The 72,089-nt window shown below is 38.7% G+C and overlaps 1 protein-coding gene across 1 annotated transcript; it reads left to right on the plus strand.

Annotated features, from left to right (window-relative positions):
- The first annotated feature begins 12,577 nt into the window (after positions 1 to 12,577).
- On the plus strand, positions 12,578 to 47,461 carry LOC124171177 (nuclear receptor subfamily 2 group E member 1-like). The gene is made up of 8 exons (XM_046550317.1): positions 12,578 to 13,139; positions 36,421 to 36,502; positions 36,886 to 36,904; positions 39,588 to 39,717; positions 41,981 to 42,177; positions 44,100 to 44,249; positions 45,523 to 45,751; positions 47,009 to 47,461. The coding sequence occupies exons 1-8, from the start codon at positions 12,578 to 12,580 to the stop codon at positions 47,260 to 47,262; spliced, it is 1,623 nt and encodes a 540-aa protein (XP_046406273.1). The 3' UTR covers positions 47,263 to 47,461.
- Positions 47,462 to 72,089: the final 24,628 nt, after the last annotated feature.

Below are 72,089 nucleotides of genomic sequence, written 5' to 3' on the forward strand. Positions count from 1 at the left end.
TTCCGTGTTGTTTGTACAGAGTAACTTGGATAATTCGAGCATCGAGGGACCAGGGAAAAACTTCTAATTATCCAAATATTCAAATTGAAGAAGGCCTTAATAAATAGCCCCAAAACAATGAAATTCAAATTTCCAATTAAAACACTTCATAAAATTGACACTCTTTAAAAATATATACTTAGATTAACAACTATAAACAACATTAAAGTAACCTTTAAACAGGAATATTTATTTCAACAAACTACGAAGTTAGTTTGGAACGGTCGGCGCGGCGGGCGGGAGGGGAAGGGTGAGTCATCAGACTACGCTGGCACGCATTTTGTCCAACACAAACCTTTTGACAATAGCGTATTTAAAGCATATTTTCCGATGAATTCACAATTATTGTGAGTCGCAGATTATAATTTATACCTTAATTTTACATACCAAAACTCGAATTATCCTAAGTACAATTCGAATTATCAAGTAATTTTTTACATTGTTTGGATACAAAATGCTAGGGACCAAGAGAAGTATTCGAATTACAGAATATTTCGAATTAAAGAAGTTCGAATTATCCAGGCTCCACTGTATAAAGGATTATTGCCCTCAAGAAGGAGTTATTCCTGAACGAAACAGAACACTAATTAAAAGAGGTTACTACACCTGGTAAGTTTAAGAGACTAGTCAAAGCTGGCACAGGTATTTTCCTACTACAGCAGAATACTTAGAATACAGTGCGAACTAACTCCTCATTTATTAAAAAAATATATAATATGTATTTAATTTTTGTAATTTGAACTTTTTGTAATTTAATATTTTTAAATATGTATTTTGTTTTTTTATTGACACATTCCAATGTCTACAAGATCTCTACGGAATAAAGAATATTATTTTAATGACATCACCAACTCAATAAAATTAGCAGCAGTTTTCACTTTTTTAATGTATAAAAGAATGGCTTAGTGGGGAAGATTAAGGAAGTATTTTCTCGTGTTTTCCGAGCGTACAGCGTCTTGGAGGGCTACTCAGGTTTGCCAGCGAGTAATTGTTGGCATTGCTGCAGACGTAAGGAGCAGCGAGCAGTTGGCCTTCACCTCGTAGGCCACTCGGGCAGCCTTCTAAGGTGGAGAGGATTAAATCTGCATCGCGACGTCTCTTTCCCTGTTATCTCCCGAATACTTTTGGTCCATTACAATTTTGGGTTTGAATGAACGTAATGTCTCTCAAAACAGGATTTGTCTTCGCAATCAATAAAGCGTAGCCATAGGTCGTTCAATCAGTCCTAGAGACCTCCATCAGACCTAAGCATAAAAAATCAGAGTCATCGCACCGTTAATTGGTAAGCACCAACTCCGCCTGTAAGGTTATAACGGTCTTTTGAACTGTGAGGAAAATATATTAGTGTTTTAACTTTTTGAGATGTACAACTTAATTCAAATCACTAACACTAGCAATTTCTTGCGATGGAAAAAGGGACTGAGTAGTCCTAGCAGCTCGATTTTGTTAATGCAATCACTTACCGTTACTGAAACGAATTAACTTCCATCAATTGCTGAGGTTATCGAGGTTGGAGCGGTTCTGTGTCTTTGCGCGTCTTGACAACACTTCCCTGCCGCGAGTTCTCAAAATGGCAAAGAGAGCCAGTGCTATGAGTCACGGCAGTGCACTTCGATATTAAACGATGAATTTGCGTCATTAATACATGCTTGTAGTGAATATGCATCTCTCGCTTTACATGAATATTTAAAATTATTTTTTTAAACCTAAAAGTGAATGATGGTGCGCATTCGGTGATTTTTTGAAGAGATAAATCTTGTGTATGACCGTGGCCGACAGGGACGCTTTCGGAAGGAAGATTGCCCACAGAACGCACTTCACATTAAAGGTGTCGAGGAAAGTCCTTTTAATAAGTGTAATTATATAGGGGAACTTTTATATGAATGTACGAACCAAAAGAGAATAAATTGCGCTCACCATTAAACACCTAAGTTGTCACTAACCTAATTCAATTTTTACAGTTTTTTGCGTTGAAAAGTCCCTCTTTCGTAAAAGATAATATTATACTAATACTGATCATGCATCATGCCTTTCGTTACGTTGAATTTTACATATTTTACATTCCAATTAACTCGGTGAGTAAAATGACGTAAGAGATTAATCCAACCGATAATTTGGAATCTGGTGTAAAATTGTTGGTAGAATATCAGTTTAAATACAAGTAATAGCAGCGAGTGTGACTTGGTGGTTATATCGTAGGAGTTGAAGGAATGAAAGCATTGATGTTTCGAGATAACGTGGAAAGTTGAAAGTTTTAATTACTTCAACACGTACTAGGATATTATTTGATTATGATGCACAGACTTACGAAAACCTTGTGGCATTGGTTGCTGTAACTGCTGTAGCCCAATAGCACAATGGCGTCTTGGGGCATTCTAGCTTTCAATTCTCCATTCCCTGAACTAATAAGACAAAATAACCGTGTAAAATCGTCGCAAATCATCGTCTTCGTAAATTTAGGAAATACTTGAGCCATTGGTCTTCAGTGGCACTTCCTTACCCATCTCACGTCTAACATAAGAAGATAATTTTTCAATTCACCACGCAACTCTTTGTTCGCACCTCGTTTAAAGGTTTACGATGCTTGTTTACAAAACGTACCAGCCGTAAAATCTCCACGATTTTAACTAACAGCCGTCTTAATTTTATATCACTTAAAAAATTGAAGTGCTGTAATTGCTGATGTCCAAGAGCCCGGTGTGGTCGCGAGGCATTCCAGCTTTCAATTCTTCATTCTAAACTTGTTATAGAAAAATAACCGTGTAAAATCCTCGTTTTCGTAAATTTACGAAAAACTTGTGGCATTGGTTTTCATTGGCACTTCGTAATCTATCCCAGTTCTAACACAAGAGGACAATTTTTTTTAAACTGCCGCCCAACTGTAGGTTCACGCCCCATCATAAGTCTTAAGACGCTTGTTGACAGAACGCACCAGTCGTCAACTCCCCACCGGTTTAGCTACAAGCCGCCCTCAAATTTCCAAATTTGTGCTCTTGTAATTATGGTTCCTCTTTTGCTGTAGCATTTTTTGTGTTTTAAGTGAAGGATACAGGAGTTTTTTTGTGTTTGTATTAAATATGGGTTGTTGCATTACTCCATTTGCCGTTTTTTAAATTAGGTTTCATGCATTTGTTGTGCTTAGTTATGTTATGAAATGGAAAAAAATATACAGAGGCACATCAACAAATGAAAAGTTTATCATTTTTGTAATTATCTATTTTGTAATCAATGCGCCAGCAGACTGTACTATATAATTTTTGTTCTCATGGATTTTTTCCTGAACAGTAAATATTTTCTATCTATCTTCAGTTAGTGGCATTAAAAAATGATGTGCTGTAATTTCTGTTATGCCAGAGCAGGATAGGGCTCTGAGGCATTCCAGCTTTCAATTCTCCATTCTCTGAACTTGTAAAAGAAGAATAACCGTGTGACTCAGGCTGTGGTCCGCAGCGGTGCGGGAGAGATGAACGCTCGGGATATGAGGCGGGTGCGGTGGGGGTGCGCAGCAGGTGCGGCCCCATTATCAAAGCATTCAGGTTGGTGGGGCGCAGTCTGAGATGAACATGACGAAATCGTGTGGAACAAGTGGCGATCCGTATGGGATGGAAGATTGGGGCGTTTGGCGAGGGAATCAAAGGGAAGGCCACCTGTGGCCACGGGCGGCGTGTGGGCAGACAAAGGGGAAACTTGAATCTACGTCCCCGCACCGATATGAAAGCGGGCGATACCAAGTCCGGAGCTCAGGATAAACAGGGAATTCCACGAATATGGTATGTAAATTTTTTGGAAGAGTAAGGCCTCGTTCACAACAAATTCACTTGATATTACTTGAAGTAGCGGGCGTGACTTGGTTGAAATACTTTATCGTAGGAGTAAAAGGAATAAAATCTTTGATTTTTCCACGTGGTGATTTCTTTTGTGCTCCTTGAAAATGTTAGATTAAACAGTAACAAAACCATTGTCGGGCAAAATAAATCACCATGTGGAAAAAGCAAAGTTTTTATTTCTTCAACTCCTACGAAACTTAACTTAGCGTTACTAAGGAGCAGAAAACTTGAGAATAGCGTATACTGGTTCCACACGACTTACAGTGGCGTAACTATACCTAGAATTGATATGAGTGGAGAAAAATACGAATTTTGCTTAAATATTAGCCTGTACCTGGGATAGTAGCAATGTATATCGACAGTCTTATAAGCTATCGAGAGTTGTATTAAATTGAACGTGTGCACGAAGGCGGGGTCAATATTATGGCTTGCAAAGCGGTAAAATTGCTAGAACACACGCGAGAATGCGTGGACGTGAGATGGCAAAATAGCCCCTGTTCTAATTGTGTTCATGCATTCGCGCAATTCCACGCCATTTTAGAAATTAATGCAGTTCTAACCTGCGCAATTCCGCGCCGCGTGTAAAACGGGCTTAAGAGAAATGTATACTTCATATTTATCGCTCCCTTCCAATCTGACAAAAAAGTTTTTAATTTATCTAGAATCTAAATATCTCTAACACGTCGGCTCTAGGCTCTATTTGCTCCTAACCTAACATAAAAATTGCGTAACGTTATATATTCACTCGTGGCATTTTTTAAAAATCGTGCCACTTTGCAGATTAATTGATTCTTTATTAGATCTAATATGCTTGCTGCATATTTGAGGTGCGGCTTTACGAGTTCAAAATAGCACCTGTCATTCATTTCATCGTCTCAGGAACTTCCCACAACACGCTTTAGGAATTCTAGCTTCTTAAGGGCTCCATCACAAATATTATTTTAGGTCCTCCCCACGATTTATTAGATGTTATCCCAACTCTAAAGGCCGTTTTACACGGGGCACGGAATTGCGCAGGTTAGAGCTGCATTAATTTCTAAAATGGCGTGGAATTGCGCGAATGCATGAACGAAATTAGAACAGGGGCTATTTTGCCGTCTCGCATCCACGCATCCTCACATGTGTTCTAGCAATTCACCGCGTTACACGACGCAATTTTGATTGCGCCTTCGCACGTACGTCAGATTGCGCAATTCCGTGTACCATGTAAAACGGCCTTAAGAAATTTGGCTTCCGTGACGTGTACATGGCGGTAGTTATACGTCCCACGTAAGAATTTTTCAATGCAGCATTTCTTGGGCTGTTTTATTCAGCTCCACTTTTAGCTCCTCTCATGAACGTTGTTTGTCTTCCATGACAGGATTTTAAAGCTCAAGTCTCCACATGTGTTGCTATAGATCGCATTCTCGTAAGAAAATAAATGTATTTTACTGCTAATAGGAGAGCTGAAATTATTCATTTATATGATAAAACAAAAGAGCGCCGATTACGCTACCTTGTAGGATCTTCTTCTTCTTCCTTCCAGGATTAGGCTACTAAGCCTGTTCTGGCTTCACATCACCATCTTTTCCTTGGTCTTCCTATCTTGGTCTTGCTCTTGCCAGATGGTTGATATTCCATTGCTTGCTTTGGAATTCTTTCATTTGGCATTCGAAGTAAATGTTCCTTCCATCTATGTTTGTAGTCTTTTAGTTTGTCAGTGACTGCTTGGACACCCAGTTCATCTCTTATTTGAGTGTTTCTTATTTTATCCAATATTGTGCAGCCTTTTACTGATCTCAAAACTTTCATTTCAGACGATTCTATCTGCCTTAATTCCTTCTTTTTTGGTACCCAACATTCTGATCCGTAGAGTACAGTAGGGACTGCCATCACTTTGTAAAATTTTATTTGTGTTTCTTTTCTTGTTTTGTTCTTTAGAGTTCTTCTAATAGTGCCACATATTCTCTGGAAAGTGTTAACCTTATTTATAATATCTTTTTCCTCGTCATATGTTATGTCGCATCCTAAGTACTGGAAGTGCGACACTTGCTCCAGGACTTGATCCTCAATAACAATTTTTGTTCGTATCGGGTTGCTTCCTAAAAATGCCATAGTCTTTGTTTTGTTTTTTGAAATTCTCAGGTTGTACAGCTTGCTCAACTCGTGTAGTCTGTGTACTGCCATCTGGAGTTTGTCCTCTTTATCTTGTATTATAACCTGATCGTCAGCAAACAGAATTGTATTTAACTATTGAGATGGTCCTATTTCTATGCCTGGTGATACATTATTCTCTTTCCACATTCTTAGAACGTCATCTATATATAGATTAAACAAGGTTGGGGATAGGCTGCGGGACCTTGTAGGATATCATACTTTACTTGCTCCGTATCAAAGTTAATGCAGTCAATCACTACTTTTGCTAACGAATACAATAAAGGTTGCCTATCCGTTGTATTCTTTTATGTCATTTAACCTGAATGACTTTGCAATGTATATAATGTAGATTTAGGCTGTGGTTCGTATAAAAATTATTTTATTTGGTGTAGTCTTCCGAAAATCTTGCTGACTACCATGTAGGAACTGTTGATTTTCCGGGAAGGTCATAATGTTCTTTACAACTACATGCCCAAGAATCTCGCCTATTATCGATGTAAACGCTATTGTTCGTATTGTGCTATTTTCCAGTTTACAGGTGCCTTCCCTCGAAAGACTGAGTTCTCTTAAAATATGCAACATAAGATGGAAACTACTATTGAACGCGCGCGGATACTCCCTTCTGACCTGGAGATTTATTAATTTTAATCGACCATTGTTATCTTTTCCACTGCGTTATTCAATGATTTTTTTTCGTCAGTTCGTCAATGAATGAAAGCCTATCTCGTGGTCAGTGTCGCATGTAATGTGTGTGCCAGTGGCGTAACAATGGGGGGATGAGGGAATGGATCCCCCCCAAAGCCTCAGACAAATAAAAAAAACTATTTAAAACTGTTGTCTAGTTTTGACATATAATAACTACATTTGCTTAAAGTTAAATTTTTAGTGCCAAACTTATGTAAAATGTAATTTCAGGCATGTCATTTTTTCCAAAAATTTTACCAGATTTTGCCGGGGGTGTCGCCATCGCATCCCTCCAAGGTTTATTCCCAGTTACGCCGCTGATGTGTGCACTTGCGAAGTGGAATTTTAACCTATTCATTCTGTTACCATTTTCGGTGACTATTTGCCGTTTTTATCAAAAACTTATGTGATTTTGAAAATGTATTCTAAAGGCCTGTTTACATGGTACATTAACACTTTAAAGTTAATGTTTGTCTGCGTGAATGATTTTTGTGGATCGGAACGGAACATGTATGAATTCAGGAACCAAATTAGAACAGGTTCTATTTTCTGTTCATGCATTCGCACAAGTTGGGTGGCTACACGGTGCATTTTCATGTTCATTCTCGCGCTCATGCATTTAGGCATTAGCTCGTACGGGTTAACGTACCGTGTAAACAGGCCATAAAGGTCAGTCACGATGCATCGATGAAAAAATTTCACTTCACTTCATTCCATATTTACTTTCATTTCTAATTTTAATTCGAAAAATTGAGTAACGTCGCCTTCTACCGCAATCATTTACATGAGATAGGGTCTTCCCAGCAAGGAGATGTTTACCTCATGCTTTTGCCGAATGTTGAGTACATTTAGCCGACTTCCAATCATCAATTTGACGAAATCATTTACACACACCCGAATATGATATGAAGTCTTCACCCCACGCAATAACTTCATGCACGCACCTCCTAAAAAATGAAAAATAGTATTTTTTCGATGAATGATTCATTCAAACTCGGTGGATTCCTAGCATCTTCAATTGCAGTTATTCATAAAAAATTTTACGCAAAAAAATTATTCAAAATTAATTATTGCGATACTTTTACCACATAGTAGAAATATATCTATCAAATTTATATTTACTGTCACCAATTATTTCAATGATTTTTCAAATGTACACTCCAATGTGAAGTTTTCTATTCTGTAAAGGAAAGAGCTATGCAAAATGCTCTAAACGTTAGTTTTCACCCGCATCCGGCAGGGCTAGGTTAATAGAAAAATTTCTCGGCCGAAGCTTGCTTATTGCATCGCCTTTGTGTGTCCCTTCGATAGATACCATAAAAATTGGAAAGATTTCGGTGATTTGCGAATCCTCGAGTATGACGCGCACTCCGTTTTTGACGACGCTAAAATAGGTGCTCGTATTACACATGAAAATACGGTACATGATAGAAGTAGAAAAGTTAGATAATATTGGCATACCTGAGCTTTCCTTGTGGTGATGACTAACACTCATTTTTGCTGCAAACTCTTCAGTGAGAATAGAAAAAAATACTAATTAGCGCCTGCGCATACGGTATATATGCCCCTACTGCCGCCATATAGAGGGCCGAATAAATTTTTCTTTAATTCGGCGGGGTGGATGAATTTTATAGTCCAGTCTAATTACTACCGTAATAAAGAACTGATTAAATGAGCTTCATCGCGTAACATTCAACCCCGGCGAATTCCGTCCGAACATCAAATCTCTGGTTGATTTTTGAATAATATTTAGGGGCTATTCTTCTGTTTTACAGAACCCTACGGCAGAAATAGTGGTTTATCTAATTAATAAGCAAAATCCATCATTAAAGCACAATTGGTAAAATCCACACTATTTTATTTATCACTTAACCGACCATGGTTTCGACACTTGGTGTCATTTTCAAGGTAGAAAATGGCACCAACTGTCGAAACCATGGTCGGTTAAGTGATAAATAAAATAGTGCGGATATTACCATTTGTGCTTGAATCATGGATATAGCATTATTCCACAAAATTAAGACTGAAACGATTTTATACGTTAGTAATCAGCAAAACTTGTGGAAAATAATTATTCCTTTCAAGGAGCTTCATCCTCTAATTGGATATACAGCCATTTCTATCGACTTAACACTCTCTTCAGCCTTGAAATTCCATGCTGTTTTTTTCATGCATTCATTTTAGACGTTTCCACTGCTTCACTTAATTAGCTATTCAAAAGATGCACTTGAGACCATCGAGCTGGTGCAGATGTCGTTACCTTGCCGTTAGTCGTTTGCTTCCCATTGTGAGGGCTTCGGTTCGAAGCAGCGACGACGGTGGAGATTCTTCACAGGAAGTCCGGTCCCTGCTAATGTGCTGGCTGGAGGGTACTTTAAGTGCATTCGTCCTATGGGATAAAGCTAGGGTGACTGGGATGGGGTTAAGACGCTGACCTCTTGACGAACATCCGTAAGTGGATGCGTACGTACCGCAAAACCGGATTACTTTTGTGACGGCTTATCTTCCAAACTTTCGGGGGGGTTTTGAACCTCTAAGACCCCGCTCGCTACCGCATTTTACGGTAACTTTATGGTAACTTTAACCTAACCGCTACTCACCTATTGGCTTGAAACTTTGGAGTAATTTTTAGTTGTAGATTAAAATCACTCTGACGCAAAAGCCTACTAAAAATGGCGTTGACATATATGGTTAAAATTCAGAAATCAGGGTGGAAAGCATCAACAACATGATGGGTAATGTTTCTATCAAGACTCAAAATTATTTATCAACGGCTTCTTATACCTTCACGGTGTAGTTTTTTCAAGAATCGGTGTACAGACGGAGGACTACTTTTATGAAAGGCTGAATCCGAGACTGGGAACTATGCGACACAGTGTGGCACCAGTGACATTTTTCGTTAAATTAGCTAAATTTACATTCATACAATCATACTGGCAATTGCGGGTATATTGTACACCCGCCTCAAAATTTTCCTCTGTCTCAAATGCAATTTTTATTTTAGAAACAATTAAATATTGAAAAGATCTACTTTATATAATCACTGACTTTCTAGATGATTGTGTAATTTTTAAATGATTACTGCGTCAAAGAAATAGACAAAACATGACCGGTTGAGAGGAAAATAGGCCTTTTCTTCAGAGCTGGTCGATTCCGCATCACCAAAAATTTTTCATCACTTCCAATTGTATGTCATATTTCGTATCCAATGTATTATGTGAAAACTGAGAGACATATCTAAATTAATAATAAAATTAAAAAAAAACTGGAAATTTTAAGCATCAAAAATTTTCATGAGAAACGAGAAAAGAAATTTTAAAATTATTTATTATTATAAAATTATTAAAATATAATTTTTCCTCTAAGCTTACATTGTGGGCTTGATATTAGTTATAATATTTAGGAAAACGATCATATTATGATATTTAAAAAAGTCACATGACGTTCAAGATTTTTTTAAGTAGCTCACAGATTTTATCACCTTAAGGCAGCGGTTCCCAAAGTGGGGGTCGCGACCCCAAAGGGGGTCGTAGGCCGTTCGGAAAGGGGTCGCGAGATACTAATAATATGGTGAACAACGTACTTTAACTTGGACGACCATTTTTAGGGGGTCGCGGCTAAAAAGAATGAGCTAAATTGGGTCGCGGAAAGAAAATGTTTGGGAACCGCTGCCTTAAGGTGATACCTTTTTAAGGTGATACATGAAATGATATGTATCACCTAAAGGTGATACATATCATTTCAGCATCATTTGCTTTCTTAATTTAATTTCTTTCTTCTTTTCTTCTCTTTGCATCAGCAAACTTAACTTTTCTTAATTATCCATTAAAACTTTAATTTAACGAAAAGCCTTGTTGAAGCGTAACTATTTTTATCTAGTGCGAAAATTCAACAGAGGAAAAATTATTGCGGGTGACTCCGTAAAAGTTATCACCGTGGCTAGTCCCGGTATACTTAAATATTTTTATCTAGCTGAATTGGTGAGTATTTCACGATGACGAGCCAGGCATTTTTTCCTGATTTTATGCATTCAACTAATACCACCCTTGAATGATTTGGCAGGCCATCCTTCACTCTCACCTTCAATAACCTAATATTTGCAGTGAGAATGTTTTATGCATGCCGAAAACATTTTTATGCCTTCCTGTACGTTGCCCTTCAAACTATCGGCTTAACCGCTTCTTGAAAAACCCGCCTCCCTGTAATTATGGAGATCAACTTTACGCTCGGTTTGATAGCTGAGGGATGATAGCACCCTGATGGTATTAGGCTTTCAGGAGGGTGAGATGGGCTCTTTCATATCCTAGGGACCGGTTCCACTCTGTGGACAACCGCCAGTCTCCCCTCAAGTATTATTTTTTTTCGGGTAAGAGTCATTGCATGGGCTTGCTCCCCAGATCCCTGACCTGAGGGCCCCAGTTTAAGTCTCCGAAGTGGCAGGGATGATTTCAGGAATCACTCACTCAGCGATATAATAATCCAGAGGTTGACTTGGATTGGTAGGGTTAGAGCTCAACCCGGACAAAGCCATCGGCTGGTGAATATCACGCTGATTTCAATAATGAGCCTCATACCAGTGCTTTATATGAGAATATTCCAATGATTTGTACAGAGGAAGAGCAGTTTTAAGCGTATAGTTTATATTCTTTTTGTTTTCAGCCTGCAATTATGCAAATTAATTTTGCAAAGGATAAAGTTTTTCTTTATATTAAATTTAAGCAATGAGAAAAGTGGTTGGAAATGCCCATTAACCAGCTGAGACATAGATTTAATTTACTTCCGTAGCCGGGAAAAATTAAAGTAATTACAATGAAAATATTGAGTGCTGGGATTCATAGTTTAAATTGTTCCTTGGTGAATCATGAATCTTTTAAACATGGTGGATTCAGTAAATCAATTACTAACCTGTTGTGATTTCTATTACATCGAGATTGAAAATTTACATGAATTCAAACAAGAATATGAGCATAAATCCATCTATCCTAAAAATTTGAGAATACATTTATGTCGCAGTCGTTAGCGTGAGGAGATAGTATTCTTCAGTAACTATTTTTACTCCATCTATGGAGCAAATATTGCTTGATGCAAAGTTAACCCTAGGTGAATGTGACATATACCGACCTGAGTGCATTGCAAATATCTAACACCTCACCCCGGAAACTTGGAGTACCTACGTGCAAATGAATAGTTTGATTTTTTTACCAGTAAAACACTCTGTTTGTAACACTGCTTGATTGATAAATTTCGAATGTGCGCAGTGAAACGTCGCGTTGATGAAGATAAATTATTACGAAGAATGCAGGTTTATAGAATTAGTCCTTTTTTCTAAAAGTTGTCAATTTTTTAAAAATATACTACTTTTATTCGAGTGGAAACTGAAGTTTTACCACCTTAATTTATCTTGTACGCCATTATTATTGAATTCAGAATTCAACTATTTGCTGTTATGACGGCATAAAGATGAGCGATTCAAATCCGTTATGTGAACGGTGACCTCTTCTCCTAGTTCATGCTGACACCATTACTTCATCATTTTCCATCACTCAAGTAATATTTACTTGAGTATTCTAACCACATATCACTATTTAACTATTTGCTGTGGTGATGGTATAAAGTTGAACGATTAAAAGTCATTACGTGAACGGTTCCCTCATCTTCCAGCGCTTGCTGACCCCATTTTTTCATATTTTTTCCGTCACACGAGTAATATTTACTTGGGTAGCCTAACCGCATGTCATCAGGAGATTAGGTCAATCGCCCGTCACCTCCTTAACAACAACCGGCCTACAGCGTTTCATATGCTTCATTGTTCGTAGCCGTGCTCATAGTTCCACCCTTCCGCGTCATCATTGTTCCCCACCCTGCTACTCTCCATTCACACTGTCTCCGGCATGCGAGTCTCCGCGAACAGATCCCAACTTTCCCCGAATGCGATCCGCTCTTCGCTAAGTGAGTGGTTCCCAAAGGCGCATTCACCACCTCACACCAAACCGGCCCGATTCAAAAGCACTGGAGGACCCCGATGGTTCCCGCCCACAAGGCCGGCTCCAACCGCCATCCTGGCCCACGCCATTGGGAAGGGTGCTCGGACCGCGGTTGGGCCACGCCGCCAGCCAATGGTGGGCCCCCCTCGGCCTCCCCTCCCTCCCCCCCCCCCGTGGTGCCCCCCTCTGGTGGCAGACTGGCAGGGGGGCGCTCACAGTGTCCCTGGGCCACCGATGCTGCACGGAGACGATCCAGGAGCTGCCGAGGAACCCCTGCAGGCGAAGACGCAGAGCCGCCGGCTGCCCATGGAGGCCCCGTTCGACATGGACCAGCTTAGGCAGAAAGTGGCCAGTGAGTCCCTATGCCCAGTGTCCCAAGCAGGGGTCTCAAGTCTCCCACTGCTTGCTCTGTGTCTCATCGATGCATTGGAGTATCTGGAGGATGCAAGGTTTCTGCGGCGTGGTACACGTTGGTGATGAGATTCCTTGTATTCCTGATGTTGGCTTATTGGATCAAGAGTTTCCACAACCATTCTGCTTTCTTCTTCTGATCGAAGGCAAATTGCCCAACTTTGTCGGCTAAGGATAAATATTAGCATCAGATTTTACCCCGCGGTAACTTTAGATCTTGGCAAAATATGATGCTAAGATGCATGAAAGTTTCCATGTGGTGAAATGTTGGGAATCTTACCTTCGGCCTAAAGACGGAAGCATAATGGTTTTCAAGGCTATTCTCCCTATAAGACAGCGTAACGCGGCTGCAGAACTTGGAATTTCACATCAGCAACGAAATGCCGAGTTCATTCAGAGACCTGTGCAACCACATGATTTTACTTGATCCCATTTAATCAGTGTTTAATCGCAGACGATGCTAAACTCCACGGATATTACTCTGTTTCCAATCTGTGAATTAAGTGACATATGGTCTCACAAAAGGAGAGCCTCGACGAATAAGCCATTTAATTATCTCAGGGGCATGCGTTCGTCAATTATGTGGTGGTTTTCAGGTATTTTCATGACCGAGTGCAGAAACGTCATTTAGCGCTGTCTACGACGAATACACGACTCTCCGTAGACTCCAGATGCGCGTCGGATCTGAAGCGCGAACACCCGGATCACTGGCGATAGGAACAAGCTAGGATGATCTGATAATAACTCGTCTGTTAAAAGCAGTAGGTGTCTCCGATTCACATGCATTCTGGAGTTTAGCCCTTCCAAGTGCTCGACATTCCCACCCATTCCGAATTTCTAATATGGGATTGGATATCGAACACTCATGCGGACGATGTACCCTTCCATAATTAATATTGCAAATTTATGTAGTGCGTGGCAAAAACGAGACAAAAATTAACAACTTTAATGGTTTTGTGGCAGTGTTTTGAAGGAGACACATCATCCGTTTGGAATTAATATTGATCAGGGTAAAGTGTAGAATTCAGGGTTCAGAAAAAATATAAGGGCTCGCATTCACTGGTATCTCTTCGGTACGCAAGATCACTCATTGACAAGGATATTTAATTGAAACTTGTTTATGAAAACGCCTCAGTATGTAAGCTTTACGGTGCGCTTAGAATTTTTTTTACACTTCATACCTCCCGTTGTCTCTGTTGCTGTGCTAGTGTTACTCGTTTACGAATCGTAAAATTTACTGCGATACTTCAATAAATGTACCACTTTTCATTTCCTATGTGCATCTTATCTTCCGTTAATCATTTAATATAGAGATAACATTAATTTCTTTCCTAAGGGCATTTTTGTTAAGTGATTAATATTTTGGCAGGCTAGAACTTTAAAACTATAATGACACCACTGTAGGTAGTCGCACGTATGATTTATCGAAATAAACAATATTTATAAGCCTGTGGTTTCTCACCAATGCATGCTATTTCGCCATAATATTAGTGTATTATTATTCGCCTTAGTGTATTATTTTTTATATTTAGCTTAAGAAAACTTTTCCCAAGAGGTGGATAGTGAGTTTTAAATATATTTTCCAATTTTATGCGACTATTTTATCATTAATAACGGAAATATGTTGACTTAATGCTGGTGAATTTATTCTTGAAACTTAAATCCTGGCAATTGACTTTCAATGCGACATATAAGCATCATAGAATTGAGCTGCAAACAATAAGGTCTATATTTCTATTAAAAAGGATGATTTATAAATATGATTAACCTTTCAAATGGCCGATCGGGGTAATTAGCCAGTGGCATACTTCAATGATCATTGAATCATAATTCTTCTAATGCTACTCAAATATAGGTACACCAAACTTCACTCACCCGAATTTAGCAACCGCACCTCGGGTTTTTTAGTTCATTATGCTAGGACAATGGTGAATTTTGTTTGGATTATACTTTATACGCTCTCATTAATATTAGCAGGCGTATGCAATAGCTGAAATAGTAGACCTTTCCGATGCATTACATTTCAAATCAATAATACTTCATTATGTCTATTACATCAATATCAATGACGCTTTAACCATGAATATTCATACTTAACATGCGTATTCATCTGTATATTGTACATATTTACATGTAAATTCTATTGGCTTCGATTCTTACCATTAAGGATCTTATCTTTGTAAGGCAAAAAGCATACTATCGTCATATACATACATTTCCATGAATTTATTTTAACAATTATTGATTTCAGCAATTATTATTGATTTCCATCCATCTGACTACTCAGTTAAAAGTTTGTCAAGAAAATCTTTCTCACTATGGGTATGTAACCGTTTTACTAGAGAAATGTATTCAATTTACTTACTTAAAGTAATTAGTCTTTGAAAAAATACGGCAAGTGATTCGCCGTGTAAACGTTGGATATATTTTAACTTCTCCCAGTTAAGCACCTCTGTGGGTGACTTCTGTATTTTTCAAACCCTGGCCTACAGAATGGAATGCTTTGCTTTCAGTTACCATCGTGAACGGTTACAAATGCTCAGACATGAAATTTCAGTCATCTATCGAGGAATGCCATTGTATTCTTCTCCAAACTCTTTAAAATTATTAGGTATTTTTTTCGAGTGAAGTCCAATAAATAACGTTTTCTTACTGAGCGTATCTCTCACCAATTTCACAAAAAATGGGTATTCCTGCTAGCATCCAAGTCTCCCATCAAAGAAAGTATTCGGATACTTTTCATTTAAATATTCTCTCGTTATTTTTTGGCATGAGCATGCAATACTTTTCTCATTTATCCATTTAAGATTTTTACAGCCATGTTGTCAAATAAATTCACAAAAAACAATTAGGTTCTCCTGCTAGCATTCAAGTCTCCCATCAAAGAAAGTATTCGGATATTTTTCATTTAAATATGTTTACGTTCTTTGTTGTCATGAGCATGCAATACATTTCCCTTTTATCCATTTAAGTTTTTTACATCCACGTTGTCTAGTAAAACTTATGTAAATGTGATATTTTACTTCAACAATGTTTTGCTCTTGGATAATTTTCATTTAAGTCCACATCCACCGTACTGAATTCATTATGCACAACAACAGGGAACTAATTCTTTTTTGCTATTTTAGTCAGTGTAGATTTCTTCTTTTTAAGATCCTCATTCCCGTATTTCAAGTTTGATTTTATTCAATTCTAACAGACACATTCTTAATTTGTTCCGAGAAACTGAATGATCTATCTCCAGTTAAAAAAGTTCAAACATCATTGAGTCTTCAATTCACTCGCGGCCTCTTCTGGTCTCTGGTCACTTGAGCGGGTAGCTACCTTCCATACTGTTTTATGAGTAGATATTTTATGTAAATGAAGTTTCTAAAACATAAAGTTGCATTCATATCGAGTATCTAAAGGAGCCTGTCGACTATTCAATTCTCATATGCATCATTTAAGAGTAAACAATTATTCGTGATGAGTTTATGGGAAATATTATTTTGTGTAAAATGTGATGCATTCAAAGATGCTAAAACATTTATTGCAAGCCATTGTAAATGATACTTAAATTTAGCTTCTTGTAAGAGGATTAAGGTAAATGATACTTAAATGTACATACGTGTGCATGTACCGGAGATGGACCATTCATTTCATGTATTCAACGGGGTAGGTTCAGAAGGCTCAGAGACAGAATTTTCTTAAAGGCGATGACGAAATGTACCCAAAATTTTGGTGGTGAAAATACTTCATTTTTCCAAAGCACAGTGCATTAGACTATGCCATGCAACTTAGGTATATTGTAGCAAGAACACGCAGGGAATTCAGTTTCTACCCTGCATTTTGATGTACTGAGGACCTAAAATCTAATTTTTACGAAAATATGTGCTGTTTTTATTCATTTTTCTTCCCATGAGCTAAGTATATTTTTCATAAAAGTGTATCAATCTTTCATAATATTTGTTCCTCCGATTGGCCCCTTTTAAAGCCTTATTGTGTTTTACCATTCTTACGTTCAAAGCAACCTGATTGTCATGTTATCAGTTATGCTTGGCAATTTTCAGATAATTAGCACCACTTCTCATTGCTATTCTGTAGATCTAAATTGGGAAGTAAAACCGAACACTAAGTACCTATTCATGGGAAATCTTCGTTTAAGTGTATGGCAGAGGAAGTTATCACTTCTTCTATGAAATCTTTTAAGATTAAATCGTATATAATTGCCGCCCATTATGTTACGAGAATTTATTTCCGAAATAAAATTACCCTTCAAGAGATATTCTAAATCCATATTGCCTGCAGAAAAATATGAAGAAAATTTTAGGGATGCCGTTATAACTTTATTTTGGTTCCATCCAATGGCTGTGGAAAATATCTGAAAGGGAAAGCTTATGTTAATCCGGTTTAATAGTCATATATGTTTACATATGCATCCTTAAATCTCCTTTTTCTAAAGTGAGCGGTGCAGACATGAAATTTCACTACCATTTCATTAGTGATAGATAAAAAAATCAATCATCTTATTCATAAAATCATTACGAGTGCAGGTCGATTATCCGATTAGGAATGTCTCGCTAGTTGATTTTTGATGCTGCAGTTAACGACCAGCGGACTCAATAAACTTTTATTTCTGCGTGGAACATGGTGCATTGAAATTCACGCAAGAACGTGCGTTAAAAACGCAACGATCTTTAATTTTCATACATATTCTCGTAGATAAATTCTTTCCGTGGGGAATAATGGTATCATGCTATTGATAAAACTTTTGAAATTTCTGCTCGAAATAAAGCCTTTTCAAAGCGATATACCGACAGTTATTTATGCGGTACCCCGTGATAGACAAGAAGAGAAGTCAGTTTGTAATGGAAAAACGATTCCAAAATACGTTTCCTGTAACTAGTGTGTAACCAAAATATTTTTAATTCAGTGAAAACCCACAATTATTACTATTTAATATCTGTCGCCTCATTCATGCGAAGTTTTTCGTGCTTGCCTTCAGTATATACATAAGTATATAACACTATATTCAGCGGGGAAATATTTTACAAAAACGCGTTTTATTCATACTACTCACATCCCAACTATAGAATTAAGTATTTATGGCCGCTAATAAGACCTTAAACGCAGTATCCGAATATTATTTTTCTAGTTTATCTGAGTTTTCAGTTCAAAACGATCTTTTTACTCCTACAGTATTTTCGAAAATAATCACCATATTCTCTAGTGCTGGTTATACTTAACTCTAGGTAATTCTTTCCTTTCGATTGAATAATTTAAACTTTGTTTTTCATTCAAAACGAATAAATTCCATAAGGTATCGCTAGAAACAATGAAATTCTTGCCTTAGTTATATGCAAATTGCTGCGAAGGATGAAACAGAAGTTTATAGAAATCTAGTATCCATTAAAATAAAACAGTTTTGGCTCAGTTAAAATATTAATTTATAAAACAACGATCGACATCTTTTGAATTTTAAAATATTAAATGGAAAAATTCCCACTTTACCAAATACCTTCGTGAATAAAATTCAAAGAATAATACCACATATTACGCAAGGTTCTGAATTTTTTCTCATGCTATTATAGGTGAATATCTTCACGACCTTGGTTGTAGTATGCGGTTATGAGATAGATAGTTGTAAAAATATTTCTTAAGACATTTTTACCGGAAGACCAAGTAGAATTTTCTTTAAGCTTTCAAATTAAATTTTTCTATCTTCCACAGCTGACTGAGAATAAAACTTTTGATGCCTAGTTTGTTTAAAAGTGCATTGAAAAAATCAAAAAATCTGTACACTCTCTCATGGTGATGGTTTTTTGCTCAATCAATTAGCACTACACATGGGACATATGCAATTCTTATTCAAAACAACTGATTAAATGTGTGTCATTGAACAGGAGTCAATACTAAAAATTAGTAATTATGAAATTCACCATGAAATAGTAGCTGCGGTAATATTCGGGTTCAAATCCAAGCCGAATCAAGAGACTTTTTTCATAATGAGTTTGATCCTCGGTGTGGATAACTTATTAGGTACTAGTGGGCATATAAACTCGTATAAAGCTACAAAGTACGCTAAGTGTAGCAGAACCACCCGTTAAATGCTGTATCTTGGAAGTTAAAATTCTTTTACAGCCAATTTCAACTCATACTCGTCATATTCTCACCAGATGTGACGCGAATGCATTCAAACTAATCATACATTGAATAATGAAGCCGGCATTTACAAAAGAATCGTCTATATGTATGTTCTCCATTAACATGCTACTTCGCAAGACAGCTCAATAGGCATGCGGTGGGGTTTGTTAGGAAACCAGTCGAAAAAAAAACAAATTAACATTATAAAACATGCGCGTTGGAGATATTTGGCTAATGAGTCACATCTACAATTAATATAGTCCTTATTGATAGGGGGAAATACCAATTTCTAAACCTATCTGTTCGGCATAATATCTCTCCTTATCTCACGGTTAATATCTTTGAATTACATTACGGACCTAACTGTAGTTCCAATATATTCACCGCGTTTCTTTGAAGGATATCTGTTCTTAATAGCTTTGAGCAATCGAAACCTCGCACAATATATCCCTTACTGTTACGAGCATTCTGCAATACAATTTCTATACCTATCTGTTCGAAAAAATATCTCTCTTCATTTTGCCGTTTCTGTCAGACCTAGATGTAGTTCCTAGATATTTTCCGCGTTGCTTTGAAGGATACCTGTTCATAATAGCTTTGAGCAATGTAAACCTCGCTCAATATATCCCTTACTGTTATGAGCATTCTGCAATACATTTCGCCTCCCTCAGTTCAAGTGTGTTTGTTTTCGCAGTCATTGGGGGGGACCTACTTCAGATCCAAATGACAGTTTAGCCGCGGTCGACCGTAATTAGTGGACGGGAGTGGGCTGGAGCCGCCACACCTTGCCCCGGCCACCTGATGGCTGTGAGGCGACTACACCCGGCCCTTGGCCGCCCATTGTGCCGTGTATCGCTCGCTCGAGGACCTCGCAAGGGCCTCTTGCAGTCGCCGATCAGAGGCCCGATCCACCGGGGGGCGAATTTTTTCACGTCGTCACATTATGGCACACGGAGTAGGCGAGTAGCCTTGGAATGGGCTCGAAAGACGTGAGCGAGTTGGACGCACCAGGGTTTTTTGAATTGTAACAGTCAGTGCGTCTGGCAGTGATTCTGCCCTAAGGTTGGTTGAGATATGCGAGGTTGGAGCTTGTTACAGACTAACCTGAAGGTGCCGCAGTGGGCTGAAATCGAATTCGAATAATCTGGCCAAAATTTTTTTTGCCCTTTTAATTTTTGACAACGATATTTTCTAGTTATAGAATAATCAATTGAGCACTTTAATGAAAGTAATGTATTTCCACGTAATTTTTTTAAGCAGAAACCTCTTTTGAGTTTCTATAAAATGATATCAAAAATATTTACCCTTTTTTTTTAGAAAATGTACAAGCATTTCCTACGGTTGCGCTTTGTTGTAAGATGCCTCGCTTTAAAGCATAACAGGGTTAAAAGGAACATTTTTAAATCTGTTGTTGAGAAAATTTTATCCTACTGATAGTTTTACTTTTTATTAAATAATTAAAATTTCCAATTTTTAACGCATTGTAGAGGAGAATTTACGTTTTTCACATTACTGCGCAAATATTTTTACACAACTTAATAAAACAAAATGTCAACGCGGCATTTCAATCAGAGTAGGGCAGATTTTACGGTATTAGGCTATAATTTATGTACAGATGTGACTGGCATTGCCTTAAGACCATCCTTGTAAATGCCTCCTGCAAATTTATAAACTTGAATATGGTTCGGCAATATGGCACCACTACCAAGATGAAGGATCAACAACATTTCTCTTTCAGTGTATCATTTCAAAGGCTGGTTTGGATATGTAAAGGTAGAGCTCACTGGACTACTCCACAGGTGTACTACTCCATCTTAACTATACTATCGCAAATACATTCTATACACGTAACGTTTATGACCTTTTTGAAATAATATTTTCCTAATATCTTTTAAAGTTAATTATCTTAAAGGAAAATAGTTGAATCATACTCTTATGTTCTTTTTTCATTTTATTAATCAAATGAGATAAATTAGGTAAGGTGTAAATTATTCTCGATAATTGCAACATTTTATGATAGTCCTTGCTTAATATGAAACGCCGCTTAGGTATTTCTTCTGTATCATTCCGCAGTTTCCGTTGTATGCAATTTATTTAAAAACCGCCATTGAAAATAATTTCAAAATATCAGGCCATAGCCCAAACTTAAAAGGAAGAGCATGTTTGGTTTAATGTTTGGGCTAAATAAAGTCCTTGACATAATGAAACTGCTGTTTCTGTTAAACCTGTTTTGCACGGAAACAGAAGTTACATTTTTGGACAAGTATTTGGTAATTTTGACCAAATTTTTCAGACTCCTACAATTTCTTCAAAATAAACGCCATATATCCCTATCGTGTATATTGTTTTGCAGTCTTACATGAGATATTGAGATGTTTTTAAGCCAGAATGCGGTTTTAGTCGATGCAGAATAGATAATAAGAAAATGAATCACAACGACCATTAAATACAAATTCATATACGTAGTCTTTCCTCATATTTATTTACCTAAGAATTGAGTTATTCCTTATTATTGAGCGCTTTTTTATTATCATAGTACTCAATATTAATCAAAATCGTCGCAATTGAATTTAAATAGCTACATTAAATATGACAATACATAGTCCTTTAGTATCATTTTTTGAGAGACATTAATTTTTGCCAAGTGCATCGTTTGAACTTAATTGCATCGGAATTTTAGGTGACTGTTAAATAGCAGCTTTTGATGAATTTAAATGCATATATCCGTCCTTAACTTCATCTCCTCACGACAGTTTTAATCTTTTTTCGGAAATAATTTTTCTCACGGAGGGCTGTAACGTAATAATTCCAGTCAGTACCTCACACCATTTTTCCCTTCTCCGATTTTTTAATCCACATCTGGCCCAATTAATTTGCCGCACAACCTTTCGGTAAATCATTAAGACGCGCATCATTTTTTTCCAGGAGCATCAGCCAGTATCAGCTCAGGAGGCCTCGTATCTTTAAAAATGGAGAACACGATCCACTCAATACTTTTCACTTAGGCAGCTTCATAGGCTTCCGTCGTATTTAACCTTCATAGTGCCACTTAATTTTTTTCTGATACTAACAAAAAATGCCAATTGTAAGTTAATATTTCTGCAGCACTTTACGAAAAAAACACAATGAAGTTATTGCCTTAGATATCGATGTAATGTTTTTTTATTTTACTAAAAAGGAATTATTTGCTGGTAATGATATTCTAATACATTGATGAGGGATAAAATAGAATGTGTTAACTTATTTAGATTTTAAATCCGGTCTATGCTCGTCGTGGCACTTTTCAGCTGTGGAGAAAAAGTCGACCTATGACACTAAGAGGATTAATACAGTTGGCCATCTCTTAATCATTACTCATATTTTTCGTTTATTTCCTCTCTTTTTGAGGGCTACTATTGGGGGATATATAGGTGAGGTAGAAATTGATCCCTGTCATTTCCTTGAAAAGTGAAAAAGAGGTGTCGTGTGTCATGCGTTAGGCCGCACCTCGTGTACGCAGCAAGCGTATTATATCAGACGCCAAAAGAATCCGTGAACTAAAAAAAATCAAATGAAAGTGGCGCGAATCAATAAATGCTATTTAATTTGAGCGAACACAGAGCGTTATTTAGATTTTAAATGAATTAGGTCGAGAGCCAGTGGTTACTCGGAAGCCAAGCGTTAGGCATCTTTCTATCAGGCAGTGTAGGTGTGGCTGCCATTATCGAGTCGTTCGGAAGAAAAAATTGAAGAAATTTTTGAGTCACTGGAAGAGGTTATGAGCGCAGTCAAAGGGAAGGCAAATCTGATAGTAATGTATAACTTCTTGAGAGTTTTTGAGCCGATATCTATCGGGCCGGTAAGGAGAACATAATCTTCGAACCACACTATATTTCAAGTTCCGGAGGAAACTATAATTTAATAGAGATAATTTTCCCAATCCATGGGTGTAGGAATTCGTTTTTCCTCAAAACAATAAAGGGCTTCAATGAATGGCAGGTCTAACTCAGTCATTAAAGTCTCTCACAACGCGCATTTAAATGCTAAGAATCACTGTACAGGTTAGTGGCTGGGTCTGCTATACCAAGAGAACTGGGATGCCAACTTTTGTGCTAATATCTCGTTCATCCGCACGATAAAATATTATTTAAATTGTTGTTATAAAATTGTATATGAGGCATATCAAAGGACTGTTCATGTTCATCGCATGGCCCCCATACCATGTCAGGTCCCTCAGTTATTGAAATTTCATTTAAATTGGCATTACAGTCACATATCCATTATTAAAGGAAATAAGAGGTGGATATTTATGGTTTCACTCTTAGGTGCAATATGAGAGGTCAGGTGGACGGCAGCAGACGATTTTTGGTGTCACGGGTATAGATTTACATTCTTCGGCGATGACTTGAAGATTGCTGGAGTTGGAATAATACTTTTTTAAACCGGAGTGGGTAAAATGAGTGAAGACATACTGGCAGTACAATGAAAGGATTATGCTCATCAAGAAAAAAGGGTAACCGATAGACACAATGACAGTGTAGGTGTGCCTGCCATTATCGAGTCTTTCCGAAGAAGAATTCGGAGAAATGTACGAGCTACTGGAAGAGATCCTGGGCACAGTCAAAGAGAGGAAAAATGTAATAGTAATGTGAGATTGATATGCCGTGGTTGGAGAAGGGAAATACAGGGCTGAGTATGAGTATGGGGCTGAGTTGGAGAGTTTGGGCTTGGGAAACGCAACGAGAAGAAGAAAGACTAGTAGAGTTTTGCAATGAGAAGCAATTGTTGGTGGCAAGCATCCTCCTAGCGCAATATCGACCAAGAAGATATGCATGGAAGATGCCTGGAGACAGAGTCAGATTCTAGATTGACTACTTTCTGTGAAGAATCAAAGAAGAACCAAATGAAGCAAAGGTGGACTTAACCTGGACCAAATATAAACATTGGTTGGGGTGCCCAGGGTGCGCCCCTTAAGGATGCACTTGTAAGGACCAGGACCAAGTTCTGTGCATTTATTCGCCCAGTCACCTCAGGGGGAGAAGAAGGGAAAGGAGGCGCCGCGCAGTGGCCCTAAATCGGAAAAAGCCGGACTGAAGTCCAAAATGACCTTTTTTGATATAGAGACTTGAAATCATTACCAATCACATATTTATATGCCATTTTAATTAAATACGATCCATTACTGAGATAAACTGGCCCAAAGATGACTAATTTTGTAAAAACACGCGCGGTTTCGTTTTTCTTCGAAAGTCTATGAACTAAAGGTAGAAATTTTGATTTGGTATTATTTTTATGGAATAAAAAATATTCCTTTGACTTGATGCTTTTCCCATACTTTCCATAACTTTTAAAGATTTTTTCTCTCACCTGTAGGGTTTTACAAAGCAAAATGGCGGACCCGTTTTTAACGTGAAATTTGACATAAAGTAGAGATTATCTTTCGTTTACAAAGTATGTAGCTCAGAAAATTTGTATTACAGTACTAAGTAGAGATTTTTTAAGATTAATAAGCAGAAATCTATGTAAAAAAAAAGGTTGCGACTAAGGAAATGAGAGCGATTTTTCGATCGCGCGTCAAGGCTGACCTCGACCCTAAAGGCTCGGTAGCCGAGGTCAATTTTTCAAGTTACTTGAAACTTTATTCTTGAAATTTCGTCGTTCAAAGCACAGAAAATCGTCAGTATTTACCTAAAAAACTAAACTGAGGGTATTAACTAGGATTATGGATCGATCGACTTGACCATTTCACGCATAGTTCGAGTGAAAATACTATGGATTGTATACTTGTCGGAAACATTCAACGCGCACGAAATATGTTTCGACTGTTGAAGTAGGACTAAGACACTAAGTCGGCATGCTTAGGAGAGAGAAAAGTAAACTGTTCCCGCGAAAGGCAACAACCGCAACAACTGATACCCTTTTTCCCTTTCCACACTCTCCGCAGTGGATCGCTCGGAAAGGTACGTTTTGTGACGACACACAGCCTTTGAAGATATTTAACTGATTCTTCCACAAGGATTTCCTTGATGATGATGGGCGGGGATTTTTCCAGATTATTTCCCCTAAAACTGCAGACATGGATGGATGGACACATCTAAGCGATCGATTTAAATACAATCAGATTCATTAGCGTTAAGCAACATTTCAAATTTGAAACGCCGCGATGAGAGCAGGAAGACGCCTCCAGAGATGGAAGGGCAAAGGATTGGAGAATATCGACGCCGTCATGAGGGCGACGCGAGCTACCATTACCGAAATCGACTATGTTGTTCCTACGGATATGGAAGATTATTCTATAAATAAGAATAATCCAACGATATTTCCGTAGATAAGTAATCAGATATTAACAGTGATCACAACCTAGCGGTGATGGAAAGTCAGCTGACATAGAGGATGGTGAGATAGGCGAAATAGGAACATAGATGGAATCTGAAGCCACTGGACGGGAATGGAAGCAGAATAAGGGTCATACGTTTTGTATTAAGGAAAAATACAGAGCTTAGGAATGAAATCCTATGCATAAGACTACTGGTTGAGAAAAAGGTTCACGAAAAAAAGCCTTTGTATGTAGCATTAGTGGACGAAGGAAAAGGCATTCGATAAATTCGAACGGGAAAAGATTTTCAATATCAAGAAAGATGTAGTGCTTTCCCGGCGAATAGACTTCGTAAAATGTTCTCAGGATCGCCACCGGGTCGGGAACTGCATAACTGCCGACGTTTCGATGTCCGACTCACAGCCCTGAGAACGATGACCGAGAAAGACGTCGAAACGTCGGCAGTTATGCAATTCCTGACCCGGTGGCGATCCCGAGAACGTTTTACGAAGATTTTCAATATGATGGGGGTGCCTAATACTTGGCTATAATGGCAGAGGAATTATCTACCAGCTCTACTGGGACTAGGCGCCCAATATGTATACGCGCGCAAGGAGAAGAAACATAGAGGCATAGATTAACAAAAGAGTCCGTCAAGGATGTTGCCAATCACCAGCGCCCTACAAAATGTACTCGGAGGAAGCAATAAAAGTCAAAAAACAAGGAATAAAGGGGATCAAAGTGAATTGAGACGAAATAAACAGGCAACAACTCGCAGATGACATTGCAATCATCGCAAGAAATGAGGATGACCGACCGGACTGGATTATCAAAATTTAGCAAATGTTTCAGGAATACAATATAAAAAGTAAATAATAAGAAAACCAAGATACGTCTATTTTAATATGAAAATGATAGAGCACTTTCGGACATTCGCCTAAAAAGAGAGACTAGATGTGCCAACCAGGCCATGTCTACATCCGGGTTGACTCTGCTGCGCTACCGGTCGTTACCCTGTCGCCTATCGTTGAGGCGCTATTGCCTGTAATAGTGTTGCGCCTGTTGCGGGTTACTAGAGTTTTGAGCAAAGGAGAACCATTACTGTGGGGTGACAGGAATTAATTGTGGCTTGCCACTGTTTGTCTCCCGTTTTCTGGGCAGGCTGTTTTTGGTTCGTTTTTGTATGTTTTTCCCTAAACATCACGCAACGTCAAACTACAGCTCTGGGACCAAGTCTAAAAGTGCGTGCAAAGATTTTACGTCAAACGCACCAAAACCCAGCTCTGTAGCACTTGGTACGATTGAGATATATACCCTAAAGTGTGAATGCGCAAAATGCAAACAGACTGACGCGCTACAAACTTAATATATGAACATTGTTGCTCGAGGAGTCATTCACCTACCTTGAGAGCACCATTACATGGGAAGGTAGAAGGGTGACCGACACCGAGCCTCGAATAGTTCTATCTAAGGTAGCGTTCATGGCAAAGAGGTCGGTAATATACTCGAAGAGCATAAGACTGGAGACCACGAAACAGAACGTGAAAACATTCGCCTGGGCAGTGGCATTCTCTGGTTCAGAAGCAAGGATCATCGGGAAAGAGTGATCGGAAAAGTACAGAAGCCTTCGAGATCTAGAGCTGGAGGGATATGCAATAGATAAATTGGACGGATAAGGTGAGAAGTGAGGAGATACATGAAAGAATGGGGTAAGAAAGAACACCATTAATAACTGTGTACCAAAGAAGAGTACGGTGGATTGGCCGAGTAATGAGAAAGTATTCACGTGGGAAACGTGATAGAAGGAAAAATTGATGGAAGAGCACCCAGGGGAAGATCAAAGGGCAAGCACTAGGAAGAATATCTTCAGGGAGGAAAAAAATCTTCTTTGGGATAGGAATAAATTGTGGGCTGAAGTACACCAATCTTAAGGCCTGTTCACACGATGCATTAACACGCACAAGTTAATGTACGTTAGCGTGAATGATTTTGGTGGACCGGAACGGAACATGTACAAATGCATGAGCCAAATTAGAACAGGTTCTATTTTCTGTACATGCATTCGCACAAGTTGGGTGGTTACACGGTGCATTTTTGCATTCATTCTCGCGTTCATACATTTAGAAATTAACCCGTACTTGTTCATGTATCGTGTAACCAGGCCTTTAGAATTGAAGTGCCGTATATGTACTCAAATAGAGAGGCTTTACTGATGAAAAGTCACTAATTATAGTCCCCACACGCTCTTTGATCAGATTCATAAAAAAAGCGCTAAAAGTGCATGATCCAATGCGAGGAATTCGGATTCAAAGTAGCACTCATGCTATATAACCAGGTCCACTTCTTCCGAACGGTTTTCTTGTGCGTATTGCTTTCGGTAGGAGGCTACACATCGCGTTGTTTCCTTATTACATTTAATTTTCTATCATCTGGTTTCACATTTCCATTCTATTCTTCGTAAGAAGTTCCATTTTACATAATTTTTTCCACAGAAAATAAAATGGCCTCATGATACCCTTTTTAAGGAAGTATGCATCGAGAAAAAGTCAGTAGCGCAATCTTCTTAAATCTCATGTAGTATTAGATGCCTTTTATTTATCAGCCTTTGAGGTGGCTTTTATGCTTGCCAATGAATCACGTAGCAGTAGCATGTTAGTCGCTTGACTTCGTGAAACAGCGGTGTAAGTGGTTAATTTTTGTAGTCGGAGAACAATCCAGCACGATTAGCATTGATACGAAAATATCCCTTCATTTTGCGGGAAACTAGGTATTTGTTACCAAAATAATATTGTGCAACGCTCAGAAAATTCCTAATCTAGGGCTACAAGGGACTCTGAATGAGACTTTAAAAATTGTATGAAATATACGGCCTAACCTATATTTGGAATGCTAGTAAATGAGAGGGTTTGTAATCGTGCCGCATATAACTGACATTGAAAAGTTATTTTATCGTACTTGATGGTAGCAAGTGTGACTTTGTGCCACTTACCTGCAATGACACTCAATGGCTGTGGCGGAGTTAAAACCTGAGTAGTCGGTCTCATGTAAAATCGTGAAACTTTCCTGTGTTAATTTATTTCTGTCATTTTTTCAAAGTTAAATAAATTCTAGATCCCGTTTTCTTGTTTTTTTTCGGACCATGGCCTCAGCAGAATTGCTGCTAGTAACAGGTCAGAATTTCACTGACGATTTGTGTAGAAAATATGATCTATAAATTCAAACTGACGAGGAAGATAGAAATATTTTTTTCACATTTCGATTTCACAAATAATAGCCAGAAAATGAAAATTGTATTCATTTTATTTTTGTTTGAAAGTATGAGCTTCACCAATGGGAATATAATTTATTGATTTAGTTCATGTACGTTCCTTAATTACAATTAGGAATAAGAGGAAATACATTTTATCATAATTCATCCAATCCACTAAGTACAGCCGGAAAACTTGTTTTCATTCCATCTATTTCTGTTTGCATAAATAAGCTTCATCAATGGGAATAAAATTCCTTAATTTTGTTCATATACGTTCCTAAATTTAAATTATGAATAAGAAGAGTGTTAAAAATATCATGTTGGTAGGATATTGGTGCATAGAGATTAGCCGGAAGCACCAAGCCAGTAAGGGAAAGTTGTTGCCATTTTCCACAGACTCCCATGTGTGTCCCCAATGGGTGCTGCGGCGGTCGGCCGCGTCAGCTGGTCGCCTCTTGAGCGAGCATCATCCATCCACTCTTGCCCCCCGGGGGCAGCTGCACGGCGGGGGGCGAAGGGGGGAGGGAGGCGGAGGGGCAGTTTTCCCACGCGCGCGGGGCGGATCCCGTCTCTGTCGACGCCCCTCCGGAAGCGACGTAAACAGCCGACGACTCCCGGGATGCTCACTTAGCGGCCCCGCCCCCTTGCATGTATTTCCACCCTTATACAAGTTTAGCCCCCCTGCGGCCCCAGGCAACTTGCTGCATAAACAACAGGAGGGAGTGGATTGACTCGGGTAATTTCCGTCCAAAAAATCAGAGATGGGCATAGTTGATCTTTTCAGAGATTCGATCTTCACGAATCAAGTCGTTGGGGTGATTCAATCAGGAGAAACTTTGGAAAAGTATGGTCGTCATCATTGGCCAACAATCTTAAGGTTGTGGAAGGTTACTCGGGATTTCCACCGGGTCAGGTACTCCATCACGGCCGACGTTTCGATTCACTAGCAGTCCATCGTCATCAGGGCATGCCCTCATGCCCTACTAGATATGCTCTATGTGGATGCATCATCGTCATGCCCTGATGACGATGGACGACACGTTCATCGAAACGTCGGCCGTGATGAAGAACCTGACCCGGTGGAAATCCCGAGTAACCTTCCACAGCCTTAAGATTGTTGGCCAATGATGATGACCACATTTTTGATGACGACTTTGTATGATATCGATTAAGGTTCAATGATGACGAATAATCATAGGACTCAAGTTAATCAAATGATCGAATGATTGATGGCTAATTGCCGTAATTAATGGCGGGTATCCATGATTTTAAATGTATTAGAAAGTATGGTAAGTAGGGATGAAGATAGAACGTAGATACATTATATAATTGGGGATTATTTAAGAATTATTTTTCCTGATAAAAGCTATAATTTTCTTAAAAGGAGCAAAGTATTTTCTGAGATATAAGATTACTTAATTTTTTTCATATATTTTAAAATAAATTTATAAATATTATAAAATTTAAATTATGAATAAAAAGAGAGTTAAAAATATGTTGGCAGAGAATATTGGTGCATAGAGATTAGCCGGAAGCTTCAATTGATGCTCCCCGTTATTCTAAATGAAAAACTGGTTCAAGCCTACTTTCACGGAAGATGAACATGGCCATAGCACATAGTAATACTTACTCTTATGAATTAGAATACCACCAGGTAGGTTTTACTCTGGGTATCCTAAGGCGTTGATCATACTTCTACGCTGCCACATTTAATATTGCAATTACCATCGAAGCTAGTCTTTGCTTACGGCCCCACTAAAGGCAAATATCATTATGTGGAACTTTAAAACCTAACAGTTTTACAGTGCCCTTTTTTAAATTACTCTCCTATTGATGGAACCATTTTAGAAACTTGTTAAATAATCACAAAAACTATAATTTAGCACGTTTTTAATGTTAATGTTGCTTCATAAGTAGCAAATGAGAAACTGGAAGTCTGGAAGTAATTGATGATGGACTTATTTTTGCTCAATGGCTCGTGACTCATTTGATTCACTAGGCGATGTAATCACTTCGAACGAATCAATCCGGCCCATCACCACCGAAAACGAAATGTTCTTCTGACTGTAAATGGGACTAGGGAGATCGTGATAGTCTAGCGGGCAGAGCAGTGGGTACTTGTGAATACTCTCCCATTGAGGCAGATTCATGCAGATGAATTTACGATTCATTACTTTTTCCGGAGATGCAATGGATTTTATTCATCGCGGCATTCAAAATAAAAAACTAACTAAAGTTAAAATAAGTTGTATTACCCGAGTTCGAAAACCAAAATTTTCTACTAACATTCTCAGTGAAGGTGTTCATTGGCAATGGTACTTCTCAGCATGCTGATGCATTAGCCATATTCAAGAGATCGAAATTGTACCAAATAATCTTTTTGCGCTTTGAAGCATGTTATATTGGTTGAGGAGGATATGATGAAGACTTACCGCACGGTGGGACGCTATTCCGAAATCCTCCGGCAGTTTGCGTTTGAGGGATGGTAGCGGTTGGCTTTCTTCCAACCTCCATCACTGAAAACCGCACTTACCCCAATATCTCCGAATCCGTGGGATAATACATTTGTAAAGTACTCCTTTATGCTACTTTAATATTATTCCTGCGAGTTAAGCGCCCAGTATATTTAGAGGCTGAAATTCCATTTCAATTTAGAGTACGATATATTATCAAAATTTCAAGAATATTTTTGTTCAAACGTCCGAAAAGGGGAAAGTGGATCAAATCACTTTTACGCTATAAAAATGTATCACTCTTTATACAAACATTCTTCGCCGGCGGGCAGATATTCGATCGGTATTTCTAAATCGAGGAAGCAAGCCAAGGTACATAGCGTAACACAGTTTTCTAGGATTTTGCTCCCTAGGTAATTTTGACTGACAGAATTAAATATGCTGGATGGTATTGAAATCTAATACAATAAAATTTCTCGAGTTATACAGTACAAATAATGTTTAGCTGAAATTTTAAATGTGATTCATAGCATCTTGAACTGATTATCAGGACCAGCACTAGCTTCCTTGCTTGCTACCGACACATCAATATCCTCAGGAACCGATGCAGGCGATCATATTTAGCATTTTTTTCTGATTTCTAATCGGCGTTTGAGTTCACTGGAAAATATTGATCAAATTTATAACTAGTTTTCCCGCTGTTTAAGGTCACAATATTGAACATTCATATTAAATTTTTTGGATTAATTAGAGCTTATCACATCAAATAAAAACTAAGTGGACTGTAGCTCTATAATTCAGCGATCTTTTATTTTAAGGTCAACTTTCTATGTGGTACAGTTCTACATCCATGAACACAAACATTTTCACAATTCTAACTGTTTGTTTGCAACCGAGCAAAAATAGCGAAATTTGAGGTAGAGCGAACTCATACGAATTTCAGTTTATCTAGTGTCGCGCTCAGGTTCAGATAAATATGACTAAAATATGCTTACCATGAAAAACGTTCATAATAAAAATATACACTTTGCAAGTTTCCAATAAATTTTACTTTCAGCAGCACAAAACGGTTCACGACACGGTGGCAGATTTGTGTGCGCATTCATTGCGGTGAAATTCGCTTCGCAGCTGTGAATAATATTTCTAGGGATGTTAAAAAGTTTGTTCCTTGATCATGAATTCCTGCACCTACAAAATCACCACAAAATAAGGCTTGGCATTACAAATTTTATAAATACATCGTTTAATTCGCAGACTTTTATAGCTTTGAATCGACGGTTTACAAAACATTTTGTGGTTATTATCACGAGCTTTTGTAGGTTTCCTAGTTATTGAGCATCTACTTCAATCTAAGTACTTCTTAACGGCGAAGTGAAACAAGGGGCCATCGATAAACGGTCAATAATAGTAATGTAATGAGAAGAGCTGCACATACATACGAAAATAATAGCTGATAGGGGAGTTGATAGGAGAGCTGCGTTTAGAAAATACATGGATTACTGAACTACGATGGTGATGATATGCGTGGTAATTGCCAAAGTATTACTTACTCATGTTAACGCGTCGTAATAGTACAAATTTTTTGGATAATTTGTGAGCCGTTTCGACGGTCAATTGTCCAAATTTGTGCTCTCCTTAACGTAACTCCTTTTCAGTCTGTCGGCACAAGCCATGCAATGCTAATTTTTCGTCTCTGACCGGTCCGCAAGCCTTGCGGGAACCCCTTCCAGATGAAACATTGCCAATTACGACCCTCCGAAAGAGTAAAAAGTCATAAATATGGGTGTGAGAGTGGGAAGACTTCATTGCTTTCAATGAAAACACACGCACACGTGGGGTTGTCACAACCCCGGACGCAAAGCTACCCTGCAACCCCCTCCCTCTCCCCCAAGAATTCCGCTCGGCCATCCTCATCAGCGTCCGCGGCGAAAATAGCATCCTCCGGCGGTGGAGCAGCAGGAGTCCGGCAAAAGATGTTTTGAGGTCGCAAAGCCAGCCAAGCGTGTAACTGCCTGGGGAGAGGCCTTTTTACGGGAAGTAAAAGGGCGCCTTTTGTGTCCCGGCCCCGACAGTTGCACTCCCCTCATTGTGTGGCGAAAGCCATTGAGCCCGGGACAGGCATTGGACAGCCATTTGTCCCTTATTGACTTGCTGACTTCAAAGCGGGCATGTTCATTCCCTGAACCTAAGGTACGAAACCGGGTACCTGGCCACTTCTTACCCGCTTCGGGGAAAAAGATTCTACATGTACACCTACATAATACCCCGCAAGCCGCCTAAAAGGCGTGTAGTAGGGGATGTAAGGACACCAGCAGTTTACACATAAAAATGAAGTGCTCCAACGAAGTTGGGACTAGCGTTTATTAACCCTTTAGCTGCGGGAGCGTCAAAATTTTTCTTCCACTGTGTGCGGGACACGAGCGGGGAAGATATTTTTCCGTCGACCCCGGGCGTGTGTCTAGCAGGTAGTGGACCCTCATAATCCGGGACTACCCACCCTTCCCCCTGACGACAGACCTTGAATGCAATTCTGCCCTTTCTAAGAATCATAATTGGAATTAAAATATTTGAACGTTACTTTTTCTAAATTGAATGTAAATGAATTTTTTTCCTCAAATTTGGCCAGTATGATATTTTTATGAGCGATTTGATATCAAATAGTAAAAAAATCCATTGATTTTTAACCATATTCCTCAACATTTCGACCATACTTCAGCCGATTTGAACTTTGGGGAGCATTTGAAACGTATGTTTGGATGCGGTAGGTAAAGATAATGGATAATAAAGGTTATAATAGGCATTCTCATGAAGGTGGTCCGATATTACACCAGATGAGGAGCTGTCGAACTGGAAAATCTGACGAGTAAAATCATCAGTCCTGGACCAAGAAGATGATGCGGATTCAATGTCTTCAGCCAAATTGAATGGACCACCATCGCCGGAATCATTTGCATCATCCTCATCCATCTCAGTATCCCTGGTAGACACAGACACATCGGAAAAATTTCCGTCCTCACTCTTACAATCAGAGTCGAATAAAATATTGAGAACTTCATCCACGAGAAAAACCTTTCTCCTTTTTGGCCGAGATGGCAAATTTTCACTGTCCATAGTGAAAATAAATGAAGAGATTCACAAAATGTAGTCACTCGAGTAGGTACTTGATTAGGAGCAAACGTACACCACCGAAACTCTGGAAAAACTGAGCAAAGATCAATAGAGCATGTGGAAAAGACGGGATATTCAAAGGGAAACCCATTTGGTGGGAAATCCAGAACGAGATTATAATACTCAAAGGAAAGAAATGTCCTTGGTAATTACGCAGGTGCGACAGACCCACCACCGAAAGTATAAGAAAGAACAACCAATGCTTTCAAATAAGTTTCCCCGGCTAATGGACAATGACAATATTAAAAAATTCCTAGGAAATGTAAGGATTCATTGGAATTGTTTTCTTCGTGAATGTGCCGCGGAGAGCAAAGAGACCTCTCTCTCAAAGAAGGGATAATCTGGGTAGCGCTCCCCGTGGTGAGGGTGCCCAGTCCTCGAAAGACGCCTTTGTGCTCTCTGCCACTAGGTTGGGTCGAGTTCAAGCAACCGCGGAAAGGATGGCAATAAAATCCTAAGGGAAGTCTGCCAGTGGTAAGAAAATCTGGTCTAACGTAGAAAAACGTTTTTCCCGCACTCACCATGCAGAACGTTTAAAAACGTTCCCGCAGCCTAAGGGTTAAAGTCCTTTCTGGTTTGGGGGGGAAACGAATTCCCATATCTATCCGTTCGGCAAAACATCTCTCTTAATTTATCGCTTCTATCGTTCCTGGAAACATAGTGCGGCTCTAATATTATATTCTCCGTGTCGCTCTGAAAGATATCCATTCTCAATTGTTCCAGCAATCTAAGCCTAGCGCGCAGCCTCCGAGTCTCCAGCTGCCCCAAGCATAATTCCCTTAACATCAGGGTAACGCTGTCTGTACGCCCGTAGCAGTTTTTGAGGAAACGCGCAGCCTTCCTTTGTATTTAATTCAGTTCGCGGATTAAGTCTTTCTACACCGGATCCCATACGCTCGCTGCGTATTCAATTATATGCTTTTTGCGCATCCAGGAGAAGGAAAGATACATTTGATACGCTATGATTTGATACTTTCCTCACGTAGGTTTGCATAAAAATGTTGAGTTGAAACGGGTTATCCTGACAATTAATCCATGTAATGCACTGTAAACGCCGTTTTACACGAGGCATGTCATTTCGCAATCTGACGTATGTACGAAAGTGCAATCAAAATTGCGTCGTGTAAAACGGTGAATTTCTAGAATATATGCGAGAATGCGTGGTTGTGAGACGTCGAAATAACCCCTGCTCTAATTACAAGCTCGCATTCTCGCATTTTCTCCATGTTTTCAGTGCTAACCTGCGCAATGTCGTTCCCCGTGTAAAACAACCTTAAATCTTGGTTACTTGATACATAAACACGTACGGATTAATGTCTAAATGTATGAACGTGAGAACGAACGCCAAAATGCGCCGTGTAACCACCCAACTTGTGCGAATGCATGCACAGAAAATAGAGCCTGTTCTAATTTGGTTCATACATTCGTACATGCTCCGTTTCGGTACACCAAAATCATTCACGCAAACGTACATTAACTTATACGTGCTAATGTACCGTGTAACCAGGCCTTAAGAATCCATGCCCTCGCCGAAGCATTCTTTCAGCACTTAAGTAATTAATATGAAACATCGCACATATATTGAATAAATATATCAGAGGGAAATATATTTAAGATTTAATTTCCAATGTCTGCGTTTCAAATACTATTTGTTTTGTAATAATTCAATCTATGAGATCTATTTACTTATACACTCTTTCGGGAAGCTTATTGACATCTGCAATATCATCCTCTGTGCCTCATATTTTAGCATTCTATCTCCCTATAGGACGAGTTCCAACACCCTTGAGATTTCCACACTAAAAACTCGGGTTATCATCCAAATTGCTTCAATATTCAGCGTCATTTAATGCATTATACTCATCAGCATTCTACTAACTATGCAATTAAACTCATCCTGTCTAAAATTGATAGAACAGGAGAAAATATTTACGAGTATTTTTTATGATATTTTTTCTTTTTTTATGTCGAGATTGAACACATTTTTGGTAGCGCTATTTGTTATACTTAATTCAAATTTGTAACTGTTAATAATTCATCTTGCTTTCAGGCCGTATTTTGTACGATATACCATGTAGAGTATGCCAGGACCATTCTTCAGGGAAGCATTACGGAATATTTGCCTGTGATGGGTGAGTATTAACTGTGGAAAAGAGATTTAAAGTTTAAAGTGCTGAAATTCAAATGCTAATTCGTGTAACATGCTCACGAAATTCATGAAATGACAGAGGTGAAGCTATAAATTTTTCTACGGGTGACTTTATAATTACGGGTGACTTCGCCCTCATATTATAACTATAAAAATTAAATGTATCACTTAATTTCAATTTTTATGTTAAGTTTGATGAACTTAATTATTTTAATTTCGAACACTCTCATGGATAGTAATCATCCTCATATTTTTGGTAGCGCAGATATTTTCATGGAAATTTATAAAAAAATATTGGCTCTCCGACTTAATCTTCACCATAAATGGTCTAACGCTCCGTTTTTTTTTCTTTTCATGAACTCGTAGCTGCGCTGGATTTTTTAAGGTAAGTTAAAATGCAAGTTTTTAAAGTAAGGTTTTATAGTTGGGTCATCAATACACATCAGTACCTCGTTTTTGATTCAATTATGAGGAAGCATACGAAGGACCCATGTTTCTGAGTTGTCTACTGAAACATTATCCATGATAAGGATGGTTTGTGATAGGATTATGCACGCAAGGTATTTTATTCGATCGAATCGTAATCTCGGAGAAAGGCGCGGGTGAGTTTATTCTATGGTATAACATCCACGTGGTATTTTGATGTCGCTTCGAGTGTGTAGTCCCAATTCGACCCAAGATTCGACCCAAGCAGCAGACGATATCCAACGGATATCTAAATAAGATTAATATTATGTCCAAAACACGTTGTTATTTAATGATGGATATTTTGACGACGTTACATTGATATTCTATTTGTAACATCCGGGATTAGTTATAAAAATAACGTTGAATAGAAACATTTGTATATATTTAATGTACACATATATTAAAAATTTCTTATACCAAACAGTATCCATAGGTAGAATATGTTCTGCAGAGAATTAAAGAGCAGATTTTTTTGTGTATCTAGGGATAACCAAAAACCATAACAAGTTCACCCACTATCTTCTCCTTAGATGCTTTGAGGATACCTAGGAGACGTTGTAACCTCCTTGTAGGGATCTCCTTGTATGGACCTCCTTGTCCACTGCTGGACATTGCTACAATGATGTTTGGCGGGTTCTTTGAATATTTGACAGATACTCATACAATGTTAATTGGATAAACATGGATATTGCACGCATGTCATGTGTTAACGCCAACAATTGCGTCTGGATGTTGTTGGGACATTGATTGCTGCTTGGGGAAGCTTTACTGCACTATTGCTTCCGCTAAGAATGAACACCAGGTAAAAATTTATGCTAATTCAGGTATTCAAACCTAAGCCCATGTTAGCTGAACCTAATAACACTGACACGAGTGCTATTGTTTTGTTAAGATAGGATAACTCTTAGAAGCTACAGTTTTAAGGTAGGGATAGGGTAATTTTTTCATAACTTTCAGGCATCCTTTTTTGCCATAAAAGCCTCAAGTTTCAAAAACTTTTGTGGAGAGCAATGGTAATGTAGGTAAGCAATTCTATATCATTTGTAACTAATAAAGTTCACTTTCATCACTCTTCTCAGCACTAACTAATATTTTGATTACATTGGTCTTTTTGGACGGTCAAAAACTTAGGTATTTGTTCAGGCTGCTGTTATTTTTAATAAATTACGCTGCCAATATATTCATGGCTATCATATCCCTGATTAAGATGGATTCAGCTATTTAAAAACATATGGAGATGGAAAAATATCAGCTATTAGAGAATGGAGTTGTGAGCTGCTTCAAACCAACCTAAGAATTGTTGACCAGTGATGATGACGATGATGGATATAGAATATAAAAATGCCACATAAATATTTTAATATACGACCCGGGTTTTACTTCAGTGTGGTACATTCAGCGTCGTGGGTTCTGAAGATGCTACGCTGTAGTGGAACTCGGGTCGGACATTAAAATATGTATGTGGAATTGCAGTGTTTATTTTTCTATTTCATCTCCATAAGCCTATTAATCATATAAGGATTTAGGGGGCACGGGGGCATGTACCCCTCCCAGACGCTTAAAAAGCAGATAAAATTTAATACGGTTATTATTAGATTCGTTTTGTTTTGTGTATTACGGAGCCTCAATTATTGAATCCTCGAGCCCAGGTCAAGAAGACAGATTTGCCGGTCATTGGTCATTAGCTGGTCAGGGATCGAAAAAAACTTCGTCCAAGTTGGAAAGCGGCTCGAAAACTATCGTTGCTACGTATGTAACTTATTAATATTTTCAAATAAATAAATTCCCAATTAAAATTTAAAAAATTATTTCGTGCATTTAATGTTGTATGTTCTCAGTAAAGATTTCTCGGGTTTTTCACCGGGTCAGGCAAATATCCTTCCGAAGCTTCGATGAGCAACTCACCCATCGTCTTGAGGGATTCCCGACTCCTTGAAAAGATCACCAATTAGTCGTGTGGAAAGCTGCGTGTAGTCAACCTAAGGATTGTTGATCAGTTATGATGATGATGTTAGAGATAAAATATACGAAAATTCCACATTCATATTTGAATATACGACCCGGGTTTTACTTCATAGTAGCATGTTCAGAGTCGTGGGATGCAAGAATCGAAGATTTCTTGGATTCCTGAGTCCCGAAGACGATGGGCGAGTTGCTTATCGAAACGTTGGAAGGAGACATGGAAAGCCAGACCCGGTTCAAAACCCGAAAAATCTTTACTGCTATTGAATCATCGTAGGCTTTCCCGGCGTATAGAATTGTGGAAGGTTACACGGGATTTCCACCGGGTCAGGTTCCCCAACTCCATCTCGGCCGACGTTACGATGGGCGAGTTGTCCATCGTCTTCAGGGTATGACGTCGAAACGTCGGCCGAGATGGTGTTGGAGAACTTGACCAGGTGGGAATCCCGTGTAACCTTCCACAATTTACTGCTATTTTTTGTCGGGAAAGAACAAAAAAATTACATTATTGTTCGTTTTTTTTATATCTCAGATAAGAGAAGACCATTTGCCTGTCAGACCCTTGTGAAAAATCCTAGATTCGGCCTTGCTATTAATTATGTCGGCGGAAGAGTAACAGGTGCGTTCGTTTCTTTCAGAGATCCATACGTCGTAACCGGGAGTACGTGTGCAAGTCTAAGGGGTCATGCGTCGTTGACAAGACTCACCGCAACCAGTGCCGGTGTTGCCGGCTCAAGAAGTGTCTCGAGGCCGGCATGAACAAGGATGGTGAGTAAGCCGGTATCATCCGATCCGGGCCATTTAATTTGAACCATTTGATGAACCAAGGGGACTGCATAGGGAAGGCCCAATTCCATTGCATAAAAGGCTGGTTTCTGTTGCCACTTCGATCGCATTCTAATCGATTTTGAAAAATGCCCGTGGCGCGGTGATGAGAGCAAAGCGATACACTTTTTTCTGATATTTTGCAATATAATGGTAGTAGTTGTGAGAAATAGAATTCAAAAGTTATGAATTTCATAACTTTTCGGATCCGGGGATCGGGGATCCGGGTCCGGGGATCGGGGATCCGGGTTCGAATCCTGGTCAAGGCGAATGATTTTTTTATGTGGCTTTTTTCGCACAAGATCATTCTTACCTGTAATGCGCTTAATTTATGACTTGGAATGCTAAAAATCCTACTGATCTGCCGTCTAAATTTGCGTGCTAATCTTAATAAATGCGAGGATTAGGCATGCATAATAGGGTAGTTTCCTTCATCAAAGAAAACGAAAAGCATTAATTGCGATTCGTTACCCACCATTAGTGCATTCATAATATACAAATTATTTGGTTTTAGAAATCCGAGTTTAGACCAATGTTACTGGTCAATTTTAACCTCATTCGAAAAAGGCCAGATTGGCGCCCATGCAATTCCGCTCCGCGTGACGTCACAGGGACCTAGATTCTATACGAGTAGATAGGAGTTTTACATCGTCTGAGATTACCAATGCATGCATGTGGCACAGAGCTAAGGGGAACATGTCTTAATAATCACCTATCAAAATCGCCTATGGTCGGAAAGTTTCCTTCGTTTAATAGTGTATTAATAATCCTTATTTAAGCCAAGCGCTACCGGCTAGCAGGGTACTCTACGCTACCGTCATGTTCGGCAGCAAGCAGCCTGCATCGTAGCGGCGTTCATAGCCTCGCACCCAGGTGGTCTCACACAGCAGCAGCCAGACGTCACACGGGATTTTCCCATCATGTATACTAAGCCGTCGCGTTTTCGCGCGCTTGAAATTTTTTATTTTCATTCAATCGCGAAAAATTGATATCGTCATTCAAAAATCTAAAAGAGTGAACTATGTACTCCAGGAGTAATAACCTTTAGATTTATGTAATAAAATAATAATAGGAAACCACCCTATTCGTCGGATTGGACGTTAAGCTATGGTATCTGGATAAAATATTCAGGACCATTCTAATAAGGCCATCTTACATTTCACATGGTACAGTAAATCTGGTATCACTTGTGATTGCTCGTGTCGCTCTAATGATGTTGTGGGATTCTCCCTTCCTCTGCTATCTCTATCCCCGGAGGCGTTGTCTTTCCTTTTCCCTTCCGTCTACCTCTGGAGATGCGGGGCGTGAAATCTCTGACTCATAGGCGTATCCCCAAGGAATCCCTGCAAAGGGCCTCTATCCAGCTAAGCGGTGGTCCCCATTGACCCGACTGGACCAATACCGACGCAAGGCTACCCTCAACTTTCCCTTTCATCGTAACTATTCCTAATGGTGCAAATAACTAGAACAAGTCTTTATCGCAGTGTAACATTTTCCTTTCCGGCCTCGATGGCGGGGGGGTCCTCGCCTGCCAAGGAAAAGGTTCGGGTTCGAGTCTCGCCTGGGTTGGTTTCCCCCGTCGAGGGCATGGTTGTTTGTGTGTATTTACTTGTTACATTTTTTGAATACCCCGATGTAAAATGGCCAATATGAGCTGTATTCTGTGGTTTGAGAGTAAAATATAATAAAAATAAAATTATATTTATCAATGGTATAAATATTATTCTCATCACCTCATTATCTCTATAGTTATTTATACTTAAGTATCCTTGCCCTTCCTAACGGTGGCAATGGCTAAAAAAAAGTCTGTATCGCAGTGTAAAATTACCATTACATGTATCAATCGTATCACCTCACTATCTATGTAGTTACTTTTACTTATTCTTACCCCTCCTAACGGTGCATGTGACTAAAAGAGACCTGTATCATTACCATAGCCTTTGTAACATAGCCAGTATAATATTACCATAACCTTTATCAATCATCAGTGGCAGATCTAGAGAGGTTCAATTGGAGGCTCTAGGCTCCCCTGGGGTACCCATCTTACACTAGATAAAGAGTAATTTTTCCCGGACCACTACTAGAAGGTTACCCCCCCTCTTGTTCCTATCCTGGATCCGCCACCGTCAATCACATAAATATTATTGTCTAACCTCACTATCAATATGATGTCCACTCAATGTCCATCTCTCTCTGTTTACCGAAGCCGTGCAGCACGAGCGCGGTCCGCGCAGCGCCAGCCTTCGCCGACGTCCGCCGCCGCCTCCAGGGGCCGCCCTGCCCCCGCCGCCCCCGCTCGCGCCGCCGCCGCCCCACGCCGCGCTCCCGCCGCCTCTCGACCTGGTGCTGCACAAGAGGGACGCCCCGCCGCCGCCCCCCGCCCCACTGCCCCAATGCCCACCCGTGAGTGACCCCGGGTCAATTTATGTTGGGCCATCACTTGTTCTTAAGGCCTGGTTACACGATGCATTAACACGTACGGGTTAATATCTAAAGGTACGAACGCGAGAATAAACGCCAAAATGCAGCATGCAACCACTCAACTTGTGCGAATGCATGCAGAGAAAATAGAACCTGTTCTAATTTGGTTCATGCATTCGTACATGCTCCGTTCCGGTCCACAAAAATCATTTATGCAAACAGACATTAACTCGTACGTGTTAATTTATCGTGTAAACAGGCCTTAAAGGTACACGATGAACTAACCCGTACGAGTTAATGTCTAAATGAATGAACGCTTGGATGGACAGGAAAATGCACCGCGTAACCACCCAGCTTGTGTGAACGCATGGGCGGCAAATAGAACCTGTTCTAATTTGATTCATGCATTCGTGCATGTTCCGTTCCGGTCCACAAAAATCATTCACGCTAACAGGCATTAACTTCTACGTGTTATGTACCGTGTAATTAGACCTTGTAAGGCCAACCCATTCTAAAGGCCTGTTTACACGGTACATTAACACGTACGGGTTAATGTCTAAATGTATGAACGCGTGAATGAACGCCAAAATGCACCATGTAACCACCCAACTTGTGCGAATGCATGCACAGAAAATAGAACCTGTTCTAATTTGGTTCATGCATTCTTACATGTTCCGTTCCGGTCCACAAAAATCATTCACGCAAACGTACATTAACTCGTACGTGTTTATGTACCGTGTAAACAGGCCTTAATTAATTCAGGAGGTGGGAGGAGACAATCGAGGATATTTCTTTTGAGAAAATATGTGCCATAGAGATACATGAATGATTTACAAATTGATCACTTTTTATTTTTAGCTTGACTTTTCACGATTTTCACGTTATGGGCTTAAAAAATGAACAAAAATTGCTAGGAGAAAATAGTAAATTTTCATGTTTCCATCATTTGGACACTAGTAAGACTAGATTGTGGAATGTTTATTTATTTTTGGGTAATTTCTCATTATTATCACTGATGAGTTTAATTGGAAGCATAATATGAATTTCAAAATTGTTTAAGAGTTAAAATTGTGCTCCCTTTGACAATTTTTTCCTGTCGCTGAAAGTGGTGCAAGAACAAAAATTAACTGGATAAATGCAATTTACACTGTTAGGTGCAAGGTATTTTTGAATGTCTCAAATATAGTTGCTATTCATTAAATATGACTGTGAAGTATAAAAATATATCATAAACTTTTTAAAGTTTGTAGCTTTTCATGCTAGTTACCTATAGCTTAATATACAAAATGCCATAAATTTATTGATTAATTACGCACGTAATACACAGGCATGTAGCTTTGCCAAGCCTGAATTGCATCTACTATAAGCCTCAAATAGTTATTGTCATATCTTCCTTTTTGAAGCAGTATTGATCCCTATGCTTCTTAGTGAATTCTCAGTGAAACTTAATTTAATAATTTGGATGGTTCAACCTGAAAACATTAATCCAAGGAAAGTGTGAAACAAAATAAAACTTTTTGTATTTGATATGGCTGGAACTTAATAAAATATTTGTAAAATTAGAGAGAAGATAGAAAATAGTATTGCAAATTAGAGGTTTCACTTAACTAATATTTAGCATTTAACTGTAGTCGCTGAAGTCAATGGCTTGTTAGCTTTTCTCTCTGACATGTAAGTAATATGAAAACTTAATTCTCATGTATATAGCATATATTTGAACCACTAAAACTCCCAAGATATAAATGGCATTCATTTCGGCCAGTCGGGTTGTTGCATTTCTATTTGCCACAGCTGACTGTTGGGCTTAAGATTAAGATGGAATTCCTGTATAGGGAAACTTATTGAATAAGAGAAAATATGGACACAGTTCCGCTTCAAATAGCTAAATATTTTTTTACACGCAGGTGCTGCCACTGCCTGTATCGTACCTGATGCCCAGTGCCTTTCCTCTTAGCTCCGAGACGATCTGTGAGTCAGCTGCCAGACTCCTTTTCATGAACGTCAAATGGGCAAAAAGCGTTGCTTCATTTCGCTGCCTACCGCTCAAAGACCAGGTGTGTACTCAATACTTTTAAAAACAAGTTATGCGATACAAAAAAAGCAAGTTATGCGATTTACTTCAAAAAGTACTTCTTACTTCATTTAAATAACAGAAGCTATAAAATTAATCACAGATACGAAATATAATTTTCATGAATTTTTATAGATCTGTTTACAAATAAGAACAGATTTATAAAAACATTCGACTTAAGGAAACGGATAAGTGCTTAACCCTTTAAAGACCCAACTAACTTACCAACTGATTTTTATTATTTTTTGCATATCCTATTTATTTTGAAACTAATTGAGAGATTTTATGAAGGAAACCCCGAAAAAAATTTTTAATGCTTTTTAAAGCATGTTCCCAGGTGGGAACAGGCCACAAAATTTTGCTATTGCTTGAAATATAAATATACACTTGACCAAAATACTAAGTTGAACAATGCAATGTGTACATTGATCTTTTGAGTAAATGAGAATTTATTACTGCAGAGCGAGTGCATGGGAACATATCGAATAAACCGCATACTCACCACAGAGATGATGAAAATAACCAATTTTTAAAGGTGTAATTGGTATAAACCAGTTATGCGATTTACTTTAAAAAGTACTTCTTACTTGATTTCATCAGCGGCTTTCTCGATTTGAACATTAAAAAGTACGTTTGATATTTTTTTTTCCAGTGATCCTCCACTGATTTCTCAGTCTCATATAATCCTATTTTGCTCTCCGCTAATTCTCAAAATACACGATGATACTGTTGCTCCTTTCAATTTCTCTACGTGCCATGTGTTTTCACTGTTTTATTTATTTATTTACACGGTACACGGAATTGCGCAATCTGACGTACGTGCGAAGGGGAAACCAAAATTGCGCCGTGTAAAGCGGTGAATTGCTAGAACACATGCGAGAATGCGTGGATGGGAGACGGCAAAATAGCCCCTTTTCTAATTTCGTTCATGTGTTCGCGCAATTCCGCGCCATTTTAGAAATAAATGCAGCTCTAACCTGCGCAATTCCGTGCCCCGTGTAAAACGGCCTTAACGATGTAAGTCATTTAGTTCATTCCACGCCATGTATTTTTCACTAAGTCCGAGAAAATGTTTTCTCAGCATTTGCTACGTAAATGTAGCCTATATTTTGCTTTAGGTTCCCGTAAAGTTATCATAGTTCAGGTCCCAAGATATTAGTTACAGGAATAGTATAATAACTGTGGCCAGTCGTCACAAATGAAAGGGTAAAGATCATTTTCGCTTTCCTCGACTACCATGCGTGTCTCATTTGCAGCTGCTGTTGCTTGAGGAGAGCTGGCGGGAGTTGTTCGTGCTGGGTGCAGCGCAGTTCTCGCTGCCGTTGGAGGGGGAGTTGCTTGGTGCGGCGCGGGCTGAAGCGCTGGCGCGGGATGTTGCCGCATTCCGTGACACGCTTGCCGAGATCCAGGTGGAGGATGCGGACAGCAACGAGTACGCCTGCCTGCGAGCCCTCGTCCTTTTCGCCCCTGACCTCCGGCTTAACGGTGAGGCACATCATTTCTCGGCCTGGGCTCGAACCAGGATCCCCAAAATTCCCTCAAAGTACTCGAAGAAGATGTACCAATCTCTCCGCTCGACCGGTTTATACGCATCGCATTCCCGTTGGTGAGCTGCTTGCGCTTTGGCGGGTTAAATACATTACTGTTACAGATAGATAGCTAGCTAATTCTCTTCGTTGGTAGTTAATGCTCCACAGGGTCTGGGGACCGTGGTTCACACTGATTAAATTAATTGTCTTAAAATGTTATATATAATAACACACGAGGACCTGGAACCAAGTACCAAAAACTTATTCGCCCTGTCAAGGAACAGAAGAGCCGCAGCGATGTGAGCCCGACGACGCCTCCAGGATAAGGGTACGCACGGAAGGGATAGGGAAACCCCTTGCCGTCATCAGGACGACGTAGGCCACCACTAGCAAAACCACAACAACTAACAAAAATCTACAGAAATGGAAGAATGTTCTATAAATAAAAATATTCCACAGATTTTTCTGTAGATAATCAGTGTTGGCAACCCGCATGCCAATGAATTTACCCTCTACCCCCCCCCCCCCCCAACAAATTTCTGTATACGCGCCTATTCTACTGTTTACATCAAGGGTCTTCAACCTTCGGCCTTCCGGATAATTTCTTGCCGCCCCTAGCGGCTAAATAAACTATTGTATCGCACAATACAATATAAAATATATATCAAAACATTGGTAAAAAATCGGGTTGATTGATTGAACTTTGTAACCATTGAAAAATATTGAATTTTGAAGTTATATGTTTTTTTAAATTTTATTTATGTGGTGGTAAAGTGACGTGGAGCATTCTGTCCCTCCGGACGACGTGAAATCGATTTTTGGCCCTTGCATTTAAAGAGGCTGAAGAACCCTAGTGTACATGACCAGGTGCGCAGCCAGGAATTAAGGCTGGGGAGGGTTTAGGTGCAGCTAATACCTGGGCGTATGGTGGTATGGAATACCCACCAGGATTAGCGGTAGGTGCGAGATTAATAAATTGCGGAATTTTAAGATAAATGGTTCAAAATGGTTAGTTTTACTTCTTTCGGAGGGATATTTGATTAATCCTTATATTATTCTATTAGTAACATCAATCCAACTAAGCAAAATGGATTAAACTTAAATATTTCTCTGAGCTCTGGGGGGGGGTTTAACCCCCAAAACCCCCCCTCGCTGCGCCACTGTACATGATAAACGATACTTCGCCAGAGCTAATGGTGGCTTTTTTTCGCAGGCGCGGCTGGCCGGTGGCTCAAGGAGGCGGCCGCGGTAGCCGCCGTCCGGGACCAGGTGCAGGCAGCGCTGGAGGCGTATGTTGCAGCCACATACCCGTCTCGGCCGCTGCGATTCGGCCGACTTCTGCTCCTGCTGCCGCTCCTCCGCTCCGTCTCCGCCGACACCATAGAGCAGCTCTTTTTCCGCCGCACCATCGGCCACATCCCAATCCGTCGAATCCTCTGCGATATGTTCCGCTCCGAGGACCTCTGACGCTCGGCGGATGGCTTCTTCCAGCCAAATGCGACAAAAACCGTTGCGTCGCAGAGTCACGCGTGAAGTGTACATAAATTCCAGTGCATTAGTGAATATAGAAAGACTCGATGGTCGAAGAGGGACTCTGGTGTAATTTCTTCATGATGGCCATGAGTAAAAACTGATTATAATAAAATGGAAAAAAACTTCATTTTATTCCACCAATATTTCTAACCCAATGTTGCTTCTTAGCAACATCAAAAATGTATACATTTCCAGCTCTTATAAGGAAAGCTTTAAACTACGTGTTCTTTTTTGCCGGAAATTATAATGACGAAGTCCGTAGCTGCCACTAATAATTAAGTGGAAAATTTTCATTTTTTTCAAATGAGAAGTCTTGAAATTTAACTTCCCCCAGAAAAAGCTCTGGGCTAGAAAGGGTTTTTGGTGTAACTAGTTTCGGCGCAGTGGCGTCATCATCGGATAACTTTGTGTGAGGTATCTGATGGTGTTACCGCTGCATTGAAACTAGCTATACCATTAAAAGAAATGGTGGAATAAAACAAATTTTTTCATTTTATTATTAAAATGAACTTAGACAAAGTTGAGATTGAGGCAATAGAAAAAAACCTGTCAATTTCACAGAATTTTATATATTCGATTGGATCGGTTTCAAGGATTTCTAATTATCACCCGGTCATAACCAGAAATATTGGAGAATATTTCTTGGGTTTCACAGCAGATCGAATTCTTCTCGTCTCCTTCCAACAGTCTTCAACGTTAATGGATGGCTTCCTCCAGCCAGATGCGGTCGCAGAGTCACTCGTGAAGTGTACATAAATTCCAGCGCATTAGTGAATATAGAAAGACTCGATGATCGATCAGGAGGTGTAGTGTAATTTCTACACTATGGCCATCAGGAAAAACTATTATTTCCACAGAATTTTTTAAGTTGATTAGTCCGCTTTCAATCATTTGTTATTATCACCCGGTGATGACCAGAAATATTGGAGAGTATCTTTTGGGTTTCACAGAAAATTGAATTCTTCTCGTCTCCTTCCAACAGTCTTTAACGTATCTGACTTAGGTTTGGTTGATATCTCGGTAAAGTAAATGAAAATGCAATCTGGACGTTCCACAAAAACAATTTAATACTTACCCTGGTATCGTCGCTTGGGTTTCACAGAAGATTGAATTGTTCTCGTCTCCTTCAAGCAACCTTCAACGTTGCTCTTTTAAATTTTGTCGATATATCGATATAGGAAAGGAAAATGCGATCAGTACGTTCCACATAGAATTTATTACTGGCCCTGATTTCGTCCCTTATGTTATTACCAAGACCTTGATAACGACATAAGCGTCAAACCGTGATCATTAATGAAGCCTTTCAATGTGAAAAATAAAAAAATATTTTATTTTCCTATTTACTCTCATTCTGACGAGCCCATCGTCAGCAAGGCCCTAGAAATCAAGTTGGGTTGTTTCGCAATCTTCGTTCCCTGCGTCCTTGATGACAGTTGGGGGTAAGTTACCGGTGGAAACGTTGGAAGAATGCATGGAGAACCTAACCCGATGTGTAACCCAAGAAATCATCACCTTATTGTTTTCCGGGAAAGCACCAGACATTAGATAACTAGAAATGGTTGATACCATGGTCGAGTAATATCTAAAAAGATATGTTTTGACAAGTTTATAATATAGTCCCAAACACGGAAGGTTTAAACGCGTTTAAGTTGGGAACGTTTTGAGCCTACAGCAACGCATTAATCTTTGAGGGGGATTGTATTATTCTTCTCTTGATCCTGTTGATTCCCGCAGATCAGTTACGATTCTTGTAACCGAGGTAATTCGTCCTAATCTTAGGATGCAAGTTTACCGTAATAGATGGGTATGTGGTGTAAACTATGGATATACATGAAAATAGAGTTTTGATCAGCCGCTTTAGCAGAATGTTAAATCTGTGATAAATTTCTGAAAGTTTTTAGGCAATAGAAGAAACTTCTGTTGCTCTTTCTCAGTATATACTTTAAGCCTCACATAGTGAAACTATTAAAATCAAATTTTCCATATGGCATAAGCGAATGCTCATTGTACAGCCATTACTACTGTAGCTCCTACGCTTTGGAGCCACTAACTGTTAATATGATTTATCTACCGAGAGGTGTCTTCAAATCCAGTGATAGTGTAAGCAAATCGATGGGGAGGGGGAGAGATCACTCGCGCTAAATATAATTTGGTGCGTAAAAAGACATGTATAACATAGTGGCCCTAACATTACGGTAGCTAGAGTGCTCGATATGAGCATTAGGTGGTATCTGTTTTTTCACCGAAACGCTAAGCCTGGGATGAAATATCGGCTGTATCAGACGCTTGTTCAATCATAATTTTGATAACTTATGGATTTTTTATGAAGCTCAACTCAAGGGCGTATCGCCCGTCATATTTGACAGAAAGCTTCAAACCTTTTCACGTAAAACATTTGACAAAATGTGGATTCCAGCGTCCTTGCAAATCTCATTTTCACCTCAGCACCATTTTAAAATATTTCGTGCATTTTCACTGTGTCCACAGTCCAACTTTGAATACCAAAAGCCGTTACACTAATCAGTGTACTGTACTAACATCTCCAATATACTCAGGTTATGAGAAAGTGTTTAAGAATCTTCTTCGTAAAATTCTTGTATCCGCGGCAGTTAGACTATTGAGAGATACTGGGCCGTACTCGTTGTCTATAAGAGCGAGAACAGCTTTGAAGGCAGTATTCCAGCCTTCGACCTGAAAAGCAGGATGGTTCATAAAACTGTTGCCACTCCAAAACTAAGATTGTGGCTGAATACCCTAAAATGTCTCATTAGCCAACCGTCATCACCACATACCACCAATCTTTTCATTTCGTTCCAAAAACATTCATTTCGCAGGAGTATATGCCAATTTATAACAAGTTCTGGACACAGACTAAACCGATTTCCATTAAATTATTTCCAGTTTAAAATTCAGTTGATTAGGCCTTAAAATCCTGTTTCTTTATAATTTCAATGTAAACTGGTCGTGATATACTTCGTGTATGAGTGGTAGCGGTTGCAAAATTCTTGTTCTCCCTGTTATTGGTTATCGAAAAAACTGTAACCGCCTATAAAGGGGAGTGCTAAAAAATGATCCATGTTCCGAGTCTCTTCTTTGAAAAAATATTAAGCAATATATTTGTGACGATTTATACTTTTATGGACGTAAATGTGAAATTGTTGTTCAAAGTTGAGTTCATGCAATTGATTTGAATAAACATGACAGGTCATCATGGAAGACGTCGAGGAGGATATTTTCTGGTGTCATCTCCAGTCGAACTACACAGAAGAGTGCGAACTACACAGAAGAATATACATATTTCCTCCTCACCAGTAGTAAAATGGAGGTCATAGTTTCTTGTGGTTTAGATACCTGGCATAAAGCCAGGTGCATTTAGGCGCTGATAAGGCCCCTATTCATTTTTTAGACCGCTTCAGCTCAGTCGTAAAATATATTTATGAAAATATAAAGTGATATAAAAATTCATGGGAACAATTGGTGATTTGTGTGGGTTAAACCTGTGTCTAACTAATATGTGGCTTCATCAAATCAGCCAATTCATTTGATGCCTGCCATGATGAGCGAGTTTATTTTTGCCAAATGGCTTGTATGTAAACTCCTTCATAGCACGTAGTTGTTTTGTATATAATCAATAATATATACGAATATTTCTTTATATTATAAAAAATAAATATTTGTAATAGTTAAATAAAAAGTATAGTTAAATTTGTGTTTGAATCCCAATTATTCAATTTCTAGAAGTCTCCCAGTTGAGACTTTGAAGGTTACCTCTGTTTTCTGTTTCATGCTGGGAATGAAGAAAAGCTCGACAAAGTCCTAAGAACGATGCAAAACTATTCTGCAGGAGGAAGAAGGTGATAATGAGTTTGGTCTCATTATCTACTGCAGACCAAGAACAACGGTTGAACCGCTTCTCCGCTAGGAATCTTCCCACCGCATTCGTCTCCCTATTATGTATTATTCGATGATTATTATTAGTCACCTATAACAGCCTTGAGTAGTCCCGTATGATAGGCTCTGGCAGGGGCGGTCTGGAGTGATCGGTGGCCCTTGGCCCTTGTGGGAATTCGGGAGTCCTGTCTCAGAAAATTATTGGGAATTGCATTCCCGGAAATGGATGTTGATGCTATTCCGGCTCTTAAAAACTAGATAAAAGTTAATTAAAAAAGAGTAATGTCGTAATAAAAATATTGTGACAAGTGAGAATTTCAGAGCATAAAAAAGTTAATTATTTATTATGTTTCTAATATCTATTTCATTTGTTCCTTGAAACTCGGCTGAAATCTAAAAATACCTTTTGGAATAACCCTTTCAAAAAGCATTCGTTCCCTATCATCTTCTGACACCTTTATTTTATTTATTTTCCATAAAATCATACATGCTGTAAATAAAGGAACTAATGAAACCTTAGAATTTTATAATTATAAAAAACTTAAGATCAAGTAAACAGACTTTTTTATTACACCTTTGATATACGCTTCACAACCGACGTGAGCGTTGAGGGGGGGCCCTGAGCTCGGGGCCCCCACAGCGATTGCCGACCAGCCGCCCTGGCCAGACCACCCCTGTGTACTAGATGGATTGAGGCAAGCCATATGACGGGAATCAAACCAGAGAACGTGAAGTGGTCATGCCGTTGGCGCAATTTTTTTTTCTCCGAATGAGGCTATGGACTCACCCCTCATATTTGTATTATCTGATTCGTATTTTGTTTGTGCGAACAGGCAACCAATTCGGGAAGAGAAATATTATATTGACTATTTAGTGTTTCAATAACTGGTCCTTGAAGAGGATGCTGAAAATAAAATGGACTGACAGAGTGACAAATAATGGGATAGAATGCGAGGTAAGTTGCGAAAATTACGGAAATTTTTAAATTTCACGGATTTGGGTCCAATCTTCAATTATTTTGTTAGTAAACATGCCCCTGAAGTATGATAAAATCTTCAGTTGCATTAATTTCTTAATATGCCTGTGGCTGCCACTAAGGTTAGACGTGCTTTTATGAGCTCGGCGATTTTCGTCTCACATCCCTCCTTTCGTGAATTTCTGGCCAAAAGCAATGCTGTAACGAAGTCTCAGTCTCCACATTTGCCAGACACGGTTCCGTGTGACTCTTTACTATTTCCAAAAATAACTAGAGAGAACCTAAAAGGGCCGTCGTTTTACAAGCATAGAGGTCATTAAAAGAAATATCTGACGGAGCTAAAGACTATCCCAAAGATCGAGTTAGCGAAATGCTTCAAGAATTGGAAGAAGTGTATAATATCTAATGGGGACTATTTTTAAGGTGACAACGTTTATATAGACGAAGAAATAATAAAAAAAAAAACTCGCTGTTTTCTGAACACACCTCGTACAGTGGAGTAAGACAAAAAAGGCCGTTGTGGAGCACCATGCACGAAGAACAATATTGTGGGCTGCCCTGTCGTGAGACTGGTGGTGGTGAATTGCCTGGTAAGTATTATGGAGGAAAAAAACAGGGAAAGGCCCACCAGATAGAACAAGAGAACTCGGCGTGAGACAAGAAGGATTCAGGGAAGAAAAACCATGGAGAACTGAAGGAACATGCATACTCAGGATAGAGAAATTAGGGGCTGAATTATACCTATCCCAGGAATGTAATCCCAGTATACACACCCGGTGTAATTCTAAGATTAAAAATTAAGCTGCGTCTTAGGGACCCAATTTATTGAAAGAATTTGGATGATATTTGAAATACAAACAAAGAAATCAACTATTTTTAAAAACATTTTCATCGATTATTTAAAGCCAGTATTCGTGTCGGAGGGTGCTACTGATAATCGAACGCTAAATTGAACGTGTAATATAGTGACACAAAGCTGTGGTAGAAAAAGGAATCAAACTTAACTCCTTGGTAAATGACGAGAGAGTGGTGGGATTGTGGATTTGAGGGAAAGTTGCTATCATTATTGGGGGAATGGGTACTGTGGCGCCTCTTTTTGACACTTTTACACGATGCGAATCGTAATACCCGGCAAAACTTGCCTCTCTATGCCGTTATCATAAATGTGATGTATATATTTTGATAATCTATTTACATATTTTGGTAGATTTTTTGTGTCAAAGACTCGAAATGTCGATAGTAAAAATACGTATCAGTCACTCTGATAGGCACGCCTGTAGGTGTAGTTTGTGCTTTTAATACCTAGCCCCGTGACCTTTTATGAGATGAGTGGTTTAAAACTTTTAATTGACTTATTATTATTTTATTGAAAACTATATATTCTTAATATATCTTTTTTGTATATTTGGTTAATTTTTTTATCTATAGAAAGCAAATATTAACCATGTGGTCGTATCTGCCTCCGCTTATCCAATAGTTGACCATTTCGATTGAATGGGTGACGCCACAGCACCAAGCGGCGCTGTGGGTAGGAAGCTGTCCACCCCTCAAATGTATATAAATTACTTGTAATAAACGAAATTCACAGTTATAACCTTGACCCCCAGCAAGCCTCCATAACACAGTATTATAAGTAGGTAGAGTAGGGAGATGTTAGAAAGCACCTTTTAAAATGAAGGGAGAAAATATTTACTAAACCCAGCAATAATGCTCATGAAATAATGAATATTTTACGTAACGAGAAAACGGCTCGCGAAGCCAATGGTTGGTTTTCGGTGTCATTACCATTTTCCTGTCGTCTAACTGAAGACAACATATTGTAATACTGTATTTTAATACTGAAGACAACATATTGTAATACTGCATTAAAGCTATAATATAAATATATACCTGTTTTACGGCACCGTACAAAATATGCTAACACAATGCGTTTGGTTTTAACTTTGGTGACAACTCTCTTGGAGATGAACTAATAATAAATTTAACTCAAAAGTATTTTATAACCATAAATACATCAAACATTATCACTCTGATTTTTTTTGACAAGCGAAAGAATGAATACTTTGAATCAATACACAACGTGCCTTTTGATCGTGCCCGCTTTCTACCTTGCATTGCATTTTTTGCGGAGTTGATTCAGCAACGGAGATTCCAAATGCTGACTGGGATCACTGACAATTATATTGCCTATAAATGCACCTCGTATTACGTATCTACCTCATAATGTAACCGAGTGACCTCTGATCCCTTGTATCCATTCATGGCGCATGCTTTAAGAGGATGGTCGTATCCCTTGAGAATTTTCCAGAAGTTAAAACGAAAGTCGAATTTCTTAATCTGTTATGCAAAAATAACAAAATAAGGTAGTTTCCTTTATCAAAGAAAACGAAAAGCATTGATTGCGATTCGTTACCCACCAGTAGTGTATTCATATTAATATACAAATTATTTGGTGTTAGAAATACCGGTTTAGACGAATGGCAATAGTCAATTTTATCCTCATTTGAAAAAGGCCCATGCGATGCCACACCACGTGACGTCACAGGGACCTAGTTTCTATACGAGTAGATACGAGTTTTATATCGTCTGAGATTACCAATGCATGCATGAGGCACAGAGCTCAGGGAAACATGTCTTAATAATCACCTATTAAAACTGGCTAAGGTCGGAAAGTTTTCTTCGTTTGATAAGGTATTAATAATCCTAATTTAATCCAAGCGCTACCAGCTAGCAGGGTACTCTGCTACCGCTCAAAGCCTCGCCCCAAGGTCACCTCACTTGCGGCAGCGGGAACCGGAACGACGTCACACGGAGATGTCCCAGCATTCATACTTAGCCGTTGCGTTTTCACGCGCTTGAAAATGTTCACTTTTCATTTAATCGCGAAAAATAGATATCGTCATTTAAAAATCTAAAAGCGTGAAATACGTACTCCAGGAGTAATAATCTTTCGATTAAGGCAATAAAAAATAATAGGAAACCAGCCTATTGCTGTATTTCTATTCAGTCTGCTTTCAAGACACTCCTCTGTTTTGACCCAATCAAGGTGCTTCATCCTAAATTTGGCATCATCAATGTTTCTGTCGCTGTTTTTTCACGGTATTCATTTGGTTCTCGATTTATTCCTGACTGGGATAAGATCAACATTTACTGAGCCATCGGTCATCGAAAGAAAACGAATGTCATTAGTCGAGGCATTCAAATCAACCAACCGATTGGAAGGGAGGCATTGAGCTGACTGCCGTTGGCAGCAGGGGGCGCGTAACGGGGGGTTAGAAGGGGTTCGCGCCCAACACCCGGCCCCCCATGCGATGAGCACTCGCGGCAAGTGGCCCCTCGGCGACAATGATCCTGTACAACGCTGCATTGTTTGCCTTTCTTTCCTTTATTGACGAGAAGGCATCGGGATAACCAATGCATTTGTATCTTTTGCCAAAACAAAAGGGCATTGTGGGCCCACCACTCTTACCACTTCAAGTGCTCTCCCGTCCGCCAGACCCCTTCCTCCCATTATCCCGCCGCTAACGGCGATTTCGACAATCAACACTCCCGCCACCAGGCCACTTATTATTAGTAATAACGCAGGCGGCGGTCAAATGGGACCGCGTGTGGGGGGGGGGGGGGGAAGCAAAGGGCAAGGGAATGGGTAGCGCGTAGGTAAGGCGACGAATGTAGAGGATTTTTAACACCGACCTATGCATGTGACTGAGGTTTCCGGTTCAAAGGACACCAAGTTACACCATCAGAGCGAGTATATACAAAAGTATTCATGCAGGATGCGGTCAAATGGGATCGCGGGATGGGGACTAAAGGGACATAGCAATCACAAATAGCAATCAATATCCCAACCACATCCAGCCAACATTGTCGGCGTTAACATATGACATCCTTCCCACGGATCAGACGATATCTATCGAATATCTAAATAAGGTGGATATATCAAAAACATGTTGGTATCATATAATGGATATCTTGACAACGTTACAAAGATATCCTATTTGTAACATCCATGACGAGTTGTGCAAAAGCTTTGTATAGATTTCTATGTTGTAATATTCGTGATATTGAAAAATTGTTATTACAAATGGTATCCATAGGCAGTAAATGTTCTGTTTAGATTTGAAGAGCACAAATGTTTTGTTTATATGTCTGGGGATTAATAAACACCATAAGAAACACACCCATTATCCACTCATTAGATGTTGTGAAGATATCTAGGAGATGATTGTTGAAGTTAATAGTAATTATTTAACGAAATGTTAATTTAAATCAACAACATTAAGTGTTGAAATTTATAAATACGCAAAGGGTTGTCAAGGGTAAGAAAAAGTTGTTGACCAGTTACCAGTGCAGTTGAATAAACAAGTTAAAAGAGACAACAACATCGTGTATAATTAAGAAGTATAATTGAGTTACATTATTGACTTATATGGATCTTTATGTCAACTTTTAGGCACCCTGCAACGTTGTTTGGCGGGTCCTTTGGATATTTGATAGATATCCATGCAGCATTAATTGGAGTAACCTGGATATTGCACGGATGTCATATGTTAATACCGAAAATGTTGTGTGGATGTTGTTGGAATATTTATTGCTGCTTGGGATGCATGATAATGAAATTTCCGGTTCAAAGGACACCAAGTCATATCATCAGGGTGATTATATAAAAAATCGAATATTGGAACTAGCGACCAAGTTAAAAATGGTTAAATCTGGCATGCTAAAGCTTGAATCATACCGTTATTTTTCTGTCTCTCTGAGAGTTAGTTCCAGCGATAGCATTTCAGAGATCAAAAAAATTATCGCTCAAGCCATCATTTTCTGATTCACACGTTAAATCCCACCTTCCCTTTTTCTATAGCTTAATCCGTCACTATCCGTATTTACAACGGTCATTCAATTTGTAGTCAAGCGTGGCGTTGCAATCCCAGTTCGTGGCCGTGTATTCTGATTGGATGAAAGATGGTGAAAGTTTCATCGACGGAAAAGGGGACGTGCAGAGTGATGGAAGAAGAGATGTAAATCCCATCCCTCGAGCCATCGCGGAAAATGATCGCGAGGAACGTTCATATTTTCCGTCATCGCCTGAGCTGTCCAAAGGGACGGGAACGGTCTCCAAAGGGATGGAAAAAATGATCGTTTGAGTCAGGCTTAAGACGATACTGCTCATATTCATGCTGTTTATAAATTTCCCATCACCCTCGGGAATCCGTGTAGCGTTTTTCGAATCATTATCACACTAGTGAGCGATGATTTTCGTCAAGGATTGGCGAATCAATGAACCATAACCTACTTAACGTCGCCGATTCATTAAAAGTGGGCCACAAGTTTCGTGTTTTTTTTATACGCTTCTTCTTAATTTACTCCGTCTGTTTTTCTGTCTCATCGATGGAATCTTGTAATTGAATTTTACTCCTTTTCCCATTGTCGGATCGGCTTGAAAATTTGCACGCTTGCTTCTGGTGACAATGCATATTCAATAATCAGACATTTGAAACTTTGTCCTTAGTGCTCCAATTAATTAACTCTATTTCCCCCTTCTACACTCGTTTCGAATGACCTATGCCTCGTTCCTCATCAGTACCCACGCTATATTCTCCGAGTGATGTAAAAAGGATTATTTTTACTTTTTCGTGAATGTTAGACTTTTTGGAAAAAGCGTGACTTTAAATCTTTTTTTTTTTTTTTTTTCACTTTTAACTTACGAGATAATAGCTGAATGAGGTGCATCGAGCAGTCACAGATCTGCAATTCTTCACCAGTACTTCAATGAGGTGAATATGTCACTTTGTGACTATTTTTCAGTTTCCCGCTGTTAGTAGATCTTTCTTTTGGTGGAATGTTCTCTTCAAACGGTCTATTCCGTGATAATCTCATTGACGAGTTCCTAATGATGAACTTAAGATCTATAAGATGGACTAAATGCTGTTTTTCGGGGCGCAAGCGATGGAAAGTAACGCAGTTCTACCATACCATCACTAAATAAAATACTCTTCATGTTGATCATCATGACTGGTCAACAATCCTACGATTGGTTTTACGCAGCTCTCAACTCAATTCTCCCATCAGCTCATCTTTTCACTCATACCTATTCCTTCTCTTTAATTTCCTTTTATCCCTATTTAATATATTTTGATCGAAGTTTTCCTTTTCTGTTCTTACCATCTACTCGTCCCTCGACAAATGCCTTCTTCAGGCCACCATTTCTCAAGATATGGCCTACAAGGTTGTTTCGTCTTCTTATTAAGGTTTTCACGAGGCTTCTCTTCTCTCTTACTCTTCTAAGGACATCCTCATTACTAACTCGGTGGATCCATTTGATCCTCATCATCCTTCCGTGGCACTACATGTTGTAGGCGAATTGGATGAATGAGGTAGATACTTTGTGGAGATCCATTATGAGATATGAAGTGAAACACTTTGCACTTTCCACGTAAAAATTTATTAAACTACAGTCGACATGTTTCGCTGCACTGCAGCATTATCAAGGCATTATTAAGCAGCGAAACATGTCGACTGTATTTTAATAAATTTTTATGCGGAAAGTACAAAGTGTTTCACTTCATATCATATGTTGTAGGCCTCAACCTCCGATGCAGTCATTGTCCATACACTTCCAAAGAAGAAACATACACCAAGTGTAAGTCCTGATAAATTGTTTCCCTACTTCTATATGCGAATTTCCCGCTGTACGTAGATCTTTCTTATAGTGGAATTCTCTCTTCGCCTGGGCTATTCTGCTGATACTCTCATTTTCTCATTTCATTCCTTCCTTGCTTCTCCCATCATTATTTATCCTGCTTCCCAGATAGCAGAAGTGATCCACCTTTACCAGTTTTTCTTTCCCTATTAAAATGCCAGTCTTAACCTCTTCTTCTTTTTGATATTTATGTACTGTTAAAAAATAAGAATTTGACTACAACCTGTTAAAATAAATAGCTTCTTCAGTTACAGTAGAATGTTTGATCTGTTCTGTATCTTTTTTCGAAGCAGGAGTTTTTCTAAACAAACATTCTATTGTACTTAATGATGCCTCCAAAAATTAGCAAACTGGTTTTTGGTAAATAAAAATGCAGCGGTATATAACAAATATCCAAGTGAACGCTGAAAAAATTCGTGAAATGACGCCACTTGTGATTGAATATGCATGTAAAAAACCAACAGATGACCAGGATAAAATGAAGTTTCGTGTAAATATTTACGTACTCCTGTTCTGCAATAAAGGAAGAGTAAAATTTGTTTTCAAAATCTGTTTTATTACAAACAGTCGTAGATACATCCGTTTAGAAGCCATTGCAATGCGTAGTGTTACCGTTCCAAGGCTAACAATTACTTAAATGAAATTTTAAAACCTTTCACTTGCCATCAGCAGCCCTAGGAATAAACGAGCTTAATTTGTATCTACCTTATATTGAAATTGCAAGAACGGCCGGTTGAGGTATTTATTATCAAACTGGGGTAACGGTGTTCTAAAACTGACATTAAGCTATGCTGCCGTGAAAGATTTTAATGTGATACAGAGAAGTGGCAGTATTATCGTTACTATTTTGTCATCTAAATTTTTGCGTCCCATTCTCTTCACACCAAATTGGTGCCATATCCGGTGGAGGATCATATCACGAGCACAACACGAATCAATCGATACAAATGGATGCCAGGAAGACCACTTCAGTCCAAAGTCCCTCCATTGTTAGGGTCCTCTGTGCGGTAGCAATCTAAACGCAACCCAATTAGCTGGCGCTCGATGGGCGTTTTAGCAATTGGGCATTGTTGCAAGCCGAGAACAGCATCTCACGGCCCCCCTCTTTGTCCAAACCTCCGCAAACGGCTGCTCGCTGAAGTGCGCGACTTCACGATTCAAAGCAAACACTAATCGAAAATTGTGAAAAAAGTGACGATTATTACGTATCCGCACTTAGGACACACCAGGCACCCAAGTCAAATATCTGAACTCATAGCTTGTTTGTGTTCAAAAAGGATGAAGAATGGTAATTAATACCTAAATAAATTATATATTCCCCATAATAATAATAACCCTACAAACCATACGTAATTAATTATATCTTGCTCATTAGGATATTTCTCAACATCAGAATAGCGCCTATCGCTTGCTTTAATTACTACCAACAATAATGAAAATGAAATTGAAATTACTTTGATGGCTCTATGAAAAAGAAAAGAAAAACTTAATTCTAATTTGGAGAATGATGAACTCCAGTTGACAGCGATGGAAAGGAATGATTTTCCTCTCACTCTAATACCACCCGAAATAAAATCATAGGAAATTTTTTTTGCACAAACGTAGCCTATGCAAAAGAAGTCTCCTGGTTCAGAACTAAATTCTCTTCGGAGCTTTAGAATTTCTCTTTTTAACCAGGTTTCAATCTCTCGTAGTTGGCGCTGCATCCAATTCATATCGCTTTCGATTGTCTGGATAGCTTGCCTCGCAGCTCTTTCTGCATTTCCTAACTTTCCCTCGCGAGACTCCAGAAAAATGTTCAACTTTGGAAAAAAGTAACTCATTCATGAGTAAACAACGAAATTCTTTCCATAGCATTGACAAAGACCGCTTATGGTAGTTTAAATTGTAGATTCTTGAATGAAGATATCAGAATTTATCGCAGCAAGCCAATTACAGGCAACCTGTTGGTGAGGTAGCCATGATTTTCGTTCGGGGTGTGGGGGGGGTCCACAACGAGGGGGGAAATTTTTTTCATAAAAAGGGTACTAAGTCGAGGGATTTAAGTTAATTGAAACACTTTTCAAAATCGAGATAACTACATTTGTCGAAGAAGTGTTTAGAAAATTAATGATTTTTCAATGTGTATTTTCAATTAAGAAGAAAAGTAATTTTGTTTTATATTTCGGGGGGGCGGGGTTCCGGACCCAACGCACCTCCCCATTAGCTGCCCTACATATTCACTTTTCATGGTTTTACTGATCATCTTCTCTATTTATATATTAAATAGGGTGGGAGAAAGACAGCAGCCCTGCCGTACCCCTTTGTCCAGGTCCATTCATTCTGTCAATATTCCATTAACTTTCATAGCTACCATCTGGGCTTTGCACAATTCCTTAATCAGCCTCCTATCCTTCCAGTCCACTTTCTTTATTTTAATAACACCCATTAGTTTATGCCATCTTACCATGTCAAATGCTTTTTCCATACCCACAAAGCAAAGGCTTACACCTTTTCCTCTTTCTCAATATCTTTCACCAATGAGGAACTTGCATGGGTCGTAGATTGCTCTAAAAACTATTTTGAATAAGTCAAATGGATACATTAGCTCGCAAAAATACCTTCAGTTTCTCCATTCAACATCAAAAGAAATAAAAAAATTGCATTTAAAATCGAGAAAAATTTCTCTGAGCCGACCACTGCGCGAAGACACCCGAGCGTTGCCGAGGCCAGGCGTGACGTCATAGGTGCCTAAACAACCGTAGGGAGTAGGGAAATACGCTGAGCGCATGGTGTAAAATTTGTTTTGAGGGAGTATTTAGCTGCTCATTGTCACTTTATTTTGTTCTGTTATTCTTGGGCAAGTTTTCCTATTGCTATTGTGCCTAGATTATTACTTGGGATATTAATAATGCGGCATCGGGATGATGAAGTACAAGCGTTTCACTTCGTATGTTTTAGTGATCAGAAAAATGGATGATAACGTTGCCACTCGTTCGAATAGTACACCTGAAATTCATCTACATCTACATAATACCCCGCAAGCCGCCTAAAAGGCGTGTGGCATGGGGTGTTAGGACACCAGCCTTTTTTTAGGACACCAAAAATTGATGCCACGACCCTCATGGAATTTGTTAAGACAAATTATTGCTATACGTCGGCGGCAAATCGAGTTGTAAAGGAAACTTGTAATACTGGAGGATAACGATCGTAAGCTATGCTGTTGACATTAGAGTAAGCTGTGCTGTTGAATTTGGCAACGCCGAATTAACGGAGAAGGTAGTCCTATCCGTCCTACGGTACGAATTCACAGCAAAACAGTCTGCACACAATCCACATGTGAGATCGCGAATCGGTTCCGCTGCCAACACACACACAAGCTACCTATAACCTATTTCAATAATATAGGTAAATCCATAAACAATATACTAGCATATACCATAAAAATATAGTAGGAAATAGGCAAATACTCTTATCAAAAACTAGATGTCACTGTCACATTCTTTTATTCATCACGTACAACTTACAATAACAGAACTCGTTATGATGAAAACAACTATTTATTCACTGATTTAAACCTTTAAATTACCCCACACAATCACATAGGTGACTTTTCTCACTACTATTCGTTGAAATAATGGAATATCAAACTTCACTCACAGTTTTTATTTCAATAGCGTGATCGTGAAATGTCATATCTACGGTGAACAACGGAGATTAGCACGCCACTGACAATTTTTACACTACTGTTAGACATTTATCGATAGCGTAATAGCACTTTTTACAATTCAATCACGATGGAACACTGATAACTCTTGGCCGATATTTTTCAACCTTGTCAAACTTTGTGCATTACAACCACTGGCACTGTGATTATTAGCAGTTGCTTAACGGGAGATGTCACGTTAAAAATAACACTATTTTGGCCCAAAATTGTTCCTAGATGTCTCCAATCAGCGAGCAAAAGTTGCATTGACTGGAATTCACCCCATAATACAAGCACAGACAGTACTAAACGACGAATTCTCCGGTACCTACTAATAAACGGATGAATTTATTGTATATAAAAGCTAAGCGGACATTAGTAAACATCAAAATCGTTCTAATTACATACTTAAATGAATGATATGCCGTCGATAACATCAACTTACAATTAACGTATCCCCCTTCCAATGGCCGTGGCTTAGACTCCTACAACGATGTTATTTAGGTATTATAAAATTTTTGGTTTAACTGCTCCAGTTTTATATTTTATGCCCTTACTCAGATATTAATATTATAAATAATGCAAAATATGAGGGCTTCCAAGCCTCTATCGTCGGATATTTATCTTTAAATATAAAATAATCAACACGTCTAACAAACGAAGCTCTCACAACTGCTGGCAACTATTAAAAACAATCACAACAATAGCTTCGCGTGATGTTTAGGCACCTTTGACGTCATCGAGGCTTCGTCGGCAGTGGCTTGGGGGGTGAGGGAGTTTTTCCCGCGCTTTAAAATTCGTTATATTTATCATTAAATATCTCGCGAAGGAAAACTCAGATATACATGCGGTTTTCGTTATTGTATTCAGAAAATAATTTTCTGTCCGCCTGTGAAATAAAAAAAATTCATGCAAGTTCCCCATTGTTCGTAGTAGTGCAATAGCTTCTCTGATTTCCCTTCCTTTTCTGAAGCCAAATGCTCCTCACCTACAATCTTTTCCATTATTCTTTGGAGTCTCAGATTCAGACCTCTTAAAAATATCTAGCCGCATGCGATATCAGGATGATGTTTCGCCACTTCATTCGCACCTTCTCTTTCCCATTGTTTACTCCATTACTTTCCTCTGGCTGATTGGCTCAAGGATGGTGCAAGCTATGGTTTCAGTGACGGAAAAATGGACGTGCCGAGTGTTAAAAAAAGGGATGGAAATCTCATCCATCGTGGCATCCCTGAAAATGATTGCAAAAGACGGTCATTTTGTCCGTCATCGCTTGGAGGGATGGCCGAAGATGTCCAAAACAGTGGCGCAGCGAGGGGGGAGGGTTTTGGGGGTAAAACCCCCCCCCCAGAGCTCAGAGAATTTTTTTAGTTTAATCCATTTTACTTAGTTGGATTGATATTACTAATATAATAGTGTAAGGATTAATGAAATATCCCTCAGAAAGCCGTAAAACTCACAATTTTGAACCGTGTATCTTAAAATTCCGCAATTTATTAATCTCGCACCTACCGCTTATCCTGGTGGTTATTCCACACCCCCACACACCCCGGTATTAATTGCAACTAAACCCGCCCAGCCTTAATTCCTTGCTGCGCCCCTGGTCCAAAAGGATGCTACAAATGATCGTGTGCTTTGGTTTTCAGAAGAATTTTATTATTTACGCCTCGGCCTCGCGAATACATAAAACGTTTTTCGCGTCATTGTCACACTAGTGAGCGATGCTTTTCGTCAAGGATCAAGTCTTCTTGGGGGATTAAATGGACCAAATTAAAAAACATCATCAACTTTTTCAAATTGGGTAAAGAAATTCGTGCTCCTTACGCGTTTTTCCTGGACTTGCTTCGTCTATTTGTCTCTTTCATCGGTGGAATTTTGTATTTGATTTTTAATTGACTTCGCACTGTGGGATAGGCTTGAAATTATGCACACTTCCTTGTTTATGGTGACGATACAATTTTCAATAACCGAAAGTTTGAAATTTTGTTCCATTGTGCTCTATATAATAAACTAAATTACCCCCTCATTTCTAGTAAATGTACTCAGCATCCACGCTTTCTTCTCCAAGTGATGATAAGCTTATTTTTTACTTTTCGTCCATTCAACACTTTTTGGAAAAAGCATGTTTTAGTCGTTTTTGATTTTATTTCAATTTTTATGTTAAACTGAAGAGATGATGTCTGTCTTTAAATATTAAATTTAAATCGACATATATGTGAGTTCGTAAATGAATGATGTGATTGAAGTCAAATCAATTCCATGAAAGTGTCCTAGCAGTCGGCTCGAATAAAAGTGAAAGTAATAACTGCCAAGCATAGGGATTAATGTATCCTTAGTAAGTTTCAATTTTTCTTTTTAACATCCGCATTTGTCGCCTGTAATGACAAATTCTTTCCCAATGACAACGCGAATTCTTTTTGTTTTAATGAACGCAATAAAAATTGCTAACACTACCAACTTGATTTTTTAATGAGCAGAGTAGATCTTTCATAATTCAAAAAATGTCGGGAAAATAGACTTACTCATATTTTACGTGATTATCTCATTTCCGAATGCTTTCCTGGCTTATCATTAACCATCTTACCTGGTCGCATTCCAGAGAAGACTGAAGCCCAAAGCAGTAGCGGATTCCCCTGCGCCCCTCATACGAATAGCATTTCCTTGTAAATACGTATTATCAGTTTGAATAAAACTCATTTTAACTTTGCATGTGACTTAATTATTTGTCATTTCTACACAAGAATAGGTAGCTCAAGCTATCTTTTGCGCCCCCTTGAGTTTTTTTCAACACCCGCAACTGACTCAAAGTGTATTTGCTCTCTTCGCCTAGGCTATTCTGTGATAATATTATTGCCGAGTTCCTAATGATGAACTTAAGATTTAGAAGACTGGTCCAAACGGCGTTTTTCCGGGAGCTAGAGACATAAATTAAATCAATTCGACCATACAATCATAAAATAAAATACTCTTCATGTTGATCATCATTACTGGTCAACCAGCCTTGGATAAATTTGACGCAGCTCCCCATTCAATTATCCAATCAGTTCATATTTTCAATTTTTACATATGCCTTCTCTTTCACATCCTTCTTTACTTGTTCTATATATTCTGTTTAAGATCTTCCCCTTCCATTCTTACTATCTACTCCTCCCTCGACAATTGTCTTCATCAGGCCATCATGTCTCAAAATATAGACCATTGGGTTGTTCCGTCTTCTTATCAAGGTTCTTATAAGACTTCTCTTCTCTCTTGCTCATCTAAGGACTACCTCATTGCTAACTCGGTCGATCCATTTCATCCTCATCATTTTTCTGTGGCACCACACATCGTAGTCCTCCATATTAGCTTCTCTGCTGCAGTCTTTGTCCATGTCTCACTTCCGTAGAGAAACATTATCCAAATATATGTTCTGATAAACTGTTTCGTTACTCCTAGGATTAACTTTCCCGCCGTAGGTAGATCTATCTTTTAGGGCCGGTTTTATAATGTCTGGTTAAACTGGAGTTTAAGCTAAGCGTCGGTTATCTCCCAAAATTCTGTTTTATAATCGATGGTTAAGTCAAATCTGAGCGTTAAAGTGGTAGTCAAGCTAAACCATGGATTCCCTCGGGTAAAAGGTTAACGTTAAGTTTAAATTGTTGAAAATGGCGGATGTTTTGAAATGCTGAAGTACCCTACGATAATATACGGAAGAAATAATCGACCAAGCGCAGCATCCTCCGTTTTTATCCGTATCTACGATATCAGCAATCAATTTCCAATATTTTTAGCACCATAATAGCAATTTAATAAGTGAAATATTTCCATAAGACCAGTGATATATCCGGAGCGGACCACAATTTCCATGCTATGCGACGTATTCTACGGTATACGCAACGAGATCCTTACAAACATCTCAAGTTTGATAATAATCACCATCCAATAAATAATATTGTCTATTCTATGGACTGAAGTCGGAGATCGTGTGCTAAACCCCTGAAAATGTTGAAGTTATGCAATATTTGTGCCGAAAGAGGCGTTTGTTATGATTTGTGCCAGCCAAGTGAGTTGGTTAAAAATACTAGAATTACATGTCGTAGGGAAGGAAGGAGGTGTAACAGGAGTGTAGGTATAGAAATCTGTTATTACCTGGTTTTGCTGACTTCATCAACGAATTCAAAATGTGTCGGTGTTTGCAAAGACAGTTTGAATTAGAAGAACAGCCAAGTTTCGTATTTGGCAATCGAAAGAGAGGAAAAGATCGTACCTACTGATTGCATTCTGATTTACTAGCATGTGATGTCACTATAGAATTCATAATTAATTCTGAGGATATATGTTATGAGGTGAAAGTATTTTCGTATTTCCTTTTCCAAAGGATATGTTTGTCAAAGTACTACAATAAAAATTGTAGGTAAGTCCATTAACAATATCTGGTGTACGGCTTGGTATTTCTTGGAGGTAAATATATAGGAATAAGTGAGGCAAGTGAAAGATTGCGTGAAAAAGAAAGGATTTAGCACGTTTCGTACGTAATGTATACAAGATACTGTTTGAGTTTTCTTTGGAAGCTGAGTAAGGCAAATTGATGCAACCAATACAGCTCGTGTGGGTAAAAAAGTAAGAATGACTGATTTGCTCATAAGATGGTATGACATATTAATGAATTTGTAAGGCAAATGAGCCTTAAGAGTGTGGAAGTTTACTAATTATTGTACTTTTTGTGACTAAAGTAATGACCTCTAATCCTTTTGATAGAAAAAGGTTTGGAAAGGCACCTTAAGCAAGAAAAGTCTTCTCTTCTCTGAGTGTTCTAATGTGTACCCTTCAACGGCTTCAAAATTGCGACTTAATTGCCTAAGTGCTGTTCGTAGCCAAACACAGGTTATGCACTATTAAAACCTCCTAGCAAATTATCTACCATCAAAAGTAGCTTCAGAGCCATAGAATCAGTGGTGCCCATCTAGATACCTCAGGTTAAAATATACGAGTGCCAATTTGGTTACCAATACTTATCTTATTTCAGGTTTTAATATGTATTTTAATATAGTGAAAGTAAACAATTCGATACTTTATCCTGAAAAAGTTTGATTTTATTCCTCACATTTGAGCCTTAATTCAAGGAGAGTATTTGGACTCTTGCACCTGAAGACTCATGGAACATCAAAGCCAGATTTAAGGTTCTTAAGCATTGTCTGCTAAGGGAATATATTTATTGAGGTTCTCAAGCATTTTCTGCTAAGGGAATGTTTGAAACAATCAGAGTCAGTTGTATTTCTTACAATATTGAGCCAGCTGGGCTACTCTTGCTTGCTATTGGGGAAAGATGTTGTCTGTGTACATATGTATTTGCTCATGAGGTTGAATTTACAGAAAATGACTGCATTCACCACCATTCCATTCATTACTTTCCATGCTCATTTCCACTGAAATTTTTTCATCGATAAGCTCTTTCAAAGTATCTTGTATGATATTAAGCATGCATAAAAGTTCTTCATATTGGTAAAATTAGACATTGCAGTATTTCCACTGAGTTTTATTATAATAAAATCAGTGGAAATATTGCAATGTCTAATTTTACTAATAACTCTTTCAAAGCCTTAAGTGGGATCCTTGGTATGGATTCCTAAAATATTAACCCTTACTACTACTTGTCGACGTTTAACTAACTAATGTTTTTAATAAGTCTTCAAAGGATAAGTGAAGACATATTCCTATAACAGCCAATTTACACCACATATCTCGTACACTAGTTAGTTTCTTGGGATTTCAATCCCATATGAAGCTTTTATTAATTTTTTCATGCTCCATCCATTGAACTGTCACTAATGAGTACATACGTTCAAAAAATCGATTAGGTATAATATCATCAACACTTATAATCATGCATGACTAGATATCTCATTCCATTACTTACTGTTAGAAGTGATCTACTCATTAAGGTTGACATAGTTCTTTGTAACATACATGGTTATTCCAGAACCATTGTCTCCCTGCCCTTGCTTGTTACTCAAAATCCTTACCTTAATCACTGTTGTCAGCATTTCAAGCTTGATATACACTTCATCTACATCATTTTATCTAATTCATCTCCAGCAATAATTCCCTCACTTCACTTATCAGGTCTAGCATTTCCTACTTCCTTTTCCTCTGTCAATCTTATCTATACATTCCTGTATACATCTATTCTTATCCTCCTTCTGGGTCAAAAATACCAGTTCCATAGCAAACCTTACTCCATATATCTTAACCAGACTTCTATTTGCACTTTGGTGCTGTGATCTTCCCTTTAATTCTCCTCTTTTTATTTATTCCAAGGATTATCTCTGTCTCATCTGTCTCGCTCCGATCTGCATCACTAGCGATATATTTTAACATGCATGGCTGCAACATATGTAATGAGAAACAGTCTTTGTTCTTGTCTCAAAGGCAAATTTTCTTAATAGATTTATGAAAGTGGAGTGGATGTAAGGGAAATTGCTTCTATAATCACTTCATAAATAGAACATGGTACGATAAAATTCTGTGAGGAAGTCATATTATTGCATTCATGATAATGGAAGCACATACATTACTTATAAGTGAGTGATGTCAATGTGGTGCATTCAGAGATTACTTGGTACAGCATTCAAAAGAATTACCCCAGGGGCCTAAGTCTGTAACTTCGTTTTCTCCCGAGTTGGGAGAAAATAGACTCGTGAAGCACCCGTTTCATCCAACTGAAGTCCGTAACTCGTTTCTCTCGGTAACGGAGAAAACTTTCTCCCAGTAACGGAGAAAGAGTTTCTCCTGGAGAATATCTTTCTCCCGACTGAAGTCCGTAACGCGATTTGGAGAAACTGACGCACCCTGGACGGGTGCTTCGGAGTCACCCGCCCGGGACCCGCCGATTCATTTTCTCCCTAGGAGAAAACGAGGAAAATAGCAATGGCGGACCGTTGTGGATGATCGTACTGCGGTTCTATTAGCATTCTCTTATATATTTTTTACGTATTTGTGCCAAAATAGAACACGAAAATGCATTCTTCAAGTTAGGCAGGCAACGTATGTAGTGTAATTAGTGACAAGAATAGAAATTTTTGTATGGCTGCATTTGCAAGGAAACTACGTGCAGTGAACTTTCATTGTGCCTCTAGTATAAGTGAACAAAATTTGTGTCCTTAGAGTACCCCTTAGTGAATTGATTGCATATAGACGATGAAGTAAAGAGTGAAGTGTGTTGTGAATGTAACATCTTCGACGAACTTATTTCGTACGTATATAACTTAGGGTATGAATCAACCGTATACATTTCGATGAAAGGTATCTAACTATTGTGAAGGGGATATGTTTCATATTTGAACTAGTTGTACTTTAGGGATACATCGAACGCCTGTTAATGTTCATTCGTTTGTTCGCTTCTAAGTTCTGTTTGATTTTATTACGTATTGCATTTATTACCAATTCCCAATTCCTTGTGAGATTGTGAGCTTTCGGCAGTGTTTACATTTCACGCATTTCGTTGCGTTGTTGTTTGTTTTTGTTTTGGTCATATCTTGGTTACGGTGAGAGTGGTAGTGAAATTCGAAGTTTGTTGGTGTTACAATAACTGGTTTGGCAATTTGTTTCAGCCTATTCATTTAATTGTCTTCGCAATGTTAATGTGAAATAACGTAATATGATCCTAAGTCGTTAGTGATGAGTAGGAAGTGAGGTGTGAAGAATCCTTTCGAACTTCAAGGAGTGCAAATTCTTTTAGTGTGTGCAAAGTGATTGGAAAACCGATTATCATGTTTTATTAGTGTTACATAATAGTGTTTTATATTTATTGTGAGCCAAGCTTTTTATTGAAACAGTTGATACCGAATATAATGATTATAAGTATCAAAAAGATAGAAATGTGTGCGTTGTAGTGCTGTATGTGATATGATGAGCAATAAATATGTAAATACAAGTAAGGATAATTTTGCTTTGTTTTCTATATAAATACCTCTAGTAAACCATTTTCCACACGTTTTCGCTATTCCACGCTGACAGTATTCGAAAATTTTAAATGTAGCGAGGCAGGTTGTTGTATTTCCTAAACTATAACATTTTGGGAGTTTGTAACATATGTTACTAATCGCTCGCACGTAGGTATTTGCAAGAATAAATATGTACCATTCACACATTTACCGTAACGTTATTTTCTTTACGATTCTTTTCTGCATAGTAAAATTTTTCAATTTTCTTTTTCCACTCCCACATGGTGTATTTCAGCTTTTCGAGTATAAATGCATGTAATACTGACGTTGCTAGTTATGTTTTTTCATACTCATCATGCATTCACCAATGAAAGTAAGCATCCGAAGTGCAAAAGATATGCCATATATATCATCAATGAATACGGCGGCCGCGGCAGGCGGAAACGGCCGGCCGTTTGTATACAAGATTACCTACATCTAAAACATAAAAATGCTTTGGTGTTACGCATTAGTCTCTCCTTTTTCAATGGTATAATATACTTTTTTGTGTGTACTAATGAACAAATATATCTGCGATGGATTTAAATCGATTTATCCACAACCAATTATAATTTCAATGCATCAATTTCTTTTATTTGAAAGTTTAACTTTAATGATGAATGAGTAGCCCTTATTACAAGTGAGAATCGTTTGAATTCCCTCTCGTTTTTTATTTGAAACAAAGCATTTATATTGGTTCTTCACGGTATCACCGGCTTCGGATTCAATATTTTTCATACCTATCTGCTCTTCCTATCCGATACTGAGAATTAGAGTTTTCTCCGGTAGCGGTCAGGAACTGATGTTTTCTCCACCAAGTTACGGACTACAGTCGAGAGAAAACTACGGTAGAAAACACTTTCTCTGGAGAAAGGAGATTTCAAGTTACGGACTTAGGCCCCAGGTAACAACATAATTCCATTGAAAACCCATATCCCAAAAAGACAGGTGCAATGAAGGAGTCATCATGATGGAATCCTTATGCTTTACATTTGATACAAATAAATTCTTTAAATGCTATATAAATAACTGTATCTATTGTACAGTGACGGATCCATGAGGGTAAGGTAAAGGAGGGTATCCAATTTACTCCCCTTGGGTATCCACTTTACACTAGATAGAATGGTGGTTTATTTCCGACCCCCACTACAGCTGGAATTTTAACCTCACCTAGCCCGCCCCCTTGTCCCTATCCTGGATCCACTACTGTATTTGTATAATTTAGTACTCTGCGAAATATTTAAAACATATTCAATGTAAGCTTCATATATTGTGGGCTGAGAATAAAAGAAAATATCTTTCACATGTAAAGTATTCACACCACTGATAGTTTAAATTTAATGCTTTCATTCTGATTAGATATGTTTTTCAACAGATTTTTTATAAATTGAACCCAGCAACTTTAACATCTTTGCACCCCATCTCTTTTCCTTAAATCTTAAATACAATACAAGCTTTTGCTGTTGATTAGATATGAAGTTAGTTACGTTAGCACTTAAAACTTATTCTTACACAAGGTTTGCAAAAATAGTATTTACATAAAGAATA

Source organism: Ischnura elegans, chromosome X, assembly GCF_921293095.1.
Source record: "Ischnura elegans chromosome X, ioIscEleg1.1, whole genome shotgun sequence".
Lineage (NCBI taxonomy): Eukaryota > Metazoa > Arthropoda > Insecta > Odonata > Coenagrionidae > Ischnura > Ischnura elegans.

What these genes read in the sequence shown, in the direction of transcription:
- LOC124171177 (XM_046550317.1), top strand. Translation starts at nt 12,578, where the DNA reads ATGCGAGTCTCCGCGAACAGATCCCAACTTTCCCCGAATGCGATCCGC. An exon ending in GTTTCTGCGGCGTGGTACAC is followed by an intron (nt 13,140 to 36,420) that starts GTTGGTGATGAG and finishes TCTTGCTTTCAG; the next exon opens with GCCGTATTTTGTACGATATA. An exon ending in GCCTACCGCTCAAAGACCAG is followed by an intron (nt 44,250 to 45,522) that starts GTGTGTACTCAA and finishes TCTCATTTGCAG; the next exon opens with CTGCTGTTGCTTGAGGAGAG.